General features: G+C 41.7%; 1 protein-coding gene and 1 long non-coding RNA gene across 2 annotated transcripts; both read right to left on the bottom strand.

Annotated features, from left to right (window-relative positions):
- Window positions 1–19,691: 19,691 nt before the first annotated feature.
- Window positions 19,692–20,790, bottom strand: PRR23B (proline rich 23B). Its single transcript, XM_004003881.6, has one exon. The coding sequence runs from the start codon at window positions 20,526–20,528 to the stop codon at window positions 19,737–19,739; it is 792 nt and encodes a 263-aa protein (XP_004003930.3). The 5' UTR covers window positions 20,529–20,790; the 3' UTR covers window positions 19,692–19,736.
- A 29,327-nt stretch (window positions 20,791–50,117) lies between these two features.
- On the bottom strand, window positions 50,118–62,716 carry LOC121817259 (uncharacterized). Its single transcript, XR_009598309.1, has 2 exons — window positions 62,575–62,716; window positions 50,118–54,995 (listed from the first exon to the last, which is right to left on the bottom strand). It is a non-coding gene; the product is annotated as an uncharacterized LOC121817259 (long non-coding RNA).
- Window positions 62,717–72,089: the final 9,373 nt, after the last annotated feature.

The raw sequence follows: 72,089 nt of genomic DNA, 5'->3' as shown, positions 1-72,089 counted from the left end.
TGAATAATAGCCAATATTTTATAACAGCTTTAAATGGAGTATAGTCTATGAAGAATTTGAATTACTGTTTTCCCTCTGAAACTAATATAATGTAAATCAACTGTACTTCAAAAAAAGGTTAATACATCTTCCATGGGTTAAAAACAAACAGAAAAAAAAAGTGTTGTTACTTTCCATAAGTATAATTTGATTGTGTATATTAAAAATTTTTATTTTATATTGGATTATAGTTGATTTACAATGTTGTGTTAGTTTCTGCTGTACAGCCAAGTGAATCAGTTATACGTATACATATATCCACTCTTTTTTAGATTCTATTTCTATATAGATCATTACAGAGTATTTAGTAGAGTTCCCTGTGCTATACAGTAGGCCCTTATTACTTACCTATTTTAATATAGCAGTGTGTTGGAGAAGGCAATGGCACCCCACTCCAGTACTCTTGCCTGGAAAATCCCATGGATGGAGGAGCCTGGTATGCTGCAGTCCATGGGGTCGCTAAGAGTCGGACACGACTGAGCAACTTCACTTTCACTTTTCACTCTCATGCATTGGAGAAGGAAATAGCAACCCACTCCAGTGCTCTTGCCTGGAGAATCCCAGGGACGGGGGAGCCTGGTGGGCTGCCCTCTATGGGGTCACACAGAGTCGGATATGACTGAAGCGACTTAGTAGCAGTAGCAGCAGCAGTGTGTATATGTCAATCCCAGTCTCCTAGTTTATCATTCCCCCCTTTCTCCCTTGGTAACTATCAAAGTTAGTTTTCTACATCTGTGTTTTATTTCTGTTTTGTAAATAGGTTCATTTGTACCATTTTCATTACTGTGGATTTTTAATATTTCTTGAAATCAGAAATTTTGATGCCTCCAGCTTTGTATTAGTTCAAGATTTATAGTACTGTGTTGAATAGAAGTGATGAGGATCAGCATCTTTGTCTTATGTGGGATCTTCCAAGAAAAGCTTTCAGTTTTCCTTCATTGTTTATGATGCTAGCTGTGCACTCTTATCCATAGTCTTTATTGTGGTAAGATAGGTTGGTTCTCCATCTATATTATTGAGATTAAAAAATCATGAATGGATGTTGAACTTTTTCAAATGCTTTTCTGCACTTGTTATAACCCCATGGCTTTATCTTTCATTCTGTTAATGTGATGTATCATGTTGATTGATTTGGATATGTTGAACTATCATTGCATCCCAGGGATAAATCCCACTAGTCATAGTATGAGTGAGTGAAGTCGCTCAGTCGTGTCCGACTCTTTGCGACCCTGTGGACTGTAGCCTACCAGGCTCCTGCGTCCATGGGATTCTCTAGGCAAGAATACTGGAGTGGGTTACCATTTCCTTCTCCAGGGGATCACAGTCCTCTAAATGTGTTGTTGAAGTTAGTCTTTTATTGAGGATCTTTGCAACTGTATCCATCAGGGATACTGGCATGTAATTTTCTTTTTTTGTGGTGTCTTTGTCCAGCTTTGGTATTAGGGTGATGCTAGTCTCATAGATTAGTTTGAAAGTATTCCCCCATCTTCTGTGTTTTGAAAAAGTTTAAGAATGATTGGGGATAATTCTTTGAATGTTCAGTAGAATTTACATGTGAAGCTGTCTGTACTGGGCTTTTCTTTGTTACGAGTATCAGTTACTGATTGAGTCTCCTTATTTGTTATTGGTCTGTTCAGGCCTTCGATTTCTCCCTGATTCACTTTGGGTGTGCTGTGTGTTTCTAGGAATTTATTCATTTCTTCTAGGTTATGTAATTTGTTAGTATATAATTATTTGTAATAGATGTTTGAGGTTCTTTTTTATTTCTAAAATATTTATTGTAACATCTCCTCTTTTATTTATGATTTTGTTTATCTGAATCTTTTTCCTTTGTCAAGCTCAGGGTTTGTTGATTTTGTTTATTTTTTGAAAAGAACAACTGAGTATTGTTGATTTTCTATTGTTTTTCTTTTCTCTATTTGATTTATTTTTGCTCTAATTTTATTATTTCCTTCCTTTGTCTACCATTGGGCTTTGCTCTTTTTCTAGTTTTTTAGGTGTGTGAAGTTGGAAATATTTCTTTGAGAGCTTTCATTTTGGTGCAGGTGTTTATTGCTATAAACTTCTCTCTTAGTACCATTTTTTGCTAAATTTCATAAATTTTGATATGTTGTGGATTTGTTTTCGTCTTAAGGTATTTTTAAACCTTCATTTTGATTTCTGCTTTTACCCATGACTATTTAAGAATGTTTAATTTTGTTTTGATGTATTTTTAAAATTTCCCATTTTCTTATTGATGTCTAGTGTTATTCCATGATTGGAATGATTTTCTTTTTTCTTTTTTTTTGGAATGATTTTCATCTGCTTAATTTTTTTAAGACTTGTTTTGTGACTTAACATGTGATCTATGCTAAAGAATGTTCCATGTGTGCTTGAGATGGATATATATTCTGCTGTTGGGTGGAAAATTCTGTATATGTATATTAGGCCATTTGGTCAATAGTGTTCTCCCTGTTTGCTGTTTACTTATTAATTTTCTGACTGGATGGTCTATCCATTATAGAGATAGATATATTGAAGTCTCTTACTATTATTATTTAATATCTATTTCTCCCTTCAGATCTGTCAATGTCTACATTATATATGAAGGTGCTTTGATGTTGGGTGTTTTAAAAATGTCTTTTTTTCTGACATAGGTATAGCTACTCCTGTGTCTTTTGATTACCATTTGGATAAAATATCTTTCATATCCCTTTACTTTCAACTTTTGTTAAGAATTTCCTTAAATCTAAGATGAGTCCTATATGCAACTTACTGCTGGTTCTTATTCTTTTATTCATTCAGCCAGTCTGTCTTTTAGTTTTAATTAGGGAGTTTAGCCCATTTACATTTGAAGTAATTATAGAGATAAGGACTTACTATTGATGTTTTGTTAAACGTTTTCTGTTTTTGTAGTTCTCTTCTTTTTGTCTTTCCTTGTGGTCTGATAATTTTTTTTGTAGCAACGTGCTTTGATTCTTTTGTATCTTTTGTGTATCTACTGTGTGTGTGTATTTTTTTTGCATGTGTGTATGGTTACCATAGTGTTTGCGTTGAACATCTTATAGCAGTCTGTTTTAAGCTAATACCAGTATAAGTTCAATTGCTTGGAGAAATGCTATACTTTACCTTGCCCTCCACTTTATGTAATTGATGGCAGATATTACTTTTTTCTATATTGATTTTCAATAACAAATTTCTGTGGTTATAGTTTTTCTTACAGTAAATGGTGAAATTTATACTTTCAAATGTCTTTATGTGACAGCATATTTTTCATTTCAACTTAAAGAAATTCCTTCAGCACTTCTTATAGGGCAGGTCTAGTGGTGATGAACTCCCTCATATTTTGTTTGGGAAAGTAATTTTTCTATCCTTTATTTATTTATTTATTTCTAAAACTTAAAATTTTTTTTTTGAATTTTTTTTAGCACATAGCTGATTTACATTGTTGTCTTAATTTCAGGTGTACATTGAAGTGATTCAGATATATGTATATCTTCTTTTTCATTATTTTTAAAAAATTAATTAATTTTAATTGGAGGCTAATTAATTTATAATATTGTACTTTTCTGCCATACACTGACATGAATCAGCCATGACTGTACATGTGTTCCCCATCCTGAACCCCCTCCCACCTCCCTCCCCATCCCATCCCTCAGGGTCATTCCAGTACACCAACCCTGAGCACCCTGTCTCATGCATCAAACCTGGACTGGTGATATATTTCATATATGATAATATACATGTTTCAAGCTATTCTCTCAAATCATCCCACCCTTGCCTTCTTCCACAGAGTCCAGAAGTCTGTTCTTTACATCTGTGTCTCTTTTGCTCTCTCACATATAGGGTCATCGTTACCATCTTTCTAAATTCCATATATATGCATTAGTATACTGTATTGGTATTTTTCTTTCTGGCTTACTTCACTCTGTATAATTGGCTCCAGTTTCATCCACTTAATTGGAACTGACTCAGATGCATTCTTTTTAATAGCTGAGTAATATTCCATTGTATATATGTACCACAGCTTTCTTATCCATTCGTCTGCTGATGGACATCTATGTTGCGTCCATGTCCTGGCTATTATAGACAGTGCTGTGATGAACATTGGGGTACATGTGTCTCTTTCAATTCTGGTTTTCTCAGTGTGTATGCCCAGCAGTGGGATTGCTGAGTCATAAGGCAGTTCTATTTGTAGTTTTTTAAGGAATCTCCACACTGTTCTCCATAGTGGCTGTATTGGTTTGCATTCCCACCAACAGTGTAAGGAGGTTCCCTTTTTTCCACACCCTCTCCAGCATTCATTGTTTGTAGACTTTTTGATAGCAGCCATTCTGACTGGCATGAGATGGTACCTCATTGTGGTTTTGATTTGCATTTTTCTGATAATGAGTGATGTTGAGCATCTTTTCATGTATTTGTTAGCCATCTGTATGTCTTCTTTGGAGAAATGTCTGTTTAGTCCTTTGGCCTATTTTTTGATTGGGTCTCTAATTTTTCTGGAATTGAGCTGCAGGAATTGCTTGTATATTTTTGAGATTAATTCTTTGTCAGTTTCTTCATTTGCTATTATTTTCTCCCATGCTGAAGGTTGTCTTTTCACCTTGCTTATAGTTTCCTTCATTGTGCAAAAGCTTTTAAGTTTAATTAGGTTCCAATTTTTTTTTCTTTTCTTTCTGTTACTCTGGGAGGTGGGTCATAGAGGATCCTACTGTGATTTATGTCAGAGAGTGTTTTGCCTATGTTTTCCTCTAGGAGTTTTATAGTTTCTGGTCTTACGTTTAGATCTTTAATCCATTTTGGGTTTATTTTTGTGTATGGTGTTAGAAAGTGCTCTAGTTTCATTCTTTAGAGATTGTCTTTTCTCCATTGTATATTCTTGCCTCCTTTGTCAAAGATAAGGTGTCCATAGGTGTGTGGATTTATCTCTGGGCTTTCTGTTTTGTTCCATTGATCTGTGTTTCTGTCTTTGTGTCAGTACCACACTGTCTGATGACTGTTGCTTTGTAGTATAGCCTGAAGTCAGGCAGGTTGATTCCTCCAGTTCCATTCTTTCTCCAGATTGCTTTGGCCATTCATGGTTTTTTGTGTTTCCATACAAATTGTGAGATTATTTGTTCTAGTTCTCTGAAAAATACTGTTGGTATCTTGATAAGGATTGCATTGAATCTATAGATTGCTTTGGGTAGTGCGCTCATTTTCACTGTACTGATTTCTTCTGATCTACGAACATGGTATATTTCTCCATCTGTTTGTGTCATCTTTGATTTCTTTCATCAGTGTTTTATAGTTTTCTATATATAGGTGTTTTGTTTCTCTAGGTAGATTTATTCCTAAGTATTTTATTTTTTTCATTGCAATGGTGAATGGAATTGTTTCCTTAATTTCTCTTTCTGTTTTCTCATTGTTAGTGTATTGGAATGCAAGGGATTTCTCTGTGTTAATTTTGTATCCTGCAGCTTTGTTATATTCATTGATTAGCTCTAGTAATTTTCTGGTGGAGTCTTTAGGGTTTTCTGTGTAGAGGATTATGTCATCTGCAAACATTGAGAGTTTTACTTCTTTTCCAATCTGGATTCCTTTTATTTCTTTTTCTGCTCTGTGTGCTATGGCTAAAACTTCCAAAACTATGTTGAATAGTAGTGGTGAGAGTAGGCACCCTTGTCTTGTTTCTGACTTTAGGGGAAATGCTTTCAATTCTTCATCATTGAGGATAATGTTTGCTGTGGGTTTATCATACATGGCTTTTATTATGTTGAGGTATGTTCCTTCTGTGGCTGCTTTCTGGAACATTTTTATCTTAAATGGATGTTCAATTTTGTCAAATGCTTTCTCTGCATCTATTGAGATAATTATATGGTTTTTATCTTTCAATTTGTTAATGTGGTGTATCACATTGATTGATTTGCGAATACTGAAGAAACTTTGCATCCCTGGGATGAAGCCCACTTGGTCATAAGGTATTATCTTTCTAATATATTGTTGGATTCTGTTTGCTAGAATTTTGTTAAGATTTTTGCACCTATGTTCATCAGTGATATTGGCCTGTAGTTTTCTTTTTTTTGTGGCATCTTTGTCTGGTTTTGGTATTAGGGTGATGGTGACCTGATAGAATGAGTGTGGAAGTTTACCTTCCTCTGCAATTTTCTGGAAGAGTTTGAGTAGGATAGGTGTTAGCTCTTCTCTAAATTTTTGATAGAATTCAGCTGTGAGGCCATCTGTTTGTTGGAAGATTTCTGATTACAGTTTCAATTTCTGTGCTTGTGATGGGTCCATTAAGATTTTATATTTCTTCTTGGTTCAGTTTTGGAAAGTTATACTTTTCTAATAATTTGTCCATTTCTTCCAAGTTGTCCATTTTATTGGCATATAGTCACTGATAGTAGTGTCTTATGATCCTTTGTATTTCTGTGTTGTCTGTTGTGATTTCTCCATTTTCATTTCTAATTTTGTTGATTTGATTCTTCTCCCTTTTTTTGTTGATGAGTCTGGCTAATGGTTTGTCTATTTTATTTATCTTCTCAAAGAACCAGCTTTTAGCTTTGTTGATTTTGGCTATGGTCTCCTTTGTCCCTTTTTCATTTATTTCTGCCCTAATTTTTATGATTTCTTTCCTTATACTAACCCTGGGATGCTTTATTTATTCTTTTTCTAGTTGCTTTAGGTGTAGAGTTAGGTTATTTATTTGATTTCTCTCCTGTTTCTTGAGGTAGGCTTGTATTGCTATGAACCTTCCCTTTAACACTGCTTTTACTGAATCCCATAGGTTTTGGGTTGTTGTGTTTTCACTTTTCGATTTCTTTTTTGATTTCTTCTGTGATTTGTTGGTTATTCAGAAGTGTGTTGTTTAGTCTCCATAGGGTAATTTCAAAAAAATTGAAATCATCTCGAGCATCTTTTCTGATCACAGTGTGGTAAGATTAGATGTCAACTACAGGAAAAAAAAACTATTAAAAATACAAACATATAAAGGAGAGTTTTGCCAGGTAAAATGTTCTTATTTGGCAGTTTTTTTTCCCTTTGCATATATCATCATAGTCTTTCATGACCTATAATGTTTCTGTTGAAAAAACTCTGATGGACTTCTATGTTCATGACAAATTGCTTTCAAAATTCTTTGTTTTGATAATTTAATTATAATGTGTCTCATCATGGACCAATCAGGACGTTTCAGCTTTGAACGAAGATACCTACTTCCTTCCCTAGATTTGGTAAGTTCTCAGCCATTATTTCTTTAAATAAGCTTTCTGCTCTTTTCTTATCCTTCTGGAACTTCCATTAAGTGTATCTTATTTCATTTGGTGATTTCACCTAAGTCTCATATGCTTTCTTTACTCTTTTTATAATTTTTTTCTTTTTGTTTCTCTAACTAGATAATTTCTTTTTGATTATTTCTTCTACATGGTTGAATCTTCTGTGAAGATCTGTGTTGAATTTTTCAGTTTAGTTGTCATAGTCTTTAGCTCTCGGATGTCGGTTTAAATCTTTTTTTAAATGGTTTCTATTTTTTTAATTGAAGCTTTTATTGTATTTTTTCCAGATTTCATTTAGTTGTCTACCTATGTTCTCTTGTATCTTAATGAATTTCTTTAAGATGATTATTTTGAAATTTTTTTGTCAATTAGTTCATGAATTACCATTTCTTTAAGGTCAGTAACTGGAACTGTATTTGTTCCCTTTTAGTCTTGTCATGTTTCCCTAATTCTTCCTTATTCTTATGCCTTTGCATTGAATTCTCTGCATTTGAAGAGGTGGAAAACTCTTCTAGTCTTGGTATATTGGTTTTGAAGGTAAAGACCTTCTTTTACTGGTTTCCACTAATGATGGGAAATGACAAGACTGTGGTGAAGCAGAGTTGAAGCTGGATTACAGTACTGCTTTTAGGGTCTGCATTTGCATCTATGGTCAGTGGCCTCTTAGTGGGGGCACTGATGGAGTGACTTCTCCTGTGTCCCTTGGTGGATGGGGTTGGTGGGAGGACTATAGACAAATGGGGCTGGAACAAAGCTCAGTAAGGGATGGAGACCCCTTTTGAATATATAGCTGGTATTAGGTTGGTGCAAATGTAATTGTGGTTTCAGACCATGAATTTTAAATCAACATATCTAAGCTCAAACACATCTTTATTAATCAAAACAGGAACCATTACAATCAACACATTTTTGCCAAAGAAAAATAAGTTTGTTTATTCCTATAGCCTAAAAATCCATGCTTTAGAATTTGATGAACTCTTGGAAAGCATTTTCTGCATCCTGCTGGTTGTGGAAGTGTTTTATCTGCAAAAAGTTGTCAAGATGCTTGAAGAAGTTATAGTCAGTTGGTGAGAGGTCAGGTGAACATGGCAGAGGAGGCAAAACTTCAGAGCCCAATTCATTCAACTTTTGAAGCGTTGGTTGTGTGACACGCAGCTGGGTGTTGTCATGGAGAAGAATTGGGTCCATTCTGTTGGCCAGTGGCAGGCTGAAGGCATTGCAGTTTTTGGTACATCTCATCAATTTGTTGAGTATACTTCTCACAGGTGTAATGGTTTTGCTAGGATTCAGAAGGCTGTAGTGGATCAGACTGGCAGCAGACCACCAAACAGTGACCATGAACTTTTTTGGTGCAAGTGTGGCTTTGGGAACTGCTTTGGAGCTTCTTCTCTGTCCAACCACTGAGCTGGTCATCATTGGTGGTTGTATAAAACCTACTTTTCATCACATGTCAGAATTGGATTGAGAAATGGTTCATTGTTGTTGCGTAGAAAAAGAGAAGATGACACTTCAAAATATTTTTGATTTGAGGTCAGCTCATGAGGCACCCACTCATCAAGCTTCTTCACCTTTACAATCTGCCTCAAAATGCTGAATGACCATAGAATGGTTGACACTGAGTTCTTCAGCAACTTCTCATGTTGTTGTAAGAGGATCAGCTTTGATGATTCTCTCAATTGGTCTTTGTCAGCTTCTGATGGCTGGCCACTGTACTCTTCATCTTCAAGGCTCTTGTCTCCTTTGCAAAACTTCTTAAACCACCACTGCACTGTACATTTGTTAGGAGTTCCTGGGCCAAATGCATTGTTGATGTTGTGAGTTATCTCCATTGCTTTATGACCCATTTTGAACTCAAATAAGAAAATTGCTCAAATTTGCTTCTTGTCTAACATCATTTCCATATTCTAAAATTAATATAAAATAAACAGCAAATAATAAGCAAAAAATGTAAAGCAAGAAATGCATATTAAGATGACATATAATATAACCACACTTATTTAAGAATGTATTCCAATATTAAATAACAAATTTCAATAATGCAAAAACCACAATTACTTTTGCACCAACCTAATACCACACCATAGTCAGTGTGTCTGCCATGGGGGCCTTCTTTGTAAAAGTACCCTCCCTGATCTCAGGCTCTGCTGGGGTTTCTCAGCCTTCTACCTAGTTAAAAGGCTTCTAGAAAGAAACTTTTTCCCATGGGGGGCAATCACATAATTGTTTCAATGTGGGAAGAGTGCCAGCACTTCTTGTTCTGTTTTCTTGCTGATGTCACTCCTGTGGTTTCTGGTTCTAAAGTTTGAATGCTTCTGGAACTCTTGGTATCATCAATTTGACACCCTGTTTTGGGTAGACTTTTCATTTTATGGAATCCTAATTGCTAATTCAGTTGTGAAATATGAACATAAGTATTAACTTCCTGGAGTTTCAGAGCTATATTTATTGTAACAGTAAGTGGTAAGTTCCCTTCCAATCAGGTTCAAGAACAGTTTTTTTTTCTTTTCCTGATATCTCTTCTAATAAATAAAATCTTCTGGCTAAAGATCATAAAGAGGCTTTTTAGGAAGATGTAGTTGGAAGGTAGATTTAACCTCTTGGTGTTAGAACTGGGTATACTGCTGATGCTGTTCAGTTGCTAAGTTGTGTCTGACTCTTTGCAACCCCATGAACTATAGCCCCCCAGGCTACTCTGCTCATGGGATTTCCCAGGCAAGAATACTGAAGTGGGTTGTCATTTCCTTCTCCAAGGGATCTTCCCGACCCAGGCACCAAACCTACATCTCCTGTGTTGGCAGACATTAACCAGAGGATTCTTTACTGCTGAGCCACCAGGGAAGCCCCAGAACTGGGTATAGTATGAATCTTTTGCAATATTTTTCTGAGTCTGTATACAATAGGGTATAATTTTGAATTGGAGGAGAAACTCCTAAATTCGTGGATTTTTCATTTACCAATTCATAGGGGGATAAGCAATGTGTTACCAAGGAAGTGGAAAAGTAGGTTCTCATAAGATCCAACAGGAGTACAACTGGTCAAGGGATCTCAGGATTTCTTAAAGATTTGCTAATTTTAATTTAAAGATGTCATTGGTGCTAAGAGGAGATTGAGGGTGGTACGGACAGTGTAAGGAGGTCCAACCAGTCCATTCTAAATGAGATCAGTCCTGGGTGTTCTTTGGAAGGAATGATGCTAAAGCTGAAACTCCAGTACTTTGGCCACCTCCTGTGAAGAGCTGGCTCATTGGAAAAGACTCTGCTGCTGGGAGGGATTGGGGGCAGGAGGAGAAGGGGACGACAGAGGATGAGATGGTTGGATGGCATCACCGACTTGATGGATGTGAGCTTGAGTGAACTCCAGGAGTTGGTGATGGACAGGGATGCCTGGCGTGCTGCAATTCATGGGGTCGCAAAGAGTCGGACACGACTGAGTGACTGAACTGAACTGAACTGAACTGAACTGAATGGACAGTGTAGTATTTGAGTAGGAGGGAATGCCTTATAGAATCCTTTTATATTGGTTTTCATAAAGTGTGTACCTTGGTCACTGGTATGCTCTGGGTTGGAATCACAATATCTGGCAACTTTTCAGCAACTGTAAGGGAATGTTCAGTCAGGGAATGATTTAACCCATCCTGAAGGTAGACATTTAAAACCAAAACTTGTTCAAATCTCATGAAGAGTGAAAACTGGAAAAAACCTATCTGAAGGTCTTCAACGGGCCCGTGCAACTTTCGTTCCTGGCTATGTCCCATTTTATACTTTTCTAGAGTAACGTGATCCTAGACCGGCAACACTTGACCTGAAAATAACCTCACATGTCTTAAACAAAATCATGTCTCTCACAGGAGACACATAACATAAAATTTACTACCCTAAACATTTTAAGTGTACAGTTTAGTAGCATTAAATATATTTGCTGTGTTGTGTAACCAGTGTCCATCACTTTTCCATCTTGCAAAACTAACAAAAACAGCCCCACCCCCATTTCCTTCTCTCTCCGGTTCCTGGAAACTACCATTCTACTTTCTGTTTCTAGGAGTTTGACTGTTCTTGATATCTTATGTAAGTGAAATCATACAGTATTTATCTTTTTGTGACTGTTATTTCACTTAGCATAGTGTCCTCAGTATTATTACCTGTTGTAAGGTGTGTAAGAATTTTTTCCTTTTTAAAGGTTGAATAATATTCCATTCCAACAGGGTCAAGGGTAAGAGTATAGTAAGTAATGTTTTTGGATGTTTGTTAGTTGTTAGAGGTTGGGGAAGTAGATAAATATTGAACTGGCCATTTTAGTGATGTGTAAAACTTGCCTTTGACAGACTTCTACTAACAAAATCCTCCTTTTCTGTGCATTAAGCAGTTTCCCCTTTCCTTTATATTGTGAGGATATCAAATTGTTTTTAATGTATGTCCATTAAAAAATTATATCCCTGAAGTTAACTTATCAAATGGTTTATTCTTATTACATATCCTTAAAAGTAATATATTTATGTCTAGGACAAATTTATGTTTACACAAAATTGAGTAGATTCCACAGAGTTCCCATTTTCCACTCATTCCTCTCTCACACATTCCCCCCTATTATTAATATGTTGTATTATAATGGTATACATGTTCCAGCTGATAAATCATCAGGTATATTATAATTAACCAAAGTCCATAGTTTACATTAAGGTTCACTGTGTTGTATAGTCCTATGAGTTTTAACAAATGCATAATATCATCCATCCAGATAGAAGCATGCAGAGTAGCTTCCTTACCCTACAAGTCCCTTGTACCCCACCTACTCACCACTCTCCCTCCAAACCCCAGGCATCACTGATCCTTTTAGCATTTTCAGATAGTTATATAATTGGATTCACATAGACTTTCCAGTCTGGCTTCATTCACTTAAGTTTCCTCCACATCTTTTCATGTCTTGGTAATTTGTTTATTTTTCTTTTTTTTTTTGTCTCTGAGTAATAGTTCATCACATGCATATACCCCAGTTTAACTGTTCATCTGCTTGTTGAGGGGCATCTTAGGTACTTCTAGTTTTTGGAGCAATGGGTTTTTGATAGTTCTCATCAAGTCGAGGTAAAATCTCAATGGCATGTCTGATTGCTTATGCATAGATAGGCACAAGCTTTTAGTAGTTAGACCTGACTAGAGAAAGAGGCTGTTAAATAGCTTTATTTATGTTTCAGATGCCCTCTTCACATTGGAGTCCACAGGAAAGGGTCTCTTAATGCTTAGCGAACTCATAAAGAGGTCATTCTATCTCAGTGAAACTTGGCACATAGTGTCTGCAATACTCAGTTAAAAGCAGAAATACACTCAGTTGTCTCTTGTTAAGGTGTCTAGGATATGTTTGGATAGTCTTTAGTCTATCAGGAGAGAAGATAGAAGTTTTTCTCTCCTGAGATGCACCATACTCTAAATAATGGACTGTGTTTTGGCAAAAATAACTTATGTTTGGAACATTATGTCCCTCTTTTGCTAAGGGTGGGGCAAGTCAGTGGAATTTTATAGGCTTTCTTGTCCTTTGAACAAAGTTGATTATCTACACATTGTGTTAGGACTAAATCACAAGGGAAATTTATATCTTTTACGTTTTGATCAAGGACCAGGCAAAAATAGAAGGGGGCTGCAGTGTACTCCAGGGGCATGACTGTCCAGGTATATTTTTGTTCTCTCCAGGTAAAGGCAAAAATGTGTTGACTGTTTCGGTCCAGAGGCACACTGAAAAAAGACAGGACACAGGTTCATTAGAGTGAAGCAAGTGGCCTCAGGTGGAATTGGTGAAAGGCTGGTGTTTGGGTTAATTTCTGTCAGAAAGTGAGGTATATCTATTTTGTGGTCTTAAGGTCTTGAACAAATTGTTTGGATTCTTTTCTTACAGAAAGAGAGTGTTACAGGGCAGTGTATGGAAAGACCTTTGTATGTAAAGCATTTTCAACTATATGTTTGAGCTCTTTCTTTGGATTCAGGAGATATCAGGAGGAGTTTGGATAATGGTTTGGTAGAATGTGTCTGAACTTTAATAGGTTCTGCCCCAATTATTTTTCATATGTCAGTGAAATTTCTAGCTGGATTTGCAAGCTCAGGTGTGGTGTCCAGATCTTTATCAGAGCTATGTGTCATGTAGTGAGAAAAGAAAAGATATATTCAGAGCAAATACAATTGATTATGAATAGACAGTCTTCTGAAATTTCAAGAAATAGTCCCTTTAGTGTGCTTTTAATATATAATAATTTTATGAGTAATGAAAGCTTTACCTTCTTAAAATTGCAAGAGTGTTATCACAGAGCAGGAAGGAAAGGTTACATATAAAGGCTGGGAGATAGGGAAATCTGTGATTTATTTAAAATACCAAAAACCTGTGTGGTACACCTATGTCAAGGAAGTGGCTGAGCAAAGGTAGTAGGGTTTAATGTAGAAGAGTAGCAGTTGTATTGATTTTTATTGGAAATGGTTCAGGTTTGTTTTTTTAGGAGACTCTACACAACTTTTCAGGGAGAAGGCAATGGCAACCCACTCTAGTACTCTTGCCTGGAAAATCCCATGGGCGGAGGAGCCTGGTAGGCTTCAGTCCATGGGGTTGCAAAGAGTCGGACACGACTGAATGACTTCACTTTCACTTTTCTTTTTTATTATTTTTATTTTTTTAATTTTATTTTTTTTTACTTTACTGTATTGGTTTTGCCATACATTGACATGAATCTACCACAGGTGTACATGAGTTCCCAATCCTGAACCCCCTCCCACCACCCTCCCCATATCATCTCTCTGGGTCATCCCAGTGCACCAGCCCCAAGCATCCTGTATCCTGTATCAAACCTAGACTAGTGATTCGTTTCTTACATGATAGTATACATGTTTCAATGCCATTCTCCCAAATCATCCCACCCTCTCCCTCTCCTACAGAGTCCAAAAGTCTGTTCTTTACATCTGTGTCTCTTTTGCTGTCTCGCATATAGGGTTATCATTACCACCTTTCTAAATTCCATATATATGTATTAGTATACTGTATTGGTGTTTTTCTTTCTGGCTTACTTCACTCTGTATAATTGGCTCCAGTTTCATCCACTTCATTAGAACTGATTCAAATGTATTCTTTTTAATGGCTGAGTAATACTCCATTGTGTATATGTACCACAGCTTGCTTACCCATTCATCTGCTGATGGACATCTAGGTTGCTTCCATGTCCTGGCTATTATAAACAGTGCTGTGATGAACATTGGGGTACATGTGTTTCTTTCAATTCTGGTTTCCTCGGTGTGTATGCCCAGCAGTGGGATTGCTGGGTCATAAGGCAGTTCTATTTGTAGATTTTTAAGGAATCTCCACACTGTTCTCCATAGTGGCTGTATTAGTTTGCATTCCCACCAACAGTATAAGAGGGTTTCCTTTTCTCCACACCATCTCCAGCATTTATTGCTTGTAGACTTTTGGATCACTTTCACTTTTCACTTTCATGCATTGGAGAAGGAAATGGCAACCCACTCCAGTGTTCTTGCCTGGAGAATCCCAGGGACGGGGGAGCCTGATGGGCTGCCGTCTCTGGGGTCGCACAGAGTTGGACGTGACTGAAGAGACTTAGCAGCAGCAGCAGCACACAACTTTTCAAGTTTGTTATTAAATCCTTAAATTTACTGTAGTAAGAGAGATCCTGAATGTCCTTTCCTGGATCAATTCAGTCTTCTCTGAATCCAGAAATGAGCACTGGCAGCTCTGACCAATACATGCGTAAGTAATATGTGCCAGATAATCCTGGGGCTTATGCATCCAAAAGAATGCTAAATTCTTCCATGAATATTTGTTGGTTTTGTCATGATTTAGAGGAACTCGTACAAATAACTCCTAATTAAGCTCAGGTCCAAGGTTTAAACTCTGAAGTTGTCTGAATACCTGGTGCATGGATCTTCAGAGGCAGATCGCATTTTGGGCATCTGGACAAGGGGAATTGGAAAGAAGAGTCAGTGGAAGTTCAGAGAGAGAATGGCAGGAGAAGAGGTAGATTGATATCTAGGAAAGGCACCTGGAGGACTTAATAGAGAAGTAAGTTTAGTTTAGATTTTTTTTTTTCAAATTGGTCATTAGCTTTGGCTAGAGAATGTTTTAATGAAGCAACTTTTGATTCAGAGTTTTGTGTGGAAACCTCCTTATACCAAATCAAAATATGCTGCCCATTGAAACTGAGAAATCTTCCATCTTATTGGAGAAGCCTCTCAAATGAACAACTTTGTTCATGTCAGGTCTTCTTAGGTGAAGTTATGTCACTTAGAGATAGGCATAGGAATGAGGAATTGAATGAGATGACGTGGAAGAAGCACACATCTTTTCTGGAAGAGCAGAAGTTCTACACTTCAACTACCCTGTAAGAGTTGCTAATGGTGGGTAAATGTGGTGTTTGAGCACCTTGTGACTTAGGTCCCAACATGACTTCTCTGAATGCAGACTCTACCGCCTGACACCAAAGAGAAAATTCTTTTTGGATTAAAGCCAAACTTTCAAGGCAAAAGAAACTGAGAAGAGAACCTCATCTGGTTTTATTGAAGACTCAACTGCCAAGTATGTGCAAATGGATGCCAGTCTGAGGAGAACTTTAAACTCACAAGATTGTGAGGTTGACTTGAACAGCAGGCTTATAGGACACAATTTTGTGTTCTGCCCAATGATTCCCTTTCTTGTGATGAACAAGATTGTTATTCAGCATGGCAGAAAATGGAATCACGAAAGAGAACTAAAGGGCCTTAAAATGAATGCCTGGATGTCACCAACGATGCCAAATAAGCAGAACCAGTAACAAAACCTGGTACCCAACTGAGAATAAATAGCTAAGGAACTCAATGCAATGAGAGACTTCAGACATGGCATGGACTTTACACATTGGTGTGGACACTATAAGCTGAGAGTAGCTTACAGCACAAGGTGTTCTATGAGTACCACACTTAGTCCAGGGCTGAGAGTTATGGCCATGGGGAATGGAGACTGCCTCACTGGGACCCCCAGGAAAACTGAATATGAACTAAGGCTGCTCAAAGTAGGACAAGTAGGGGATACTTATTCAGAGCTTGATATATAGCAAGAGAGTCAGCCCCATCACCTGCATTTGAGAGCTGATAGGCAGGTAAGGGAGTGAGAAAGGTTTATAGTGCAAAAAGGGAGGGCTTCTATTGTGTTTGAATAGAGGTTATTGGCAGGGGAAAGCTAGAGGCAGGCTAACTAGACGCAGGGAATCCTATACAATTGATTTGATTTGTGGATTTTGCATTTTAAGCATAATATATTTGACTTTCTTAAAATGGCCCTGAGTTGAAAAGAAGAAAGAAAGTATTCGTTGCTCAGTTGTGTCTGACTCTTTGCAACTTCATGGACTGTAGCCTGCTGGGCTCCTCTGCCCATGGAATTCTCCAGGCAAGAATACTGGAGTGCGTAGCCATTCCCTCCTCCAGGGAAATCATCCTGACCCATGAATTGAACCTGCTTCTCCTGTATTGTCAGGGGGATTCCTTACCGTCTGAACTACCAGAAAGAGGGATGAAAATTAGGGATGTTGGCAGTTTTTGACAAAATCCTGATCATTGGGGCCAGTTACCACAGGGCTTATAGTTTTGTTTCTGGGCGGCTTGCTGCAAAGTTTGTGGGTCAGAATTTTGTTGTCGTAAGTGCTCTGGTCACTGTTAGTTTGTACAATCAGTCACTCAGATCAAAGGCTACCAAGGAGTCTAGCTTCTTAATGGTATCTCCTGCCATCACTGGCCAACCCTGGCCCACTGAACTCATGATGCTGGTGCCTCCCCAGCGCATTACTTTTGGTTAGTTATTACAGTGTCCCTGTAGGCCCTTCCACACCCCCACTAGCTGATATAGTATTCTACTTTAGGTATTATAGCAGTGTACCATACCCATTGCTTTGAACCTTCTGATTTTCTATTGTATCATATTATGCTTAACTTTAGTTACCATCTGGTGGCAAAAAGAGGGGATGGGGGTAAATGAGGTTGGTGCATGTTGTCTTGCCAGGCAGAGGCTTCTGCATCATCTTCGAGCAAGGTAGATGTGCAAGTTTTCATAGAGTGGTAGGCCACTTCTCTAGGCCAAAGATTAAAAGAGATCTGGGGATTCAAGTTATTAATATATAACTACTTAGTTGTCTCCATCTAATGTTTCAGGGCTGAATCATTCTGTCACCTCTCCATTTTAGAAGAGTTAATAAAGGAGATGTGAGAATGTCACTCAGCCACAAAGAGAAGGAAGTTCTGCCATTTGCAACAATGTGGATGGACCTAGAGATCATTATGCGTAATAAAATTAGTCAGATAGAGAAAGACATATACTCTGTTACCACTTATATGTGGAATCTAAAAATATAAAATGACTAAATATATATAATAAAACAGGAACAGACTCACAGATATAAAGAACAAACCAGTGGTTTAACAGTGGGGAGAGGGTAAAGACAAGTATGAGATTAAGAGAAACAAATTGGGGCTTCCCTGATGGTCCAGTGGGTAAGAACCTACGTTACAATGCAGGAGACACTGGTTCAATCCCTGGTCAGGGAAGATCCCACATACTGTGGAACAACCAAGCTCATGCAGCACAACTACTGAAGCCCATGTGCCTAGAGCCCATTCTTTGTAACAAGAGAAGCCATTACAATAAGAAGCCCATGCATCACAACTAGAGAAAAGCCTGCTCACAGCAACAAGACCAGTGCAACCAAAGAGAGAGAGAGAAAGAGAGAAGCAAACTACTATGTATAAAATAGATAAGCAACTAGGACATATTATACAGCACAAGGATATATGGTCATTATTTTGTAAGAACGTCACATGAAATATAATCCATAAAAATACTGAATTATTTTGTTGTATATATAAAACTAATATTGTAAATCAACTATACTTCCTAAAAACAAAGGATGACAATATTAACCATACCATTCAATTTGTATTTGAAGTAATAGCCAATAAAAAAAATTAAGGAAAAATAAGATGTAAGAAGCTTGTCAAAAAATAAAAAAAGAGACAGTACTATCATTATTTGGAGATACTATTATCCATAAAGATAGATATAGAGATATGTCTACATATATATGATAGATATAGATATATCTATAAAGATAAGCCCTCTGGTGGCTCAGACAGTAAAGAATCTGCCTACAATGCAGGAAACTCAGGTTTGATCCCTGGGTTTGGAAGATCCCCTGGAGGAGGCCATGGCAACCTACTCCAGTATTCTTGCCTGGAGAATTCCATGGACAGAGGAGCCTGCCAGGCTACAGTCCATGGGGTTGCAAAGAGTCGGACATGACTGAGTGATTAACACTTTCTTTCTTGGGCTTCCAGGATAGTGCTAGTGGTAAAGAACCCTCCTGTCAGTGCAGGAGACATAAGAGATGTAGGTTTGATCCCTGGATTGGGAAGATCCTCTGGAGGAGGGCATGGCAATCCACTCCAGTATTCTTGCCTGGAGAATCCCAAAGACAGAGGAGCCTGGAGGGCTACAGTCCATAGGTTGCAAAGAACTGGACACGACTGAAGCAACTTAGCACAAAAGATATCTATAAAGATAGATATATCTTTATTATTATCTGATAAAGATATTATCTTTATCAGTCAAGCATAAGAATTTACAGATAAGTGATTGCAGAAATTAAATAATTTTTCTGGATACCAGACCAACATAAGAGCAAATTTTTTCTATATGCCAGTAGCAATGTACAAACATTTTTGGGATCTTACAAGTACAAAAAAACACAGAATCTTTAGAATTAGAAACTTTTCCATGACAACAGAATTGTATTAAAAGTATGTAAGAAAAACGAAAAACAGTTGGTTCTTTTTGGAAACTACCCTTACAAAGCTAGCAATAGAAGTAAACCACTTGCCAACCTAGTCATTCAAATAGAAGGGCCATAATCATTGTTCCCCATTCCCTGTTTTGTATTCAACAAACATTTGTGCACATACAACAATTGGCTAGATCCCCCAAATGGGCTAGAGCCACCATCTAGAAAAGTTGGGACACTAGGGCCAAAAACTACATTGAACAAGACACATCTAGTAATTACTCTACTGGGGGGAAAACAAGGGGGAGGGGCAGTCGTAGGGTGCCTGGGAAAGGATGGCATTTTAAAGAAAAGTGCTGGCACTTGACTTTGAAGAGAAATGGGGGTGGGTTGGGCCGGAGGCATAGAGCTGCTTAGGGGTGACCTCCCTAGAGAAAAACCTAAGTAGTTGTCTTAAAGCACGCTGTGTTTCAAGAGGCTTTTCTTTGCCCAGGTGAGTTTCCTTCCCAGGGATCTAGCCAGCTAGATGTAAAATTTGCAAATGCTGCAAAATTCTGCAGGACAGCGTGCATGCAAAACGCATCACGGCCTTGTGATTCTGGCTGGGTGGGCAACATACACCCAGCAGTCACCAGAACAGTCCATCCTGGTCCCAGCGGTGGCTAAGAATTGTGGGAGGAAGTTCATTCTTGAAACAGGCGTCTCTGGGCCTTTCGAGCAGGAACAGGACGGTGTTGGGGGCGCTCGTGAAAACCTGGACAAGGAGAGGGAGGTAGAGGTTGGAGTGGTGAGTCGGGGAAGAACTCCGGAACGTGCAAGTCTAGGTTGTCTTGGTGGTGAGGAGAGCCTCTCTCTGGAGTAGGGTTGGGCGCCTGAGGCCAGGGTTCTGGGACTAGGCCCAAGAGGTCTGGCTCGGATGCGCTTCTAGGCGAAAGGAGGAGCCCAGCAACTGAGCTGGCGGCTGCATTCATCCTAGCCGGCGGAAACACAGCGTCCGCGTCCTCCTCATAGACCTCTTCTTGGCCAGCGATCTCTGGGACAGGTCCATAGAATCCCCGCTCGAGGGCGATGCATTCCCCAGGAGCGTTCAGGAAAGAGCCCTGTTCCAGAACAAGGGCCGAGTGGCTCTCCCCTTCTAGGAATTCGCTGCTAGAGCCCAGGAGGGCTCCAGGGATCAGTATGAAGGTGTGATCCCCAAGAGAAACTTGCAGCACGGATGTGGGCTCGGGCTCCAGCACCAGGTCGACCTCGTCCAGGGGCAGATGCAGGGCATAGCCGTCGGCCAGAATCACCAGGGAGGTGAGCCCTCCCATGTCTGGGGTCCCCATCACGTTGTCCACTCTCGGCGCTACCTCGAACTCGTGGTCCGGGGCCTCCTCCGTTCGACGGCGCTTGGCAGGGCCGGGTCCTTCGGCCTGCTGTTCCCATTGGTCTGCAGAGGAGGCGCTGGGGCTGTGGGGCCGGCTGCCCATCATTTCAGTGTCGCCGCAGGCCTAGGGAGAGGAAGGGTTCTGTCCTACAGGTAATGACAGTCCGCTTGACAGGCCAGGCCGACGCGGGGCGGTGAGGCGCACGACCGCGGGACGAGGAACGAGTCTTCGGAACTCTGGGATTGCCTCTGGGGAGTCACTCAGTCCTGGCGTCTAGGCGAGCTGTTGGATTTGGCCTTGCGTCTTTGAGCCTTCCGCACCTCACATGGACGGGTTTGCACAGAAGTGGGCAAAGGATGACGTGAGTGACGCCGGCGGAACTTGAGTCGGAAAGCAGCCTCGCGTTAATCCTTGCCCCTTCAGGCTCCGCCCACAGAAATGGAGGCGTCTGTGTTGCGCAAGAGCTGTAGCTGTGGTGGGTAGTTCAAGGTAGACAAATACTTTTATAGGCCTGAAGGGGGCGGAGCAATCATGCAGCTCTAAGACTAGGCTTCCTGGGTCAAGAGTTTGGCTTTCCTCGTGTTGACCTCAGAAGCGGAAACCCTTAACCGGAAAACCGATTAAATTTAAAGTCCCAACAGAGGAATGCTGCACCAGGACCCTGAGATGTAGTTCCCTCATCCCTTGAGACCTCGCCCTGGCAGTGACCTTTTATCTTCTTTTGGTCCAATAGTGAGGTGAGGTCTTAGAAAGTGAAAAGTGAAAGTGAAAGGCACTCAGTCGTGTCCGACTTTTTGTGACCCCATGGACTATACAGTCCTTGGAATTCTCTAGCGCAGAATACTGGAGTGGGTAGCCTTTGTCTTCTTCAGGGGATCTTCCCAACCCAGGGATCGAACCCAGGTCTCCCACATGGCAGGTGGATTCTTTACCAGCTGAGCCTGGAGGGAAGCAGGTTTTTGGATAACGTCCTTAAGCCTTTGTTTGCCTGTGTTGTCAATGACTGTCAGATCCTTGCAGCGGAGTTGAAAAAGGAAAAGCGATGTTAGAATTGAGTGTCTTAATAGCAACCCCTGCAGGATTAGCTTATATATCTATCACGATATATAGTTAGCATGACGATGGTTATCTTTACATTTCCATTAACTGAACCAGGAGTTTGTGTGCCTGCTAAGTCGCTTCAGTCATGTCTGACTGTGCGACCCTGTGGACAAGCCCGCCAGGCTCCGCTGTCCATGGGATTCTCCACTGGAATAAGGTCCCCCGTCCAGGGGATCTTCCCCACCCAGGGATCGAACCCATGTCTCCTGCGGCTACTGCATTGCAGGCGAATTCTTTACCACTGAACCAGCTGGGAAGCCTGAACTGAGTTTACTGTCTCTAATTTTGACGTAAACTGCATGGGAGCAGTGTATCCGTTTTAGCGCAATTTTCTATTGATGAAACGTCTTGCCGAAGGACGAACCAGTTTACTCAGGAGCCAGAAACTAGCCTAGCTGAGTGTGAGACGTCAGGCTCCCCTCAAGATAATGAAGAGGACGGCGTCTTTGATCTGAAGATCAGTTCAAAGGTGAATCTATGCTGCAGATCTTGGTGACTAAGGGAAGGTGTGGCTCAGCTTCTCCAGTATTAATGGATGAAAACATCCAATAATGATTTCAGGGTAGGTAAAAATGTCATATCGGAGAAGGCAATGGCACCCCACTCCAGTACTCTTGCCTGGAAAATCTCATGGATGGATGGAGGAGCCTAGTGGGCTACAGTCCATGGGGTCGCTAAGAGTTGGACACAACTGAGCGACTTCAGTTTCACTTTTCACTTTTATGCATTGGAGAAGGAAATGGCAACCCACTTCAGTGTTCTTGCCTGGAGAATCCCAGGGATGGGGGAGCCTGGTGGGCTGCGGTCTATGGGGTTGCACAGAGTTGGACAGGACTAAAGCGACTTAGCAGCAGCAGCGGCAGCAACAACACTGTCATATGGCCTCAAAGGATTTCCTTCCACCCATGTCCATGTGATCGCTCACTGCTTTTTTTTTTTTTAACAAAATAGCTTATGTGTTCTCGTTTTGAGGGCTGCATAGCATTCCTTTATACAGAATTCTGTTTAAATCAGGCCTCTCTTGATGCTCATTTAAACCACTGGTGTGTGAATTGGGTGACACCGGCCTTCTCTGGCCAGTTACTGTGAAATGCAGACTCTTTGCCCCATCCCAGAACCACTAAACAGAGTTCCTGAAGCCACGGATGGAGGAATTCTTTTTAAGTACCTCCACAAAGATTCTGTGTTATGCCAAAGTTTAAGATCACTAAACTTGTTTTCATTCAGCAGTTGAGGTGTTTAGGTAGAGGGCAGTTTGTGCTTGAAGTCAGGCCCGTGCTTATTGGTGACAAAGTCATAAAGGGAACTGAAACTTCCTGGGCTTAAATTCAGTGCTTTTCTCTGCACTTCTGGCCCACATCCGAGTTTATGGTTGGCTTTCTGGTGTTCTTGGCTACTGGCTAAGAAATTCCCTTGTGGTGGTGACTTCGGTCTGGGCTGTGGCTGGTGGAACCTGGGCCAGCTCTACATCAGTGTTGAGGGACCCTCCTGAGTTCCCATGAGGTGAAGGTGGATGCCATTGTCACCAACCTCTATGTTCCCAAGCAATAGGAGCATCTGCCCTGCTACTTTTATTTGTACAGAAGGTGGGGTGGGGAGGGAAAGAATGGGAACTTGCAGGAAACAACTACTTTGGTCCTGGAGAGTTCTTTTGGTGATCTTTGAATACTCCATGGTCTGGGAATAGTGGGGGCTCTGTTCAGGAGAGTGAGTGTGGATGTTCCATGTTCTAAGAGACAGAGGGAACAACTGAAAGCTGGCCGGGGACATCTGGTGGGGCTCGGGGCTCCTGGCATAATGGGTATTGCAGTTTTGAGTGCGGAGTTATCAGTCCTTAGCTGGTGCCCCCTGTGTCTGCTGCTCTGCTGACCTCAGCACTTTCACATCTGGGTTCATTGTCCAGACCTCAGTGACTCCTCACTGTGAGACACTTCCCTTCCAAGGGAATGAGGACCTGGACTGAGACAAAGACGATTACTGGAGACCTGGCATAGATGCACCCGATTTCCTCTTCTGCTCAGCCTCTCAAGTCATGTCACCTTCACTAACCTCAGTTTCCTTACGTGTGAAGTGGGGAGAGTGCCATCTACTGTGCAGAGGGTTGTGAAATAATGTACATAAGATGTTCTTGGAGCCTGGTTGAGTGTTTAGTGAATAGTTTATAATGTTTATAGTATGTCTTTCCCACTTGACATTGTCAGGGCTGTTTTCAGTCTCTTGAACAATCCCTGACACATGGTAATGCATGGTAAATAATATCATCATTATTATCCTCTTCATCATCCTAAAAAGGGGTCTGATCTGTTAGAAAGTACTTTTCTAGGTGTTTTCATGGCATAACATCTGTATAATTCAGGAATGGCTTGCACCAGATTAAATATCTTTCATTCTGCCTCATTTTTGTTTAAGAAACCCAAAGGGGTACATTATCAGGCCCACTCGTTGGGCTTTCTTGGTATCAATCAACATGGAATATCCAGTCAGTATGAACTGCTTCAACCTCTGCGGTGCAGAATTAGCAAATAAATCCTGGTTCTGGGTAGGGTACAGGGTGGCTGCTGTCCCATTTAGGGAAGAACAGTGAGGGAGCTTTGGTACAGGAAGCCAGGCAAAAGATGGACATCACCAAGTAGAACTCAGGAGTTTTCTCAGCGTTGGGCATCTGAGCACTGTGAATGCTTTCTTCCTTCATTCAAGACTCTGAGCCACTCAGGTCCAGAGCTCTAGGCCTGACAGTTCTCTTGACATTGGCACTAATGAGGGCCAATGTGTTATTCTCTAAGAATGCATAACTAGTTTTTAAACATTCTTATTTATTTTTATTCACTTCAGGAATAACACCTGGTTACATATTTTAGAAAATCTAAATAGCATAGTTAAAGCTGTACCTCCCTTCAACTCTCCATCAGCTCCCAATCCAGTGGTGATGTGACAACATCTTTTTTTTGTATTTACACACATAACACAGGGGATTTGTTTTCTTCCTAAAATGGCAAAGTATTGTGTGTGTGTGTGTGTGTTTTTCTGAAAAATGTTAGAGCTTGTTGCTATTTGTTATCCACAAAGTATATTAACTCTTTTTCTGTTATTGGAGAGACCTTTCCCGGTGTGCAATACTGGCTTTTATATGAAAATGTTGTATAAGAAAAGGCAACTTCAAATATCTCTTATACACCTTTGTCTTTGCCTGAAGCAGAATAATGATAGTGGCCCACTCACTTTCTGCTTAGCTCACAGTAATTCTGATTTATTAGGCTGTGCTTTCTGTTACTACCCAAACACGTTACTGCGGAGTGAATAGCATTGTTATTGAAGTATTCCACTGATTAGGTGTGATTACGGACTATGTGATCACAAGATCATTAATGTCATACCATTTTAAGAATGGCAAAACTGTCCTTAAAGTAGTTATTTGGGATTTTAAATGTTGAGGCTGAAACTGAAGCTGGAGCTAAATAGCAATTTGTTTGGCTTGTTTTTAACTGAATACTTGGGCTTCTCTGTTGTAAGTGAAAGGCAGTAATTTCTGTATATTTTTTTGTATTCAGCTTTCTTATGGGATTTTTTCTCAGTTATTTTTTACATATACAATCATATGGTCTGCAAATGGTCTTATTTTCTCTCCTTTCAAAACTGTAAACATCTAATTCCTGTCTCTTGTCTAATTTGTGGGCTAGTATCTCCAATACAATGTCAAATACTAGTGGAAAATGGCATCTTTTTCTATTCTAGACTTTGGTGGGACTCTTCTAGTGTCTGCCTATTCAGCATGATACTGGCTGTTGCTCAGAAATAAATGTCATGTCAAATAAGTATTGGTCTCTTGCTGTTTTATTGAACTTTTAGTGCTTTATTTTGAAATATTCCCAAACTTATGGAAACATTGCAAAAATAATATAAAGAACTTCCATTTATCCTTTATTAACTTTTAACATTTTGCCTCACTTGCTTTATTAGTCTTTATTTCTGTTTCTCAGAAAGATCACAGGAGGTATGTGATGATATATATATATATATATATTTTTTTCCTTGAATCATTAGTAAGTTTTATGCATTAGGACTCTTTACCTCAGGTTAATTCAGTTTATATTTGCTAACAAGAATATTCTTATATATCTTTAGAATATTTATCAAATTAAAGATATTTGACATTGATGCCATACTTTGATCTGCAGTCCATTTTCCAGTTTTGTCAACTGTACCAATAATGCCCTTTTTAAATATATCTCAATCTATATATCTTTGTATCTACTTTAAAAATTTTTAATTTTATTAGTATTTTCCCCTAAGCTTTATTGAGATATTAATTGACACACAACACTGTTTAAGGTATACAGCATAATGATTTGACTTATATACATCATGAAATGATTACCACAGTGAGTATAGAGAAAAATCCCTCATATGCTATAGATGCAAAACTAAGGAAATAGAAAAAAAAAATTTTTTTTTCTTTGTGATGAGAACTCTTTTTGAATTTTCTCTCCTAACAACTTTCATGTATAACATAAGCAGTGTTAATTATATTTATCATGTTATACATTACATCTGTAGTACTTATTTATCTTATAACTGAAAGTTGGTACCATTTGGCAGCTTTCGTCCAATCTGCCCTCTGCAGGTTGGCCTATAAGATGCAGGTCAGGATCATGTATTGCTTTCAGGTGTCATGCCTCCTTCATTAACTTTTATGTGGGACAGTTGCTAGCCTTTTGATGTTTTTCAAGCTATTAAAACTTTTGAAAATTATAGGTAGTTATTTGGGATTCTATGATGTTTCCTCAAGACAAGGAATATTTAAAGTCAATTACTTAAAGTTAAATGTTTTTGAACACTACTAAGTGATCCTATGTCTTTCTCTGGAGACATATCGTAGCCATTTTTCCTTTATAGGTGATGTTAATTTTTCTGTTTTCAATTTAGTGATTATTAATACACTTATGGAGTTGGGCAGTCATCAATATAGCCAGTTTTAGAACATCTTCACCTAAGTTCCTTCACGCCTGTTTGCATTAAATCCTCTCTCAAAATCTCAGGCCAAGGTAATCACTGATTGCCCCTGTCTCTATGAATTTGCCTCTTTACTACATATTTCACAAAAAAGAATCATACTGTTTGTAGTCTTTTTATATGGCTTGTTTCAGTCAGTATACTGTTTTAGAAGTTTATTTTTTATTTTAGCTATTGTTATCCATGTTGTAGCATGTTTCATTGGTAGTTCTTTCATTTTACTTGAGGAATAGTTATCTATTGTATGGAAATACCACATTTGTTTGTTCATTCACCAGTATTTGGACATTTGGGTTATTTCTAATTTGGGGCTTTTATGAATAATACTGTTATGAGCAATCATATACATGTTTTTGTGGGGACATATATTTTCAGATATTGCACATAGATTCCAAGGAATATGACTCTTGGGTTGAAGGGCAGGTTTATGTTTCACTTAAAAAAAACAAACTATGGAATGTTTTACTTAAAAAAACCCCCCAAATTGTGGGCTTCCCTGGTGGCTCAGACAGTAAAGAATCTGCCTGCAATGTGGGAGACCTGGGATCGATCCCTGGGTTGGGAAGATCCGTGGAGAGAGGATAGGCTACCCTCTTCAATTTTCTTGGGGCTTCCCTGTGGCTGTGATGGTAAAGAGAAACCACCTGTAATGCAGGATTCCTGGGTTTGATCCTTGAGTTGGGAAGATCCCCTGGAGAAGGGAATGGCTACCCACTCCAGTATTCTGGCCTGGAGAGTTCCATGTTCAGAGGACCCTGGCAGGCTGCAGTCCACGGGGTCATGAAGAGTCAGACACAACTGAGCAGCTTTCACAAGGAATGGTTTTCCAAATTGGTTGTACCATTTTACATTGCCCCAAGCAAGGCTTATAGGTTCTTGTCTTTCCTCATTCTCACCAGCTGACACTGTCTTTTTTGATTACAGTCACTCTAGTTGAGTGTGTTGTATTATGTTATTGTGGTTTAACCTGCATTTCTCTAATGACTAATGATGTTGAACATCTTTTCATGAGCTTATTAAGCTGAGCTTATATCATGTATCTTCTGTGGTTAAATATCTGCTCAAATATTTTGTCTATTTAAAAATTATCTTTTTTGTCTTATTTTTGAATTATAAAATTTCTTTATATATTCTGGATGCAAATCCTGTATCTTATATGTAATTGCACATATTTTTATCTCATTATAGGGACTTTCCTCCCTTGTTTTATTGAGGTATAATTGACATATTACTGTTAAGTATATTTCACAAAATTCTTATTGGTAACTTATTGGTAATGTGCATGCATTTTACATTTTGATAACCCTCAAGATACCAAATAAAAATATATTGTAAGTTTGGTGTTGTATCTAAGAACCTCTTATTCAACCAAAGTCATAAAGATTCTTGCCATTGCTTATTTAAAGAAATTAAAAATTTTAGTTGTTACATCTAGGTCTCTGATCCAGTTTGAGTTAGTTTTTTTGTGTATGGTGTGAACTAATAGTTTAAGTTTGGTTTTTGAATGTATATATTCAGTTGTTAGAAAGCCTATACCTTTTACATTTAATTGTCTTAGAACTTTTATCAGAAATAAATTGACCATAAATTTAAAGATTTGCTTTTGTCTCACAATTCAGTTTAATTTAGCTGTTGTAGACTATACGTGTGCTAATACCACACTGTTTTGATTATTGTATCTTTTGTGTAAGGTTTGAAGCTAGTGTAAGTCCCTCAACTTTGTTTTTTTAAAAACATTTTTGTTGCAATTCTAGGTCCTTTGCATATTCATGTGAATTTTAGAATCAGTTTGTTATTTTCTGATTAATGCCTGCTAGATTCATGTATTGCTCATTTTGGGAAGAATTGCTATTTTTACAATGTTTAGTCTTTCCATCATGAATATGACTTCAGTCATGAATCATAAATGTCTCCCCATTTAATTAATCATCTTTACTTAATCTCCTCAATGTTTTATTATTGTCAGTTTATAAGCCTTACACCTATTTTGTTAAATTTATTCCTAAGCACTTTATTTGTTTTGGTGGTATTGTGAATGGAATTTTAAAAAATTGAAGTATAGTTTTCTTTTTATTGAAGTATAGTTGATGTACAGTGTTATGTCAACTTCTGCTGTACCACAAAGAGATTCAGTTATACACATATATACCTTTTAAATATTCTTTTCTGTTATGGTTTATCTCAGATACTGAATATAGTTCTCTCTGCTATACAGCAGGACATTGTTGTTTATCTATTCTATATGTAATTGTTTGTATCTACCCCAAACTTCCAGTCCCTCCCTCCCCTAATCTTCCTCCTCCTTGGCAACTGCAAGTTTCTTCTCTGAGCTTGTTTTTGCCTTATAGAGAGGTTCATTTGTATCTTATTGATTCTACATGTAAGTGATATCATGTGGTATTTGTCTTTCTCTTCCTTAGATCACATAGTATGATAATCTGTAGTTGTATCTACGTTGCTGCAACTGACATTATTTCACTTTTTTATGGCTGAGTAGTATTCCATTGTGCCTGTAGTATTCCATTCCACATCTTCTGCATCCATTATTTGTTGATGGACATTTACATTGTCTCAATGTCTTGCCTATTGTGAATTGCGAGGCTATGAACATAGGAGTGTGAGTAGCTTAAAAAAATTTTTTTTTGGCCATACCCCACAGCATGTGGGACCTTAGTTCCTTGACCACGGTTTGAACCACACCCCCTGTATTGAAAGGCAGAGTCTTAACCACTGGCCCTATCAGAGAAATCCTGCATGGATCTTTTTGAATTACAGTTTTGTCTGGATATATATAGCCAGAAGTGGGATACCTGGATCATATGCTAATTCTACTTTTAGTTTTCTGAGAAACCTCCATACTATTATCTATAGTGATTTCATGAACTGATATTCCCACCAAAGTGTATTTCTTCACACGCTCACCAGCATTTGTTATTTGTAGACTTTTTGATGATAACCAGTTTGACTGTATGAGCTGCTACCTCACTGTAGTTTTGACTTGCATTTCTCTAATACTTAGCAATGATGAGCATCTTCTTATGTGCTTGTTGGCCATCTGCATGTCTTCTTTGGTCTTCTGCCCATTTTTCAACTGGGTTGTTTGCTTTTTGTTGTTGTTGAGTTGTATGAGCTGCTTGTATATTTTCTCATTCATTTTGTTTGCAAGTATTTTTCTCACATCCTGTAAGTTGTCTTGTAATTTAATTTATGGTTTCCTTTGCTGTGCAAAAGCTTATAAGTTTGATTAGATCCCATTTGTTTGTTTAGTTTTTCTATTCCCTTTGGAGACTGACCTAAGAAAAACATTCATACAGTATATGTCAGAGAATGTTTTGCCTATGAACTCTTCCAGGAGGTATATGGTGTTATATCTTATGTTTAAGTCTTTAAGCTATTTTGACTGTATTCTTGTGCATGGTGTAAGGATGTGTTTTAACATCATTGATTTACATGCAACTGTTCAAGTTTCCCAGTACCACTGGCCGATTAGACTGTCTTTTTCCCATTCTTGCCTGCTTTGTCAAAGGTTCAGTGACCATAGGTGGTTGTTGTGTTGCCAAGTTGTGTCCGACTCTTGGTATTTGGGTTTATTTCTGGGCTCTCTATTCTGTTCCATTGATCTGTATGTTTAATTTTGTGCAACTCTACCCTGTTTTGATTACTGTAGCTTTATAGTATTATCCAAAGTCTGGGAGGGTTATGCTTCTTGCTTTGTTTTTTTTTTCAAGATTGCTTGGCAATTCTGGATCTTTTATATTTCTATATAAATTTTAGGATCATTTGTTCTAGTTCTTTGATAAATGCCCTGGACAATTTGATAAGGACTGCATTAAATATGTAGAATGCTTTTGATAGTATGACAGTTTAACAGTATTGCTTCTTTTACTCCTAGAGCATGGGGTGTATTTCCATTTCTTTGAATTGTCTTTAATTCTCTTTATTAATGTTTTATATTTTTCAGCATATAAGTTTTCTACCTCCTTGACTCAGGTTTATTCCTAGGTATTTTATTTTGTCTTTTGGTGCAGTTTATTAAGGTATTTTATTTTTTTATATTCCCTTTCTGATATTTCATTATTAGTGTAAAGAAATGGAACTGATTTCTATATGTTAATCTTGTATCCTGCTGCCTCGCTGAGTTTATTTATAAGTTTTTGTGTGGAGTCTTTAGGCCTTTTATTATGGAGATTGTTGTATGACTGTTCTTATGTCAGTACTGCACTGTCTTGATTATTGTATCTTCTGAGTAAGATTTAAACTGAGAAGTATAAGTCCTTCAACTTTTTTCTTTTAAAATATTGTCACGGTAATTCCAGGTCCCGTGTATTTCCATATGAATTTTAAGATCAGTTTGTCAATTTCTGATATATCTGCTGTATTTTCATAGGGATTATGCTGAATGTACTAATCAATTTTGGGAAGAATTTCTGTATTGACAGTATTGAGTCTCTTAAATATGATCATGATTTCAACCATGAATCATAAATGTCTCCCCATTTATTTAGATCTTCTTTAATTAATCTCCTCAATGTTTTATTGTTGGTGGTATATAAGCCTTACACTTGTTTTGTTACATTTATTCCTATGCAGTTTATCGTTTTGGGTGGTATTGCGATTGGATTTTTTAAACTTGAAAAATAGTTGATTTACAATATTATATTAGTTTCAGGTGTACAACATAGTGATCCAATTTTTAATAGATTATATTCTATTGAAAGTTATTATAAAATATTGGCCATATTCCCTGTGCTGTAACTTTATTCTTATAGCTTATTTATTTTATACATAGTAGTTTTGGCTTCTAATTCCCTACCCCAATCTTGACCATCCCCTTTCTCTCTCTGCACTGTTACCGTGAGTTTTTTCTCTATATAGTTAAGTCAGTTTCTATTTTGTTATATTCACTTGTTTGTTTTATTTAGTGAAAACATACAGTATTTGTCTTTTTCTTTCTGACTTATTTACTAAGCATAATACTCTCTGTGTCCCTCCATCTTGTTATAACTTGCAGAATTTTATTTTTTTTATGGTTGAGTCATATTCCACTGTGTATATATACCACATTTTCTTTATCTGTTCATCTGTCAATGGACACTTAAATTTCTTCCATATCTTGGCTGTGTAAATGGTGTTGTTATGAACATTGAGGTGCCTATTTCTTTTGGGTTAGCATTTTTGTTCACTTTAGATAAATAAGCAGGAGTAGAATTGCTGGATCATACGATATTTCTATTGTTAGTTATTTTAGGAACCTCCATAATGTTTCCCATAGTGTCTGCACTAATCCACATTCCCACCAACAGTGTACTACAGTTCCCTTTGCTTTTCATCCTCACCAACATTTGTTATTTATAGACTTTTTGGTGATAGTAATTCTGATAGATGTGGGGTGATATCTCATTGTTGTTTTGATTTGCATTTCTCATATAAGTAGTGATGTTGAGCATCTTTTCCTGTGCCTGTTAGCCATCTCTGTGTCTTCTTTGGAAAGTCGATTAAGATCTTCTGCATGTTTTTTTATTATGTTGTTTGTTTTTCGCTATATTGAGTTGTATGAGCTGTTTATATATTTGGATATTAACCACATGCTAGTAAAGTAATGCTCAAAATTCTCCAAGCTAGGCTTCAGCAATACGTGAACTGTGAACGTCCTGATGTTTAAGCTGGTTTTAGAAAAGGCAGAGGAACCAGAGATCAAATTGCCAACATCTGTTGGATCATGGAAAAAGCAAAAGAGTTCCAGAGAAACTTCTATTTCTGCTTTATTGACTATGCCAAAGCCTTTGACTGTGTGGATCACAATAAACTGTGGAAAATTCTGAAAGAGGTGGGAATACCAGACCACCTAACCTGCCTCTTGAGAAATCTGTATGCAGGTCAGGAAGCAACAGTTAGAACTGGACATGGAACAACAGACTGGTTCCAAATAGGAAAAGGAGTACGTCAAGGCTATATATTGTCACCCTGCTTATTTAACTTCTATGCAGAGTACATCATGAGAAACGCTGGACTGGAAGAAACACAAGCTGGAATCAAGATTGCTGGGAGAAATATCAATCACCTCAGATATGCAGATGACACCACCCTTATGGCAGAAAGTGAAGAGGAACTAAAAGCCTCTTGATAAAAGTGAAAGCAGAGAGTGAAAAAGTTGGCTTAAAGCTCAACATTCAGAAAACAAAGATCATGGCATCTGTTCCCATCACTTCATGGGAGATAGATGGGAAACAGTGGAAACAGTGTCAGACTTTATTTTTGGGGCTCCAAAATCACTGCAGATGGTGATTGCAGCCATGAAATTAAAAGACGCTTACTCCTTGAAAGAAAAGTTATGACCCACCTGGATAGCATATTCAAAAGCAGAGACATTACTTTGCCGACTAAGGTCCATCTAGTCAAGGCTATGGTTTTTCCTGTAGTCATGTATAGATGTGATAGTTGGACTGTGAAGAAGGCTGAGCACCGAAGAATTGATGCTTTTGAACTGTGGTGTTGGGGAAGACTCTTGAGAGTCCCTTGGACTGCAAGGAGATCCAAATAGTCCATTCTGAAGGAGATCAGCCCCGGGATTCCTTTGGAAGGAATGATGCTGAAGCTGAAGCTCCAGTACTTTGGCCACCTGATGCGAAGAGTTGACTCACTGGAAAAGACTCTGATGCTGGGAGGGATTGGGGGCAGGAGAAGAAGGGGACAACCGAGGATGAGATGGCTGGATTGCATCACTGACTCGATGGACGTGAGTGTGAGTGTACTCTGGGAGTTGGTGATGGACAGGGAGGCCTCGCGTGCTGGGATTCATGGGGTCGCAAAGAGTCGGACATGACTCAGTGACTGAGCTGAACTGAACTGAACCCTATATACATCATATAATTTGCAAATACTTGCTCTCATTCAGTAGGTTGTCCACTTGTATCGACTACTATTTCCTTCACTGTGCACAGAATTATTTTCTTAATTTCATTTTCATATTGTTTGTTGTTAGTGTATAGAAATATAGTTAATTTTTCTACATGGATCTGAAGTCCTGAAGCCATGCTATAATTGTTATTCTGGAAGATTTTTTGTATATTCTTTAGGATTTTATACATGTAAATACTGTCATTTGAGAACAAGGGTAGGTTTTTAGTACTCATGTTCCTATTTGGATGCCTTCAATTTATTTTTCTTTCCTTATTGCACTGACTAGCACTTCCAGTGAAATGTTTCATGAAAGTGGCAATAGTGAAATTCTTGCCTTATTCCTTTCTTTGATTTTTCCCCTTTGCTGTGCATTACACCCATAGCCTTTATGGATGTAATTTTCTGATCTTAGTGGGGAAGTCAATAGTATCCTTTTAGCACTAAGTAAGATCAGCCCTGGGATTTCTTTGGAAGGCATGATGCTAAAGCGGAAACTCCAGTACTTTGGCCACCTCATGTGAAGAGTTGACTCATTGGAAAAGACTCTGATGCTGGAAGGGATTGAGGGCAGGAGGAGAAGGGGATGACAGAGGATGAGATGGCTGGATGGCATCACTGATTCGATGGACGTGAGTCTGAGAGAACTCAGAGAGTTGGTGATGGATAGGGAGGCTTATTTATTTTAAAATCATTTAATATAATTCACTAATGAGTCTATTTGAAACGAGTGTTCTTTGTGGGAAGATTTGAAATTGTTAATTAAATTTTTGGGTTTCCCTGGTGGCTCAGATGGTAAAGCATCCGCCTGCAATGTGGGAGACCCTGGTTCGATCCCTGCGTCAGGAAGATCCCCTGGAGAAGGAAATGGCAACTCACTCCAGTACTCTTGCCTGGAAAATTCCATGGACAGAGGAGCCTGGCGGGCTGCAGTCCATGGGGTCGCTGAGAGTTGGACACGACTGAATGACTTCATTTTCATTTTTCACTTTCATGCATTGGAGAAGGCAATGGCAGCCCACTCCAGTGTTCTTGCCTGGAGAATCCCAGGGACGGGGGAGCCTGGTGGGCTGCTGTCTATGGGGTTGCACAGAGTCGGACACGACTGAAGCGCCTTTGCAGCAGCAGCAGCAGGACGATGTACACTTCCTCTAGGTTACCTGTTGTTGCCATAAAGATGTTTATAATATTTTCTATAATTCTTTAAATTTTGTTTTTGTCCAGGCAATATATTTTCCAATTTTATTTGGTTTCTTCTTTAACTCATGGATATTTAGAATTGAGGTGCTTAATTTATACATATTTGGAAAACTTCTAGTGTCCTTTCTGTTGTTTATTTATAGTAATTCTGTTTCATTCAGAAAACATACTTTGTATGATTTCAGCTTTTTTGCAATTTACTGAGACTTACTTTATGCCCTAGCATATGTTCTATCCTGGAGAATGTTCCATGCGTACCTTAAAAGAATGTGTATTCTGTTTTCATTGGATAGAGTGTTCCATATATATTACGTTTGAGCTGGTTTATAGTGGTGTTCAAGTGTTTTCTATTTTTGATGATTTTCTAATTGTTATGTCAATTATTGAGAATGAATTATTAAGACATCCATTTATAACTATTGATCTTAAGTGTGTCTCATAAACAATACATCATTGGATCTTGTTTTTTCATCCATTCTAACAGTTTCTACCATTAGTTTGGTATATGTAGACCATTGATATCTATGGTAATCACTGATATGATTTAATTTGCACTTAGCATTTTAATATTTGTTTTGTAATTGATCTCTCTCTTGTTTTCATCTGTTGCTCCTTGACTTCTCTCTCTTGTTTTCCTCTGTTGCTCCTTGACTTCTTTTGTGTTAAACATTTTTTGTGTGTGTCATTTAAAATTTATTTTTAATCAATTGATTTTTAAACTGTATTATTTTGTTATTTTCTTTGTGTTTGATATCTGGGGACCACAATATGCATCTTCACTTATCACAATCTACTTAAAATTAATACTGACTTTATTTCAGTAATATATAGAAACTTGGCTTTAATGTAATTCCATTCCCTCTTCTTTGTTCTATACTCTCATCTGTATTATATTTATACAGTTGACCCTTAAATAATGTAAGTTTGAACTGCATGATTCCCTTTATACATGGGCTTTTTTCAACAAATATGTACTACATTACTACACATTTTGGGGTTGATGGACTCTTTGGATGTGGAAGTGCAGATATGGAGGACCAACTGTATGCAGATTTTCAGTTCTGTAGGGATTGGGGCCTCTAACTCCCATGTTATTCAAGGGTCAACTGTATGTGTTATGAATCCAAAAATATAGTGTTAAAATTATTGCATTATACAGTCTTTTGCCTTTTAAGAAAGTTAAGAAAACAAATGAGAGAATATGTTTATTGCATTTTTAAATAATAGATTTTATTATTTAGGGTAGTTTTAGGTTCACAGCAAAATTGAGCAGAAATTAAGAAGAGTTCTCCCTGATGCTGGGAAAGATTGAAGGGAGGAGGAGAAGGAGATGACAGAGGATGAGCTGATTGGATGACATCATGGACTCAGTGAATGTGAGTTTGAGCAAGTTCTGGGATGGTGAAGGACAGGGAAGCCTGGTGTGCTGCAGTCCATGGGATTGCAAAAAGTCAGACTCGACTGAGCAACTGAGCAACAACTCATATACTGCTCCCAGCATGTATAGCCTCCTCAAATATCAACCTCCTGGACCGGAGTGGTACATTTGTTGCAGTCGATGAACCTACACTGACACAGCATAATCATTCAAAGTTCATAGTGTACATTAGGTATCATTCTTTTTTATTTATTTTTATACTTTTATGGGTTTTGACAAATGCATGTATCCATCATTATAGTATCATTCAGAATGGTTTCATTGTCTTAACAATTCTCTGCTCTGCCTATTCTTCCTTCCCTCCTTCCTAACCCCTGGCAATCACTGATCTTTTCATGGTCTCCATAATTTTGCTTTTTCAGGATGTCGTATAGTTGGAATTATTCAATTTGCAGCCTTTTAAGATTGGCTTCTTTCACTTGGTAATAGGTATTTAAGGTCTTTTCTTGGCTTGATAACTCATTTATTTTTTATTATTGAGTAGTATGGGTGTACCGTAGTTTATTTATCCATTCACTCACTAAAGGAAATTTTGGTTGCTTCCAAGTTTCATCAGTTGTGGATAAAGTGGCTATAAATATCTGAATGCAGGTCTTTGTGTGGACTTACATTTTTTTGCATTTATTTATTTATTTTTGGCTGTTGCTGTGCATGGGCTTTCTCTAGTTGCGGAGAGCGAGGGCAAATCTTTGTTGTGGTGTGTGGCCTTCTTGTGGTGGTCTCTTGTTGTGGAGCACAGGCTCTAGGTTAGTGGGCTTCAGTAGCTGCCGCATGCAGGCTCAGTAGTTGTGGCACAGAGACTTAGTTGCTCCGCAGCATGTGGAATCCTCCTGGACCCAGGGATCAAATCTGTACCTCCCACATACAGATTGGTAGGCAGATTCTTACCCACTGTACAACAAGGGAGGTCCTGGACTTGCATTTTTGAACTCTTTTGGGTAAATACCAAGTAGTGAAATTGCTGGATCACATAGTACGAATACATTTAGTCTTGTAAGGAACTGCCAAACTGTACCATTTTGCATTCTCACCATCAATGACCGAGCGTTCCAGATCTTTGCTGGCATTTGGTGGTGATAGTGGTTTAGAGTTTCACCATTCTAATTGATATGTAGTGGTACATCACTGTTGTTTTAATTTTCACTTCTCTGATGACATATGATGTGGAAGCACGTTTTCATATGCTTAGTTGCCATCCGTATAGTTTCTTTTGTGAGATGTCTATTCAGCTCTTTTGCCAATTTTTAAATCAGGTTGTTCATGTTTTTAATATATTAATAGATATTTTGTTAGATTTATACCTCAATATTTCTTTTCTTTCTTTCTTTCTTTTTTTTTTTTGGTGCCAACGTAAATGACATTGGGCTTACCTGATAGCTCAGTTGGTAAAGAATCCGGCTTCAATGCAGGAGACCCTGGTTTGATTTCTGGGTCGGGAAGATCCGCTGGAGAAGGGATAGGTCACCCACTCCAGTATTCTGGGGCTTCCCCTGTAGCTCAGCTGATAAAGAATCCACCTGCGGTATGGGAGACCTGGATTCGATCCCTGGGCTGGGGAAGATCCCCTGGGGAAGGGAAAGGCTACCCACTCCATCCACAGTCCATGGGGTCGCCAAGAGTTGGACATGACTGAGTGACTTTCACTTTCACTTTTCACTTCACTTTAAATGGCATTATGTTTTAAATTTCCAATTCCATTTGTTCGTTGATGGTATATAAGAAAATGATTGGCTCTTCTATATTGATCTTGCTATAACTGCTCATTAGTTCCAGTGATGTTTTGTTGATTCTTTGGGATTTTCTTCATAGGCAGTCATGTCATCTGAGAACAAAGACAGTTTTATTTCTTATTTCCCAGGATATATACCTTTTATTTTCCTTTGGGGGAGTTCTTATTGCATTAGCTAGGACTTCTAGTATGATGTTGAATTGGTGTGGTGAGGGGATAGTCTTACCTTGATCCTGACCTTACTTAGTAGGAAGTCTTCTAGATTCTCATGATGTTAGGTGTAGGTTTATGTATGATGTTAGATGTTTTTGTAAATAAAGGAATTTATCCTCTATTCCTGATTTGCTTTAACTTGAAAAGAATCATGAATGGGTTAGATTTTTGTCAAATAATTTTCCTCCATCTTCAGCTATAGTCATGTGATTTTTCTTTTTTAGCCTGTTTATGTGATGTATTACATTAATTAATTTTCAAATGTTGAACTAGTTTTGCATACCAGGGATAAATCCTACTTGGTTGTGATATATAATTTTTTTTATGCATTGGGGGATTCTATTTGCTAACTTTTTGTTGGGGATTTTTGCATTCCTATTCATGAGAAATATAGTCTGTAGTATTCTTTTTTCCTTGTAATGTCCTTGTCTGGTTTTGGTGTTATGTTACTGCTGGCCTCATAGAATGAGTTAGGAAATAGTCCACTGGCTTCTATCTTCTGGAAGAGATTATAGATAATTGGTTTACTATCTTTCTTAAATGTTTAGTACAACTCACCAAACATTTGAGCCTTTCAGGGCCTAGTGCTTTCTTTTGGGGAAGGTTATTAATTATACATTCAGTATCTTTAAGAGATGCATGTCTATTCAGATATTTCTGAACATATTTCAGTACATTTCTTCTTATGTGAGCTTTGGCAGATTGTAGATTTTAAGGAATTGGTCTGTTTCATCTAGGTTATAAAATTTATAAGCATATAATTATTTATAATGTTTCATTATTATCCTTTTAATGTCCCTGTGTGCTGTAATGATGTCTCTTCTTTAATTTCTGATATAAGTCATTTATATCTTCTCTTCTTTTTTCTTAGCCTGATTAGAGGCTTATCAGTTTTTATTGATATTTAAAAAAACCAGCTTTGGGCTTGTTGATTTTCTCTATTGATTTCCTATTTTCAATTTCATTGATCTCTGCTCCAATTTCTATTCTCTTCTGCTTTCTTGGGATTTAATTTGCCCTCCTTTTTCTAGTTTAATCATATATAAAAGATTATATATAAAAATGATATATAAAATGACATATAAAAGATATCAAAATTATATATTGATTTTAGATCTTTTTCCTTTTCTAATATATACATTCAGTGCTATAAATTTCCCTTAAGCACTGCTTTCACTGTATCCCACGAATTTTGATAAATAGTATTTTCATTTAGTTCAAAATGTTAAAATTTTTTTTTAGTGATTTTGTCTATAACCTGTATGTTATTTAGAAGTATGTTGTTTAATCTCCAATTATTTTTGGAATTTTCTGACAACCTTTCTGTTACTGATATCTTCATCATCAGAGAACATACACTGAATGTTTTCTATTTTAAAATGTGTTTATGTGTGTTTCATGGCCCAGAATGTGTTCTGTTGATCAGTGTTCCATGTGAACTTGAGAATAATATGAATTATGCTGTTTTTGCCTGATGTAGTCGATAGATGTCAATTGTAGCCAGTTGACTGGTGGTGCTGTTGAGCTCAGGTATTTCCTTACTGATTCTCTGCCTGCTGAATCTGGCCACTTCTGATAGAGGGATGTTGACGTCTCTAACTGTAAGAGTGAATTCTTCTATTTCTCCTTGCAGTTCTATCAGTTTTGTCTCAAGTATTTAATGCTCTCTTATTAGGCACATACACATTGATAATCATTATGACTTCTTAGAGAACTGACCCCTTTATTATTATGTAATATTCTTCTTTGAGGGAAAAGGGGGTAAAATAAGGTCATGTCTGACCTTCCTTATTTTATTTTTTAAAATAAACTTTAAAAATTTGAAGGAATTTTAGATTTACAGAGCAGTTGCATAGTTTGTAGGAAGAGTTCCGACACTGTGGAAACGTTGAAAACATGCTAAGTGAAAGAAGCCAGTGTAAGGGAGATAAAAGCTTTCCTCAACCCCTTAGAGTCCCTGACTGTGTCTGAAAATGAAGCTAGTCTAACTTTGTTTAAAAATTGAGATATAACTGATATATAGCTTTGTATATGTTTTAGGTGAATAACATAATGAGTTGATATGTGCGTGTATGGCACCTTTTTACTCTTCCTGTGGTCTCCCTGACCATTTACCCAGTTGATTGCCTGAAGACCTCTCTGTCAAGAACTGGGAAGTTCTAAGGTTTTACTTGACTTGCAAGCTCACAAGTGAGCCTGTCACTGTCTCATGGAAGCTGGCAAAAGATGTGATACTCCTTATGATAAGATAAGATACTCCTAGATCAGAGACAAATGACTGTATTACTCAGGACTCAGTAATTTGTGCAAGCTTCAGTTAGTTGCCCTTCCCCCTGCTCTGCAAGAGCCATGGGGATGACATAGCTGGCTGAGGTGGATGCTGCCCTTGCAGTGGGTTGGTGTGAAAGTCAAAGGACTCTGTGCTTAGGAAACCCAAATCTTTTATAACGGGCTTCAAATAAATTTTTTTATCCTTAGTATAATTATGCTATGTGTATAGATTTTTGTATGAATATATGCTTTCACTTCTCTTGTGTGGAATGAAGTCAGATTACCGGATTATATGTTAATTCTATGATTAACTTTTTGAGGACATACCAAACTATTTTTCAAAATGGGTGTACCATTTAACATTCATAACGGTAATGCATAATGGTACCAATTACTCTATATTCTCACCAACACTTGTTATCTATCTTTTTGAATATAACCATTTTAGTGATATGAATTCTTTCATGGATCACACCCTTGTCGTGACAAGGGGCCTTGCATAACTCAATGAAGCTATGAGCCAAGCTGTGCTGGGCCACCCAAGATAGACAGGTCATAGTGAAGAGTTCTGACAAAACAGTCCACTGAAGGAGGGAATGGCAAACTACTGCAGTATTCTTGCTGTGAGAACCCCATGAACAGTATGAAAAGGCAAAAAGATATGACCCTGGAATGTGAGCCTCCCCCCAGATGGTAGGTGTCCAATACGCTGCTTGGGAAGAACAGAGAAATAGCTCCAGGAAGGATGTAGAGGCTGGGTCAAAGCAGAAATGATGCTCAGTTGTGGATGTGTCTGGTGGTAAAAGTAGTCAGATGCTGTAAAGAACAACATTGCGTAGGAACCTGGAATTTTAGGTCTATGAATCAAGGAAAATTGGACATAGTTAAGCAGGAGATGGCAGCAGTGAACATCAACATCTTAGAAATCAGAGAACTAAAATGGATGGGAATGGGCAAATTTAATTCAGATGACTGTTGTATCTACTACTGTGGGGAAGAATACCTTAGAAGATATGGAGTAGCCATCATTGTCAACACAGGAGTCCAAAATGCAATACTTGTGTGCAGTCTCAAAAATGAAAGAATGATCTCTGTTCATTTCCAAGCAAACCATTCAGTATCACAGTAGATCAAGTCTGTATCCCAACTGCTGATGCTGAAGAAGCTGGAGTTGAACAGTTCTATGAAGACCTACAAGACCTTCTAGAACTAATACCAAAAAAGATGCTCTTTCCATCATAGGGGATTGGAAAGCAAAAGTAGAAAGTAAGAGATACCTGGAGTAATAGGCAAGCTTGGCCTTGGAGTACAAAATGAAAGAGGGCAAAGGCTAACAGAGTTTTGTCAAGACAACACACTGGTCATAGCAAACGCCCTTTTCCAACAACAGAAGGGATGACTCTACACGTGGACATCCGCAGATGGTCAATACTGAAATCAGACTGATTAAGTTTTTGCAGCCGAAAATGGAGAAGCTCTATACAGTCAGCAAAAACAAGAGTTGGAACTGACTGTGGCTCAGATTATGAGCTCTTTATTTCAAAATTCCACATTAAATTGAAAAAGTAGGGAAAACCACTAGGCTATTCAGGTATGCCCTAAATCAAATCCCTTGATTATACAGTGGAGGTGACAAATGAATTCACGGGATTAGATAGACCTGGTAACAGAGTGCCTGAAGGACTGTGGATGGAGGTTCATAACATTGTACAGGAGGCAATAAACAAAACCATCCGCCAAAGAAAAAGAAATGCAAGAAGGCAAAGTGATTGTCTGAGAAGGCTTTACAAATAGCTGAGGAAAGGAGAAAAGTGAAAAGCAAGGGGAAAAGGGAGAGATATACCCAACTGAATGCAGAGTTCTAGAGAATAGCAAGGTGAGATAAGGCCTTCTTTAGTGAACAGTGCAAACAAATAGAAGAAAACAATAGAATGGGAAAGGCTAGAGATCTCTTCAAGAAAATTGGAGATGTCAAGGGAACATTTCATGCAAAGATGGGCATGATAAAGACCGGCTTGATAGGTAAGGACCTAACAGAAGCAGAAGATATTAAGAAGAGATGGCAAGATTACATAGAAGAACTATACAAAAAAGATCTTAATGACCTGGATAACCACGATGGTGTGGTCACTCACCTAGAGCCAGACATCCTGGAGTGTGAAGTCAAGTGGGCCTCAGGAAGCATTATGACAAACAAAGCTAGTGGGGGTGATGAAATTCCAGCAGAGCTATTTAAAATCCGAAAAGATGATGATGTTAAAGTGCTTCACTCAATATGTCAGCAAATTTAGAAAACTCAGCGGTGGCCACAGAACTGGAAAAGGTCAGTGTTCATCCCAGTCCCAAAGAAAGGCAATGCCAAAGAATGTTCAAACTACTGCACAATTGTACTCATTTTACATGCTAGCAAAGTAATGCTCAAAATTCTCCAAGCTAGACTTCAGCAGTATGTGAACCAAGAACTTCCAGATGTTCAAGGTAGATTTAGAAAAGGCTGAGGAACTAGAGATCAAATTGCCAACATTAGTTTGGTCATAGAGAAAGCAAGGGGTTTCCAGAGAAGCATCTACTTCTGCTACATTGACTATGCTAAAACCTTTGACTGAGTGGATCACAGCAAACTGTGGAAAATTGTTGAAGAGATGGGAATATCAGATCACACTTACTTGTCTCCTAAGACATGTTTGAGGGTCAAGAAGCAGCAGTTAGAAGCAGATATGAAACAATGGAATGGTTCAAAATTGGGAAAGGAGTATGTCAAGGCTGTATATTGTCACCCTGCTTATTTAACTTATGTGCAGAGTAAGTACATCATATGAAACGTTGGGTTGGATGAAGCCCAAGCTAGAATCAAGATTGGTGGGAGAAATGTGGACAACCTCTGATATGCAGATGACACCACACTAATGGCAGAAAGTAAAGAGGAACTAAAGAGCCTCTTGATGAAAGTGAAAGAAGAGAATGAAAAATGCTAGCTTAAAACTCAACATTGAAAAAACAAAGATGGCATCTGGTCTTATCACTTCATGGAAAATAGATGGGGAGAAAGTGGAAACAGTGACATATTTTATTTTCTTGGGCTCCAAAAATCACTGCTGACAGTGACTGCAGCCATTAAATTAAAAGATGCTTACTCCTTGGAAGGAAAACTATGACAAACCTAGGCAGCACATTAAAAAGAAGAGACATCACTTTGCTGACAAAAGTCTGTCTAGTCAAAGCTATGGTTTTTCCAGTAGTCATTTATGGATGTGAGAGTTGCTCAGAGGGCTTAGCACCAAAGAATTGATGCTTTCTAATTGTGGTGCTGGAGAAGACTCTTGGGAGTCCCTTGGACTGCAAGGAGACTAAACCAGTCAATCCTGAAGGAAATCAACCCTAAATATTCATTGGAATGATTGATGCTGAAGCTGAAGTTCCAATACTTTAGCTACCTGATGCAAAGAGCTGACTTATTGGAAAAGACCCTGGTGCCAGGAAAGATTGAAAGCAAAAGAAGGGGGTGACAGAGGATGAGATAGTTAAATAGCATCACTGACTCAATGGACATGACTATGAGGAAACTGTGGGAGATGGTGAAGAACAGGGAAGCCTGGCAAGCTGCAGTTCGTGGGGTCACAGAGTCAGACATGACTTAGTTGTGTTGTTCATACCACTGAACAACAGCAAGTGGTATGAAGTGGAATCTCATTGTAGTTTTGATTTGCATTTTCTAGTGACTAGTGATGTTCAACGCCTTTTCATATGCTTATTGGTCATTTGTATATCTTCTTTAGAAAAATGTATACTCAGTTCCTTTGCCTAGGTTTTAATTGGGTTCTTTGCCTTTTTATTGTTGAGTTGCAAGTGTACTTTTTATATTTTCGAGGAAATTCTCTTATCAGATATATTATTTGCAAATATTTTCTTTTATTCCTTGGGTTGTCATTTTTAAACTTTTTATGCTGTATTGAGGGGATAGCTAATTAACAAACAACATGGTGATAGTTTCAGGTAAACAGCAAAGGGACTTAGCCGTACATATACATGTATCCATTGACCCCCAAAGTCCCGTCCCATCTAGGCTGCCACATACCATTGAGCAGAGTTCTATGTGGTATACAGTTGGTCCTTGTTGGTTATCCATTTTAAATATAGCAGTGTGTACATGTCCGTTCCCCAATCCTTCTCCATGGGCTGTCTTTTTATTTATATTTTCTCCATGTTTTCCTTTGAAGCACAAAAGCTTTTAATTTTGATGTAGTTTATTTCCCTATTTTTTCTTTTATCACTTTTATTTTTCTAGTGTCATATCTAAATTGAGCAAACATTTGAATAGTTTCTTTTTTATGTTTAAACACTTATTATCAATATTAGAAAATATTTTGAAAACACTATGCTAAAGCCTTTGACTGTGGGGATCACAACAAACTGTGGAAAATTCTTAAAGAGGTGGGAATACCAGACCACCTTACCTGCCTCCTGAGAAACCTGTATGCAAGTCAAGAAGCAACAGTTAGAACTGGACATGGAACAATGGACTGGTTCAAAATTGGGAGAGGAGTATGTCAAGGCTGTATATTGTCACCCTGCTTATTTAACTTAAATACAGAGTACATCATTCGAAATGCTGGGCTGGATGAAGCCAAAGCTGGAATCAAGATTGCCGGGAGAAATATCAATAACCACAGGTGATATCACCCTTATGGCAGAAAGTAAAGAGGAACTAAAGACCCTCTGATGAAAGTGAAAGAGGACAGTGAAAAAGCTGGCTTAAAACTCAACATTCAAAGAACTAGGATCATGGCATCTGGTCCCATCACTTCATGGCAAATAGATGGGGAAACAATGGAAACAGTGAGAGACTTTATTTTCTTGGGCTCCAAAATCACTGTAGATGGTGACTGCAGCCATGAAATTAAAGGACGCTTGCTCCTTGGAAGAAAAGCCGTGACAGAAATAGACAGCATATTAAAAAGCAGAGACACTACTTTGTCAACAAAGGTCTGTATGCTCAAAGGTATGATTTTTCCAGTAATCATATATGGATGTGAGAACTGGACCAGCAGAGTGCTGAAGAATTGATGCTTTTGAACTGTGGTGTTGGAGAAGACTCTTGAGAGTCCCTTGGACTGCAAGGACATCAAACCAGTCAATCCTAAAGGAAATCAATGCTGAATATTCACTGGAAGGACAGATGCTGAAGCTGAAGCTCCGATACTTTAGCCACCTGGTGCAAAGAGCCGACTCCTTAGAAAAGGCCGTGATGCTGGGAAAGATTGAAGGCAGAAGGAGAAGGGAACGACAGAGGACAAGATGGTTGGATGGCTCACCGACTCAATGGCCATGAGTTTGAGCAAGCTCTGGGAGATGGTGAAAGTCAGGGAAGCCTGGCGTGTTGCAGTCCATGGGGTCACAAGACTGAGCAACTGCATAACAGCAACAGTCTAAATCCCTCATTTATGTAAGCTGTTTGTTTTTAAATTTAAATTTAAGAGTATTTTTCTTTCCAAATTTTTGAGATGAATTTGTTATGTAATGCTGTGTAAATTTAAGGATGTAAAGCATATTATTTTGGTACATTTATATATTATAATAGGGTTGTGATTATAATGATATTTATCATATTACATATTTATAGTACAGTTTTATCTATTGAAGTGAAAGTGAAGGTGTTAGTGGCTCAGTTGTGTCCAACTCTTTGTGACCCCATGGAGCCTACCAGGCTCTTCTATCCATGGAATTCTCCAGGCAGGAATATTGGAGTGGATTGCCATTCCCTTCTCCAGGGGATCTTCCCGACCCAGGGATCAACCCCAGGTCTCTTGCAATGCAGGCAGATTCTTTAATGTCTGCGCCACCAGGGAAGCCAATTGAGTAGCTTCTTAACTACTCTTCCCTGCCTGCCATCTTCACATCTGTCTTTTTCATTATAATCAAGGTGATCATTTTAAAAGAAAAATTTATCAGTCATTTCCTATTTTAAATTCTTAGTTGGCTTTCAGTGACTTCCTATTGCTTTCAGGAAAAGTTCAAAATCTGTTTCATGGCAAGAAGGCTCTCAATGACATGAACTTTCCTATCCTATACACTGCTGCCCTTCCCTATACACTGCTGCCCTGCTTCTAGCCCTAGCTGAATCATGACTCTTGTTAATTTTCTCCCTTCTCATCAGGACCAGTGATTCTATATATGTGAAAGAGAGTAACATTGTGGAGAGATGAAATTACATAGGACCCTGACAGCATGAGAAAATGCCTTCAAAATGGCCTTTGTGTAATAAAAATAATATTCGGTCCTGGAAATCCCAAGTGTGTGCTAATAAGGAATGAGTTTATTTCAAAGGCGAAATCTGCCTTAGATGGTGATCCGAATGACTTCTTATCAACTTGAATGCCTTTTCCTGTGCAGTGTGCAGTTACTCTCAGGGTGAACACTTCTGAACTCCCTGGGAGAGCTGAAGCCTTCTCTGGTTTCCTCGTAATTCAATTTAAGCAACGCTGTCATAGCATCTGCAGCCTGAAGCTGTTTCCCACCCAGATATCACAGTTCAGGATAGATGTAGAGGAGGCAGGGAGAGGGAACATACAGCATATGTCCCCAGTCTTTCTTCTTGGGCACTGGGGAGATGGGAGGAGGGAGTTAAATGCTGTAAAGTACAGAAAGCAGCTAGTGCCGTACCAGGTTCACTTAATTCTTGCAACAACCTGGTGAGGTAGGTATTACACCCATTTAGGTAGAGTGCTGGGCTTCCCTGGTGGTGCTAGTGGTAAAGAACCTGCCTCCTAATGCAGGAAATGTAAAGGATGAGGGTTTGATCCCTGGGTTGGGAAGATCCCCTGGAGGAGGGCATGGCAACCGACTCCAGTATTCTTGCCTGGAGAATCCCAGGGACAGAGGAGCCTGGTGGGCTACAGCCCATAAGGTTGCGAAGAGGCGGACGTGACTGAAGTGACTTAACATGCACACACACAGGTAGGAGGCTATCTCTTCTGGCTACACAGATTCTGCTTTCTGATCACTAGTAGCTCCATCTGAGAGCACGAGAACATTAACAGCTCCCATCTTGCCCCACGCTCCTCTGGCCCAAGGTGCCATCATTGAATCCACTGTAGACTGGCAGGTAGGGGGAATGTTTGGTCAGGTCAGGGGTCCTCTCTTAGAGCTGTCTTTCAGGGCATCTCTCCACCTTCCTAAAAAGTTTATTTTTCCAGCTCTTTGTTCTTGTGCCTGCTGTGTGATACTGGCCTCCACTCTCTTTGGTGAGGGACAAGATAACCTAGAGGGTCTGATTTCCATGTTTGTTTTTCTCTACACTCTTTTATAGTTTTCTTCCTTGTTTGACAGTGTCTAGATTTGGGGATCTAGTGCTGGACAGGCATGAATTCTGATTCCTGCTTTGTCTCTTCCTCCCTTTTTGATTTCTCCAGCATTGTTTGTTGAAAACATTTTGTTTCTCTATCCAGTTACCATGGCATCTTTGTCAAAAATCAATTGGCTGTGTATATGTGCATCTATCTTTGAACTTTCTATTCTGTTCCTTGATCTATATGTCTATATGCCAGTGCCATTCTGCCTTGATTACTGTAGTTTCCTAGTGAGTCTTGAAGTTAGGAAGTGTAAGTACTCCAAATGTGTTCTCTTTTTCAGAATTGTTTGACTATTCCAGGTCATTCTGCATCTCTAAATTTTAGAGTCGATTTGGCAAATTATTTTTTCAAGTCCTGCTTGGGTTTTGAATCTATAAACCAATTTGGGGACACGTGCCATCTTAACAAGATTGAGACTTCTGATCCATGAACATGGGATATCTCTTCATTTATTTACATTTTATCACTTTTGTTGTAAATATTGTACATGTAAATGTTTTTGGTTTTGCTAATTGAATGCTTCCTGTTTTTATGTGGGGAAGGGAAAGGTTAGAGAGTAATGCTCTCACTGATGCTGCCATCTTCCCCGAATCTCTTTTACTAACTACTTGAGGATAATGCTTAATTCATTTATTTTCATTCCTTTTTCATTGCAAATATAGGCATTTTTGACCAGGAGTTTTCCATTAAGCACTGTTTTAGCTGTGTTTGACAAATTTTGATGCATAGTATTTTTGGTATCCTTCAGTTCAAAATATTGTCTGTTTTCTCTTGGAACTTCTTTAATCCACTGGTTATTTCAAAATACATTTCTTGATTTCCAAACATAGGTTTTAGAGTTCGTTTTTATTCTTACTGATTATAATTTAATTGAATATAGTTAGAGAATGTACTGCTATGATTTCAGTACTTTTCAATTTGTTGAGACTTATTTTATGGTCCAGTATGTTAGTTTTATCATTGTTTTGTGTATACTTGAAAGTAAATTTTATTCTACAGATCTTGGGTGTAGTATTATGTAATTCTCCATTAGTTAAGTGTTGTTAACATACATTTATCCTTACTAATTTTTAAAATCTGCTTCTTTTAACAGCTGCCAATTATTAAATCTCTCATTTTGAGACTTTGTCTCTTTTGCTTGTAGATGTGTCCATATTTGCTTTGTATTTTTGAGGGCATGTTATCAAGTGTGTGCAAATTTAGAATTATTTTATCTTTCTGATGAGCTGAACCTTTTGTCACCATGAGCTCTCTTATTTTCTAGTGATGCTTTTTGCCTTAAAACTTTGACTGACTAATAACAGTGTAGACATGCTGCTTCTTTAGCTCATTCATTGCATAGTGTGTTTTTCTGTTCTTTTACTTATAAGCTTTCTATATTAGTTTATTTGGCCTGCTTTAAGAAGATATCATAGACTGACTGGTTTATACACAACAGGGATTTCTCATGGTTTAGGAAGTCCAAGATCATGGAACAGACAGATGAGATGGTGTGATGCGGGCCTGACTCCTCAGTAGATGGTATCTTCTCACTGCAACTTCATATGGCAGAAGTCTCTGTGGGGCCTCTTTCAAAGGGAATACTTTTTATAAAGGCAGAGCCCTCATGACCCAATCACTTCCTAAATGCCCCACCTCCTAATACCATCACTTTTCAACATTAATTTTGGGGGTACACAAACATTTAAACCATAGCCCCTTTCTATATACCTCTGTTTTATGTGTTTCTCTTTTTATTTTAAATTTTTTAAAAATGGAAGTATAATTGATATACAGTGTTGTGTTAGTTTTAGGGGTACAACAAAGTGATTCCATTAAGTGTACTTATATACCTATTTTTTTCAGATTCTTTTTGCTTATAGGTTATTACAAAATACTGAGTATAGTTAGTTCCCTCTGCTAGACAGTATGTCCTTGTGGTTATCGGTTTTATGTATAGTAGTGTGTATATGTTAATTCCAAACTCCTAATTTCTCCCTCCTCCCCTATGTTTCTCTTTTTAAGCAGATATGTTTCAGTTAGTTAAAAGAATACTTCTGATAATCTTTTAGTTGGAATGTTTAGTCCATTTACATTTAATGTCTTTAAGTCTGTATGTATTTTACTATACGCTTTCTATTTGTCCCACATGAGGTTTCTTGTTTCGTTTTCCCCTATTCTTGTCTTTCTCTTTGGGATTTATTTAATTATGCCATTCCCCGCCCCCCCCCACCCCCCGCCTGTTCCTTTAGAGGTTATCCTGTGGATTACAATGTGTAGTGTGCATTTATTTTTCTGGTCCCTAATGCTTGCTGCAGTGGAGGTTTGATACTTTCCAGGCACTTTGGTAGCTTTCCCTCAGCACTGTGCTTCATGCATCCCATGCATTATCTAATTTACTCCTCACAGCAGCCAAACAGGATAGGTATGATTGCAATCACTTTTGTGCTGAGGAAACTGAAGAAATGAGACTTAGGGAGGTTAAGTCATTTGATCAACACAGTCTCTTGCTAAAAGACATTTAATCATGTTTTTTGAAGTAATATGTTTCCACTATATCCTAGAATCAAATAAGTTAGTATATGTAAATCATCTAGCTTGTCAATGAAAGTTGCTCAGTTAATGTTAATTCCATGTCAATTGAAACAAAAGCAGCCATAAAGGAACCAAATGCAAAGACTGATAACCTCTTGCTCCTGAGAGGTATTGTTTTTTTGAATGAATCTTTATTGGAGTATAGTTGCTTTATAATGTTGTGATAGTTTCTGCTGTACAGAAAAATAATCAGCCATACATATGCGTATTCCTCCTCCCTTTTGGACTTCCTTCCCACTCAGGTCACCACAGTATATTGAGTAGAGTTCCCTGTGCTGTATAGAATGTTCTCTCTCTCACTATTTTATTTAATGATATCAAAACAAAAATAAACAAATGGGACCTAATTAAACTTAAATGATTTTGCATAATAAAGGAAACTATAAGCAAGGTGAAAAGATAGCATTCAGAATGGGAGAAAATAATAGCAAACAAAACAACTGATGAAGAATTAATCTCCAAAGTATACAAGCAGCTCATGCAGCTCAATACTAGGAAAATGAACAGCTCAATCAAAAAATGGGCAAAAGACATAAGCAGATATTTCTCCAAAGAAGACATGCAGATGGCTAATAAACACATGAAAAGATGTTCAACATCACTCATTATTAGAGAAATGCAAATCAAAACCACAATGAGATATCATCTCACATAGGTCAGAATGGCCATCATCAAAAACTCTACAAAGAATAAATGCTGAAGAGGGTGTGGAAAAAAGAAATACTGGTTTAACCAATTTTTTTAAAACAAGGCAGGAAATAAACAAGAGAATACCTTGGTAGGGGAATAAAAGTGCTTCACTGATGCAAGAGCTCCACAAGCCTTCTCTGGGGTGGGGATGCCAAGGGGAAGAGGACACAGCTCCTGGTGTGGAGAACTGTGCTTCAAGCCCAGCCCTCTAATGCAGTGGGGCATTTACTGGAGGGAGCTCTACCCACATGCTCTCATTGAATCCTGACACGAGCCTTATGGAGCAGATTGTTTTCCTTTCAGATTAAGAATCCAAGGCCCAAGGGAGGATAGAAATATGTATATGTATGGCTGAATCCCTTTGGTGTTCACCTGAAGCTTGTTCACAACATTGCTAATTGGCTATATCCCAATACAAAATAAAAAGTAAAAAAAAAAAAAAAAGCTCTGAGATTCTTAGCCTCTTCTGCATGTGAAGATACAACAAAGAAATTGGAGAAGGAAATGGCAACCTACTCCGATACTCTTGCCTGGAAAATCCCATGGACAGAAAAGCCTGGTAGATTACAATCCATGTGGTCGCAGAGTCTGACAGAACTGAGCAACTTCACTTCACTTCACTTCAGAGGGTCCTTACCCAACCGTTGTTACTTTTCATTGTTCAGTCACTCAGTCGTGTTGACTCTGCAACTCCATGGACTGCAGCATGCCAGGCTTCCCTGTCCTTCACTATCTCCCTGAGTTTGCTAAAACTCATGTCCATTGAGTCAGTGATGCCATCCAACCATCTCATCCTCTGTTGTCCCCTTCTTCTTCTGCCCTCAACCTTTCCCAGCATCAGGGTCTTTTCCAATGAGTTGGCTCTTTCTATCAAGTGGTCAAAGTATTGAAGGTGGAACTTCAGGATCAACATCAGTCCTTCCAATGAATATTCAGGGTTGATTTCTTTTAGGATTGACTGCTTTGATCTTCTTGCTGTCCAAGGGGCTCTCAAGATTCTTCTCCAGCACCACAATTTGAAGGCATCAATTCTTCAAAGCTCAGCCTTGTTTATGGTCCAGTTCTCACGTCCATACATGACTATTGGAAAAACTGTAGCTTTGACTATACGGACCTTTGTCAGCAAAGTGATGTCTCTGCTTTTTAATATAATGTCTAGGTTTGTTTTAGTTTTCCTCAAGGAGAAGACTCTTTTAATTTCATGGTTGCAATTACTGCCGGAAGTGATTTTGGCCATGCTGGTACCCCAATCTTAGGTTTCTAGTCTTTTATTTATAGGCTAAAAAAAAAAAAAAAAAAAAAGAATCCAAGGCCCAAGAGTGCTAATCAGTTGTTTACTTCCCTTTTCTGTAGGCCCTGTCCAGCTGGTCTGATTGGTTTTTCCAAATGCCTGCTGACACCTGTGCCTGCCATCAGAGTTGGGGTAGGATCTGGGCTAATTGTAGAAGCTTCCCTGGCTTCTGTTTCTATGTGTATAGAGGCAGAGTATCTTTTTGCTCTGAACCCACTGCCCTGGGAATGGACATGACAACTGGACAGTCAGCTTTTTGTGGTTGCTTGTGGCTGGAATAAACCAGTTGTGTGAGTGCATCCCAGGGCTTTCCCAGGCAAGCAGAGCCCTTCATTACCTGATGGTGCTGCTTCCTGTCCAGAATCGCTCCATTGTCTTAGTATCTTCAAACTTGGAGATGAATTCCCTGTGAAAACCAGGCTGCGTCACCGGTCTGCAAAAAGCTCCCATAGCCTACTCGGCTCCCTGCTTTCACAGCAGGGCTTCTCCCATGCTGCTGTCATCTGACTAATCTTTATGTTTTCCTTCATGCTGTGGGCTCCTTGGGGACACAGACTAAGTCATTGTCATTCTGACCTGGGGCCTGGAAGTGACCCATAAATATTTCTTGGATGAACTGAATGAACTTGAGCCCCAGTCCTGTGGCCTGAAGGTCCTTTAAGTTCCCAGTCTGGTCACCCACTTGCTGAGGTTTAAACAGCCTCCTGGGCAGCCTTTCTTGCCCACTCCAGCCCTTCTGATCCTAGAGTTGGCACTGTGTGGCCCGCTGTGTCTCCCAGTGCAGGCTTTGTGTGTTTCCTGCTGTTTTAGCTTATGTGTGGCTGTCAAGGCATCTCTGGCCCTGACTGTGCCATGTGGTCCTTCCTAGTCTAACTCACTTGCTTTTATTTATTTATTTTGGGGTGTGCTGGGTCTTCATTGCTGCATGCAGGCTTTCTCTAGTTGTGGCGAGTGGGGAGACTCTTATGGTGCACAGGCTTCTCATTGTGGTGGCTTCTCTTGTTGCAGAGCGTGGGCACTAGGGCACTCAGGCTTCAGTAGCTTTGGCTCGTGGGCTCTAGAGCACAGGCTTAGTAGTTGTGGCCCTCGGGCTTAGTTGCCCCACAGCATGTGGGATCTTTCCAGACGAGGGATCGAACCTGTGTCTCATGTACTGGTAGGCAGATTCCCAACCTCTGGACCTCCAGGGAAGTCCTAAACGCATTAGCTTTCAAAGCTCCAGTTCTCCAAAGCCAGACTTTTCATGGCCCTCTTCATCTTTTCACCAGCCAGCTCATAGACTGGTGATTTCTGGGCCACTCTCCACCTGGTCTGATCAGCTGGGCTGGGGGAGTCATGTGGCCCACACCGTGGTGGCCCAGGTGGCAGAGGGAGCCTCAGGCTGCATCTCTTACCTGCCGACAGCCTCAGCACTCAGACTCAGGGCTGTTCACCTCCTTCACCAGCCTGAGGTCTGTGGAAGTGGGGCCCACATCTTGTTTACATCTAGATCCTCAGCACTTGGTACCTGGCCTGGCCCACATCGACAGCCAGTGGTTTGAGAACTATGGCAGGGTGGGCCACATATTCTCCTGCTGGTTTCACAAAGACCCAAGTTGCGGCTCGGCAGAAGAGTCGGTGTTTGACTGGTCCACCTGACGGTGAGCAGTCAGGGGCCCAGCTGTGATGTATAGGGCCTGGGCCTGGCACATCTTTAGAAGTGGCAGCTATTGTTCAGGAAAATCTCATTGCTTGGTGTTGTAATATTTCTCAGTCCACACAGGTCCTGCCCTGCCTGTGGCTGTGGGGCACAGGAAACCCCCTAGCCCAGGCTCTCCAGAACACAACTTGCATGGTGGAAGTAGCTGCCTTTCTCATAAACATTCCCCCTTTTGCTCTGAAAATGTGCCTAGGAACTGCAAAGTTTTCTGTCTGCCACCTGCAGGGAGTGGAAGGGAGTGCCTGTCCTGAAACCAGATGGGCTGCTTCTGCTCTCACCCTCATCATCACCTAACCCCCAGACGGCCCAGACGGCATGTGAGAAGATTTGGGGGAGAACTTCCCAAGCACTTGTGCCTGCTCCCGGGCAGTTCTACTGTGAAAGACTCCCTCCTAGGTGGACCTGGTTGGAACTGCTGTCTGCTCAGGCCCAGAGGAGGAGGATCTGAAACTGGCTGTCCCCTGGGGATAAAGGTTTAGTGTGATTCCCTCCCAGGGGATTTGGATGGAGAGGGATGGCCTGGGGTAGTGGAAAGGGACAGAACGACAGGGCTTGAGCCTGGGCTCCGGGCAACTGAAGCACATCCCCCTCAGAACCTCAGTTTCTTCACTTAGGATTCTCCATCCTGAGGACATGGAGGTGTGTTTAGTCCTGTAAGGCTCTGTTCCCAGATTCCCAACCTCTGGACCTCCAGGGAAGTCCTAAACTCACTAGCTTTTGAAGCTCCAGTTCTCCAAAGCCAGACTTTTCATGGCCCTCTTCATCTTTTCACCAACCATCTAGTAGACTGGTCATTTCTGGGCCACTCTCCACCTGGTCTGATCAGCTGGGCTGGGGGAGTCATACCATGGTGGCCCAGGTGGCAGAGGGAGCCTCAGGCTGCATCTCTTACCTGCCGACAGCCTCAGCACTCAGACTAGGGGTGGACCACCTCACGCCCTCTGGCCTCTGAGGTCAGTGCATAAGGCTGGGGAAAGGCGTGACAGGGCCCACTTCCAGGGTGGATGGAGGGTCCACTGTGAGAGTCCTCCTTGGAAGATGCAGACCGAGGGCCAGACCCCATGCAGCACCCACTGTAGGATCACAGACTCCAGGAGCTCTGGGTGAAACCTGGAAGTCAAAGGGGTTCCTAGTGACATAAATCAAACCATTGTCCAGAAATATGTATCATCAACACACATCTATTGAGCACCTCCTGTGTGCAGCTGGGGAGAATGCAGCTCTAGAAACAGGCACATAGGAAAAGCTGGGAACTGTATCAGGTAGGTGGTCAGGGTAGAAGGATTCAAAGTCAGAATGGAAGGGCAGGGGCTAGGCTTACTGGTGTTCCTCAGAGGCTGATTTCCATAGCGGCATTTGGGAGGGGCGACAAGCTAGAATGTGCAAGATTAGGAGGGTGCTGTCTGTGACCCAAGGATCAAGTGAGGACAAGCTGGACTAGGCTGGCCACTGTGGTGAATGGAAGGTGACAGGGCTAGGCGAGAAATCTGAGAATAGGACACGGGTCATGGTCGCTTGAGCAGAGAGGAGCAAGGGTGAGGACAGCCCGAAAGAAAATCCCTAGATGTTGTGTCTGGGTGTGGGGAGAGGGCAGGGCTGCTGGGTCCAGGCGGCTGGCCCTCCGTGAGAGCGTGTGGTGAGGGTGCTGAGAGTGCATGCTTTGGCCAGAAGGTGCCTGGGACACGTGTCAGTGCTGTCACAGGGCCCAAGTGGATGAACGCGGAGGCCTACCCACAACCCAGGACGGGGAGGCAGTGTGACAGAGTGGACCGCGGGGGCTTTGGTCTAGACTCCCCGCACTACTCTCAGCTGTGTGACCTCAGGAGCACTCCCTAACTTTTCTGAGCCTAACTGTAACATACCAGCTGCTTTTCCCGGACCTTGAGACCAAACTAGAGCTGCTGCAGCCTGGATTACCAAAAAGAGGACAGACAGAATGGAGCCACAGGTGAACAGATCGAGAAATGATGGGATATATACAATGGAAAATTATTCAGCCTTAGAAAAGAAGGAGATCCTGCCATTTGCAACATTAATGAACCTGGAAGACATTATACTAAGTGAAATAAATCAGTCACAGAAGGACAAATAGTGCATGATCTCCCTTATAGGTAGAATTTTAAAAAGTTGATTTTATAGGAGCAGTGTGAAACAGTGCTTGCCAGAGGCAGGGACATAAAGGAAATGGGGAGGTGCAGGTCAAAGGGCCCAAACCTGCAGTTCTCTAGGATGAATAAGACTAGAGATCGAACGCACAGCATGATGGCTATAGTTGATGATGCTGTATTGGGACTTCCCTGGTGGTCCAGTTGTTAAGATTCCAGGCTCTCACTGAAGGGGGTACAGGTTTAATTCCTGGTGGGGGAACTAAAATTCCACATGCTGTGCTGTGCAGCCAAAAAAAACAACAAAAAACAAAAAACTATATTGAATACTGGAAATGGGCTAAGAGAGTAGATTTTAGGCGCTCTCACAGACACCAGGAGGTAACTGTGTGCGGAGGTGATATGTTAATTAGCTTGACTGTAGTAGCAGTCATTTTACTGTGTATAACAAATCATCATATTGTACATCTTACGCACATACAGTTTTTATTTAAAAAATAAAAGAAGGGTGCCGTGGGGCTTCCCTTGTAGCTCAGCTGGTAAAGAATCCGCCTGCAATGCAGGAGACCCCAGTTCAATTCCTGGATTGGGAAGATACCCTGGAGAAGGGATAGGCTACTCACTCCAGTATTCTTGGGCTTCCCTGGTGGCTCAGCTGGTAAAGAATCCACCTGCAATGCAGGAGACCTGGGTTCGATGCCTGTGTTGGGAAGATCCCTTGGAGAAGGGAGTGACTACCCACTCCAGTATTCTGGCCTAGAGAATTCCTTGGACTGTATATCTATGGGGTCGCAAAGAGTCGGACATAACTGAGCAACTTTCACTTCACATGGCCAGACTGAGCCCAGATTGGGCAGTCCCATTTCACAGACTGGAGAACTGAGGCCCTGGCAAGGCCTCCCTTCCCCACTGTGCAGCCACAGCCTACTCCCGTCTCTGCTGGTAGATCCTCATGTGGTGCTGTTGGCAGCACCTGGCAGCCTTGTGATGGCCGTTCCCACCCCCTATCAGCTGTTGACATACAAATGCCCTGGTAAGGAAAATATTTTCATTCTTTCATTACATCATTCTCAGGCTTAATCATATTTTTCTTTGCCTTTAAAAACAAGCTCCTGTGTGGTTTTCCATCTTCCTGCTGCTCTTCTAAGGACATTCTAGAACTGAGCCTCACTGGTACTTCATGCCTTTTATTGTTACTGCCTAGTGACTATTTTAGGGGGGCTTAGGGTGGGCGGGTGCTGATCCCTTCCCAGTGCCATACCCCACATTTTACATCCAGAAATCTATACCCATCTTGTTTCTGCTCTGAGAGAAAAGTGTCGCCTTGTGTAGCAGAAGAAACTGATGTTCAGAGAGGTTAAGTATCCTGCCCAAGGTCTCACAGCCTTTAGTGGTAAAGCCAGAGCTTGAAATGGGATTCCAGCCAATTTGATTTTCAAGTCAGGGATTATTCTGTGAATAAATGTGCTCTGCTGTTTCCCTGGCCAGGTCTCTGGCATTGACTGTCTGTGGTGACATAAAGCAAGTCCCTGAACATCTCTCTGTTCTCATCACATCCTCTGGGTCAGACAACCAATGGTGAAAACAGAAGAGGATGACAGTGACTGCTGACTGACTGTACGAGCTGTTTGTCAGTTCTCTGGGCAGCTGTTTACTGGGGGGCTGCTATGTGCCTGCTGAAGCTATAGTCTCCTCGCCAGATCATGAATCCTATACCCCGCCTCCCCAACAGTGTCCCCACTGACTCGACACACAGAGGGGCTCTCCAGAGATGTGTCGGATGTTGGGTCTCAACTGCATATGCTGGAGCCACGTTGTAAAGGAAGGAAGAATCCGTAGAGGTGTTTTCTGGAAGCTGAGGGATTGCATGGGGGTGGAGGCAGGAAGAGAAGTCCCCATCCCACATGAAGCCCTGCTGTGTGCTGGTTGCACGTGGGCCTGTTTGGCCTCCCCGCAGTCCTCTGAGGCCCTGGCACTGCTTTCACTTTATGGAAGAGGAAACAGCGCCGAGGTGACTGAAGGCTGGAGAGCCAGCAGGTATGGAGTGTGCGCTTAGATAAATGCAGGTCTGCACACCGCCAGGGCCTGGCTTTCTCCACTCTCCTGTGGCTCCCCACTTGTTCTCTGTCAGAACCTGAGAAATGGGGGATGGTCTCTCCAGAAGGACTCAGGGAACTTGGCTTCCGGTCTGTGATCACATCCCTGAGCGGTGGGAGGAGGTCAAATCACAGGCTCACAGGGGCGAGGGAGACGCACCCCTGGTCAGGCGGGGGTGTGGTGGTGGTGGTGCTCAAACCCTCAGGACCCTGAATGCCTGCTTCCGTTCAGTCCTGCTCAGTTCATTCTGTCCAGTCTCTGGGGGGAGGGGTGTTGGGGTACCGTCAGCCACAGAGACACACAGATTTCAGGGAGGTGTGGGGGAATCCAGGCCTGGAAACCCAGCTCCAGAGCAGCCCTCCCTCTGTGGTCTGAGCACAGCCTGGCTCTCTCTGACCTCGATTTCCCCAGCGGTAAAGTGTGAGGTCGCATGGCCCAGTCCCTGGACTGATTTCACTGAGCTCCAGCTTCTTCCCTGATCCCTTCTGTGCTTCCTGACACCCCTCAGGCCTGGCCCTTCTCCCCACTTCCTGTCGAGTGCTCCTGTCTAGAGACAGGGTGGAACAGCAGAAAGCTGCCCTGTGCAACTGTGACCCTGCCGCCTAGAGCCCCCTCTATGTGGCTGGGGAACTAGAGGTGGGGGGAAAGTACCCTGTGGAGGGCGTGGTAGGGAGCCGGCTGTTATTTGCTGCACAGAGATTTGCTGGGCTACCTTCCCTCTCTGATTAGGGGAGCCCCAGGCCCTGCCCTCTACTTTGGGGTCTCCCCCACCCCAGAACTTTGGTTTTGACATGGCTGAGGATCAACGCTGGGCCCCGTCCCAAGCTGGAAGAACTGTTGGTGGCAAGTGTGTGAACTCTACTATCTTCAGCCCTGCCTCTTTATTCTCAAGGTCCTTGGGTTGTGAAGCAAGGCCTGGGACCTTGACGGGCGAGATTAGCACCGGAGGGGGTGGCTCCCTCCCGCTTTCTGTGGTAGAAGGCGAGCGTGCTTCCTTTGCCCAGTGTCGGAGCTGTACTGCAGCTTGTAATTCCATCTTGGAGACCCTCACATGGACAGCACCTGGACAGGGACTGCCACAGAAGCAGCCCTGGGCTGATGAAGAGTTGGGAGTCAGTAGGCCTGCATTTGATTACAGGTTCTGCCTCTCAATTCGCTGTGTGTGCTTTGGCAGGTTATTCGGCCTCTCTGGCTTCAGCTGCCTCTTCTTAAAATGCGATAATCCTGCTTACCTCTAGGTGTTGCTGTGAAGTGAATTGGGCTGACGTGTATAAACATAATATGGGCCTATTGTGTAAAGGCAGATAGGCCTCCTATTTGGATCTCCTGTGTGTGATCTCCTTTTATGCACGCACACCCAGCTGCTTAGCGTTCACCCATTTATTCCCCGGGCACCCGTGTTCTCCCCTTCACCTAGAGCCTCAGTCAGGCTTTCCTTTTGTCTCTCTAGACCCTCAGTCCTCTTTATTCCTGCTGCCAGGGTCCTCCTCCAAGGAGGACTGGCCAATCAAATTCCCATCAGTTTGTGAATAATTGATAATATCTTAGAGTTTAGCTCTCCCATGGGTATTTGTATTTTAAAAGATTTTTTTAAAACTCTGCTTTCCCCAACTTTGAGTCTGACACATAGTAGATTCTCAGTAAAAGTTGGTTGATTAGATAAGTGAAAGGACCTGAATGATGTCCTAATGGATTTTTAGTTGTGTGCTCATGCATCCAGACTCTCTACAAACATTTATTTTGTGTGCCAGACATTGGGGATGTATTAGTGGATAAAACGGCTACAGTGCTACCCCCACCCCCCACCCCCCGCCATGGAGCTTTTGGTATAGTGGGGATAATCAGATAATAAGCAAACAAGTACATTTCTATTTATGAATTATAATCAATTCCTTGACAGAAATATTATTTTAGATTCTGTGATATGGTATAACAGGAGATCCTAATTAAACTGAGGGGATCCTGCTCCCACTTATGGGTAAGAATTTGGAAGACATTTCAGAGGAGCTAAACAGTCGGATGAGGAGTCAGGGCCAGATAGGAAAAATGTCTAAGCTTGCAGGCCTTCCTTGGCTCTGTGACTGTTCATCACAGGCCAAGGCCAAGGTCTGCATGGTGCCTGCATGAGCCTGCATGGTGCCCCTGCCTACACGGAGCCTTCCCAGTTTACACCTCGGCTGAAGGCTGCAGGACTGGGGGGGGTTAATACGAAAAGTGCTGGTGCCACTTGTTACTGTTACCCAGAGACGGTGCTGCTGACTCCCCACGTCTCCCGGCTGCACATCCTGCCCTGGCCTGCCCGTGACCTGCCCAGCAGATGTCCTTGATGCTTCAGGGAAAGAACGAGTCGTCCTCTACACCTCCCCCCCCCCCCCCCCCCCCCCCCCCCCCCCCGACCCTGTTTTTTTTTTTTTAAGCGCTTGTCTGTCTGACATTGGATGCCTGGCTTTGATTGCTGGCCCAGATAGCCAGATTCTATTCAGAGATCAAACCTCTTCTTTCAAGCCAAATGCAGATATTTTAGACAACAGACCCTTCCTTGCAAACCTATGCTCTCTTCACAGCCATCTTAGTGTTTAACAGGGACCATGGGCAGAGTTATCTCTCCTAGCCACCAGGGTCAAGCTGGCGGCCACCTTTGTACACACTTTTCCTTTTCTCTGCTCACCGGTCACAGCCTGTGGCCACATTTCCACCACCAGGAGATCTTCTGGGATCTTCTCTATCCTGGCTTGTGCTACTTGTGGGCTGCTTTATGACAGCACCACCCACATTGTTGACCAGCTCCCTTCCTTAAGCCTTTGCTGGTCCTAATGCCTGAGGGGATAAGAGCTTGGTACTTGAGAGCCAGGTCTGAGTTCCAGCCCTGTCTTGACCACTCACTTACCCCTTCCCCTTAGATGTGGTAAAACAGGGTGGCCATAAAATTTATCCTCTCAACTGGAAGACTTCTGAGAGTGAATTGAGTGGGGAAGACGAGTGTAAACCAGACTGTCAAGGGAGGTGGGGAACCTTTTCAGCCCTGATTATCCACACAAGGGGCAGCAGCTCTCCAGGATCGGTTGTACTGGGGACAGGGGTTGGTTTGGTCTAGGTTAGTTCATGGGCAGTTCTCAGTTCCCTGTTGAGCAGAGTGAAACCAGGCCCCTGGTGCAAAGGGACCTGGGGCAGAGAGGTGGCAGGTGGAGCTTCTGGCTGATCTGGCTCTGCTTTTGGAGCCAGCCTATGAGGCAGAATCTGGAGGAACTCCCCTAGCACCTCTTTCTGCTGAAAGGGGAGGAAATAGAGGGAGTGAACAGAAGGACCCAAGCTGAGTTCATGGACGTGTGGTGGAGATGGATTAAGGGAGACTCATGCTGTTGAGCGGAGAAGGCAATGGCAGCCCACTCCAGTACTCTTGCCTGGAAAATCCCATGGACAGAGGAGCCTGGTAGGCTGCAGTTCATGGGGTCGCGAGGAGTCAGACACGACTGAGCGACTTCACTTTCACTTTACACTTTCATGCATTGGAGAAGGAAATGGCAAACCCACTCCAGTGTTCTTGCCTGGATAATCCCAGGGACGGTGGGGCCTTGTGGGCTGCTGTCTATGGGGTCGCACAGAGTTGGATATGACTGAAGCGACTTAGCAGCAGCAGCAGCAGCAGCAGCATGCTGTCGAGAAAGCCCGGAGACCTGGCAGAACCGAGAAGCTGGATGGCTGCAGGTCTTGCAATGGGCCACTTCAGACAAGAAAAACCTGTGACCTTTTCCACTTCCAGAGGGCAGCTGAAAGTGAGGTTGGAGGTCCAAATCTGTCCTGGCCCGCCCTTTAATGCACCGAGCTCCTTGAGTGTCCTGTCCTGTGGAGTGACATCCCCAGGGCTGAGGGCAGGCTGGAGATGGGCCCCGGTCCGGACTTCAACCTGCCCAGCCTCTGGGGGCTATACCCAAGGCCCAGAGCTCACTTGGACCCCTGGATCCCTAGGCAGGACTGATCGAGCCTGATCTTGGGGAGTTATCAATGGTAGAAGCTGATACCCAAGAGTGTGGGGGCCAGATGTTGGAGAGGGGCAAGAGGGCCAACAAAATTTCCCAAGGGTTCGGTCACTCCTCCAGGCAGCCCCACCTGCTTTCTCTTAGTCAGGTGGCATTTTAGATCCGAAGAGCCACCTTTGAGAACTCTCAGAGATGAGGACACATGAGGAAATAAACCTAGGAGGATGAAACTTTGCTTATTCCTGCTCCTCCATAGGGCAAGCCCTCCTGCTTTGGCCATTTCTGAACGCATGGTGTTTGTTCCCATCTGTCTTATCACTGGCTGTACCACCTGCCTAAAATGCCTGCCCCTTTTCTGTACACCCTTCAAGGCCCAACTTCAGGTCTGTCTCTCTGGGAAAGCCTTTGTGCCTTTTCCAATCCAACAACACCTTTTCACCTCAGAGTTCCTCCTGTAATATGTGCCCAAAGGACACCCCATCCCGACCCATGGCCTGTGTAGTCTCTCACCATTCTGCATGAAGCTCAGTCTCTTCTACTTGGCAGGAGCCTGCAGGGCCAGCGTCACTCCCTCCCCAACGCACCGTGGTGAGCAGCGACCAGACCCAGTGCTGGGTGCACGTATGCAGGAAGCCTCAGCATCAGAGGGACCACTGGCAGAGCTGTGGGCTGCCCTCAAATGGAGGTGGGGTGCTTCATGCAACCTGGGCCCCACAGCCTGGAGGAGCCAGATTGGTTTAATCTATTTGACATTTGTCACTCAGCCCAGCTGGCTGGCTCGTTGAGGGTAGATAGCAAACACCAGCCCATCCCTCCCCACTGAAAACAGGAGTGAACGCACACTCCCCATTTCTCCAGAGGGAGAACCAAGGCTTGCATTGCCCACCATTGTGGTGACAGTGACATCAAGCTGGCTAGCTGCTCTGGCCTTGAGATGGCGGTCAGATCACAGGGCCAGAGAGCAGCCTTGGAAAGTGATGCTCTGGTTTTTAGATTTTAGGGCTTCTTGGCACGATTCAAGGAAATTAGATTACCCCATAGAGGACAAATATATGCATAGTCTCATGATTGTCCTATTTCTTTCCTGGCATTTATTGGCTGCCTCTTATTCATTGCTGTGATTTCTTTCCAAAAAACAATTAGATATATTCCAAAATTCTAAGTAGGACCCCAAATGTCAAAGGATAGGGCTGTGCCATGTGCCAAGCCATGCGCCAAGCCATGAGCCTGGGTCTGTGGTCATTTAATAGGCCATTCTTATGATGTCCATCAGGGGTAGAGCCAGAGTGCAAAGGAGCTCCTGGTGTGAGCTCAGTGTGTTCACTGGAGGAGTACCCAGTGGCAGAGCTGTTCTTAGCAGGGCCACCAGAAGCACTTTCTAGCTTGAGTTCTTTTGGGCTACCTGGAGCTCAGACCAGCTCAGACCAGTATCTTGATCTCTATAATCCCTTCCTCTCATGAGAATGGTCACCTTTACAGCTTGCCGCAAGTGTCTAAATATTCCAGGCAAGCTAGGAATCTTGGCCTGACCCATCTGGACACAGTCTTGTCTCTAGGCCTCATCGTATAGCAAGAGATGTGGTGATGGGCATCTCCATTGGATAGGCCAGCCAAAGCGCTAATTTTGTTCTGTCCATCTCTACTGCTGGTCCTTCTAGGAATGCCCCCAGAGTAGCCTTGCTTTTAGCACTCACACACCCCAGACTAATTAGAGGACCATTGTGGATTGCTGGATTGCTTTTGGACCAGGGGGAGAAAAGCACATTCCAGAGGACACATGCCACACTTGGTATCAAAGTCTCTCCGGTGGAAGGTTACCTCGGGTAGGTTTCTGTTGCATAGTTGAAGACATTTCACTCTGCAGTGTTGTTAAAAAGCTTCAAAAAATCCTCCTGTGGTATGTTTCTAATTTAAGATTAAAAAAATATTTCTATTGTGCCATATATAGAGTAACCTAAAACCCAATAAAAGCTCCGAATTAGGGGCAGACAGAATGGTTTGAATTAAGCTCAGGTAGAGGCAAGGACACTGTATCTGTCGGCTGGGGCTGCTGACTCTCAGGCCAAAATGCAGGTTCAAACTGGGAGACTGGGCCTGCCAATTCTGGAGAGGAATCACCTCTTCTGCCAGATTCCAGTGCTCTGGCCAGTAGCCCAGAGGGCTCTGATTCTATCGTCATCAGCCTCCAGTCCAGGAAGGGCCTGACTATTGCTTGTCACTTCATCTTGGTTGTTTAGCAGGTTTCTCATTGAGGCTTAGTTTATTTGATTCATTGGTTATTTATTTATGTTTTTTTTTTTTTCCTTAAGATACCTTCCAGGTTTTGCCTGTCACCTCCCTCTGAGAAGCCTGTGTCTGTTCCTCTACTTATACAGTGATTGTGCTTTTTTCCTGAGCAGAGGCTAGATTTCCTTGTCTTAGTGTCCAGGGTTCTGCTCAGAGTCTGGAAAGCTGCACATGCTCAGCAAATGCATAGAGAATTAATAATGTTGAGTGAGCCAGTGAGTGAGAAGTCTGATTTTTGTTATTATAAACAATTCCACATGAAACATCTTTACATCTATATATCATATAGAGTGATGTTAATCATATTCTTCCTGTCCCCAGTCACTTCTCACATCACATTCTCCAGTTGCTCTGTTTGTGCCATGTGACCTAACCTTAAACACCCGCCCCATCCCAGCTCCCCTGGGGCCAGTTTATAGCTGATTGGATAAGGAAGGTCACTTGACTCCAGAGGACTCAAATCATAGACTAGATTAAATTATTCAAATCTTCTCTTGAGATTTGAACTAAGATACAGAGAAAGGTATAACTGCAGACTCAAGAGCCGAGGCTAGATTCTGTGTGGGCATTATGGGGCCATGGGCCACCAAGTGAGTGAGCAGAAAAAGCCGATACAGACAGACGGACACAGACAGACTCTCGCTGTCCCCAGCAATATAGCAGATATGATTTTAGTTCCTTTGAGGGCTGTGTACTTTCTACCTGCAGATGCTGTGAGATGTCCCTGAATCCTTTCCCAAATCAAAACAAGAGTCCTTTCTCTTTGTACCATTTTCCACGATATAGGCATCCTCCTCCCACTGTGCAGCCTCCCAATGGGTGGGAGTGATGCTGGGAGTTCTGACCTTCTCATGGGGCCAGAGCAGGTCCAGTGTGAGCCGGGGGAGAGGAGGTTGGATGTGATCTCCCCTACTCCTGTCCTGCTCCACCCCACCCAACTTTACAGATCAATGAGGGTGTCATTGTCCATTTCTCTCCGCTTGTCTCTGGGGCAAAGAAAGGTCTCCAATCCGTGTACCCAGCCCATGCCAGAATTTGTCAGTGATGGTTCTCCTCTGCCTCTAGGCACCTCACTACCATGCACACGGCCTCCAGCTTAGACCACTCCCCATGACCATGCCCACAGAATTGGAGTGATATTTGAAGTGACATAGGACCACGAGACCTGGGTCCCTGGGTTCCAAAGTCCTCTACCTTGGTGGCTTCAGGCCAGGTGAGTCCCCTAATCTTGAGGGTCCTCCCTGGGAGGTAGGCATCTCTGAACCTGACTCACAGCCCCTCGTGCCATTTAAAAGAGACAGGAGGTAGGCAACGTGGCCAGCACCTCACAGGCCCTGCCACCCACCCTGCCTTCCCCTTCACTCCAAAGGATGCACGTGTGACTTTGCCCTTCAGTGGATCCTTGTACCCTTCTCTGGGCCAGCCAGTGCTGTTCTGGTGCTCTCTCTCTGGACCCCTGCTTTGGTCTTGGCCTTCCTGTGGCTGGGGTCTGGGCCCAAAGAAGGTGGGAATAGGGGGAGACAAACAGATGGGAACTAGATGCAGGAGGCTGGATGGGTCTGGGAGGAGCCCCAAAGGGAACTGTTCTGCTTCTTTGGGATGATGAGGGGACACTTGGAAGTGATCCTTCTGTTTTAGCAAAGTGCAAGGAACAGGGGAATGGAGGATTTGAATGAAGCTTGGTCACTGGAGGAGAGGCTCGGCTGACAGCAGCTGCAGGTCTGGAGGCCAGGGGAAAGAGGAGGGATCAGGAGCCACTGGTAAATGGGTCCCTGGTGCCATCAGAGCTGGTCTCCACCTCAGCCCACGTGTTCCAGGCTCAGAGACCCAGCATAGGGAAAGGCCGGGCCTTGGGTCATGCTGCTACTCCAGATACCATTTGGGGCTTCCTTCCTCACAGGCTGAAGGGTGGCCAGGCCTTCATGCCTTCGCAGTAAGCTGAGTGGCTGGGTGCTTCCCCTGGGGCCATCTCCCTTGGCTGGGGCCTCATGGGCACCCTTGCCTCTGCTGCTCAGCCCCAGCGGCGTCCTGGGTTCCAGAGCCTCCTTGTCCCCTCATCTCCTTACAAAAGTCTCCCATTATTGGCGTCTCCCAGCCTCTGGGAAACCCTGGGAAACTGCTCCACCCTCCCCCCTTGCTGAGAGAGGATCAGCAATGCTCCCGCTCATTTCAGAGTCCCCTTACATGATCATTAACAATGTTTCTGTTGGTTACACTGGCTGGAATATCCAAACAAGAGATCGTTAAGGTACAGCCACTCTTCCTACAGATTCTAACACAATATTGGCAGGGGGATTTTTACAGAAACTCATGCCTGTTACTGGCGCTTTGTGAGCGAACACTGAACCATCTCTAGACCATAATGTTTGGGTAACAAAAGATGTATTAATATGTCTCTGGTCAGTAAATTGCTAAAAAGAAGGAGTGGCCTTCTTGGCCAGGAAGCCCGTGTAAGATTTAATTATTTAAAATGTGACGTCCTACTCCTCGCAGAAGAGGAGTGGGGCAGAGTCCCCTATGGTGGTGAGAGGGACAGTCCAGGTGTTCCTGGACCCTATAGGAGTGAGTCCTACTCTGGCCTCTAGCAGATGGCCTTCCCAGCCACCCAGGGCCATGACCCTCCTGGGTGCTGCTGGGCACCATGGTGATAGCAGCCAGTCAGGAAGGCGTGGTGATTCTTCCATTATACAGAGGGGTCAACTGAGGTTCAGATGCAGGAAACGAAGCCCTGAGGAATAACCAAGCCAGAGTCTGGTTAGAGCCTTGCCCACATTTGTTGGAAAAGTGTTTCAGAGCTGGAGACAGTGTGCTAGGGTAGAAGATCCTGCAGCGGGGCCCCAGGGGGGCAGGGCTTGACAGGGCTGCGGGCATTTGTGTATGTAGGGCCAGGGGTCACTTAGCACCATGTGGAGGTGGTGAGCCGGGCGGTGAGAAATCTCAAGGTGGACGGAGTCTCACGTTACAGCTTCCTCTGTACACTTCCCCATGAGACACAGCCCAGCCCTCAGGGCTCTGACCTCACGTCCATCTCTCTGGGGCTCCTTTTGGAACCTCTGAGGGCAGGACAGCCCCTGCTCCCACTAGATGGCACTGTTGCAGGTCGTTTCCACCCAGGAGTCCTTCAGGGTGCCTGTATGAGTGTGGGCTCCAGTGAATACCTGAGCTGGGGTGTGTGTGTGTGTGTGTGTGTGTGTGTGTGTGTTTGTGTGTGTTGGGCATCCCTGGCTTGGGTCTTCCAATACCCCCAAGCCTCTGCTTTATGCCTCTGCTTCTCTGGAATGTTCCTTAGAATAGAAGTTATTACTTCTGATACATTTTTCAGGATTCCTATGGGCCCGGGATGCGGGAACCTGACCTTAGGGAGTTCTAGGGTGATGAGGTCAGGTCCATTTCTCCTCAGGCCCACCCATCTGTGGACAGCTGGCGAGTTCTCCTGAAATCCATGTCCAGAGACAGTGCAGAGCCCCAATAGGCCCTGGGTGGACAGTACTGGGGGTTTGGATTGGGATAAACTTTCAGAGGCTTGAATGTTTCTAATGCGAATACATGTTATCTTGTATATTAATAACATTTATTAATGCTAATAGTTGGTAGTAGGTATTGGAGTGTTATGTTGAGAAGGCTTCTGGGTCTGGATCTGCTTCAGGAGGAAAGAAGGCAGTTTTAGGTCAATGATGCTTGCAGAGGCTTGGGGCAAGAGTAGCATTCATGACATATTTTTTCTTGATGTAAGTGGTCACTTTTCTATGAAGATGCAGCTGTATGTCAATGAATTCTACATGTTTAGGACTTTAGAAATTATCCAACTCATTTTTTACATAGATGGGGAAGCTGAGGCATCCACAGACATGATGAGTTGCCCATAGACACAGGGCTAGTGCAGAAAGAATGTGGGTCTTTGACCACCAGAGCCAGTGTCTTGCCGGTCACACTCTGCCTTTCCAGTTGATCCAGTTCTGTGTTCAAACAAAGTCCCCAATACCACATCAGCTTCTTTTGTCTGGTATTTTGGGGTTTTTAGACCTCATTGCCAGGAGAAAGCTCCAGGTTAGATCTCCTTTTCATGTCTTTGTTGTATTCCAGGTAGACTGTGGCCACGGCAGATTGTAGGGCTAAATGTGGGGGAAAAATCTTAAGAGAGAAGGATTCCACATTTGACTTTCTTCACTTAGTATGATCATCTCTGGGTCCATCTATGTTGCTGCAAATGGCATTATTTCACTTTTTATGGCTGCATAACATTCATATATATATATAGTGTATACCACATCTTTAACTATTCATCTGTTGATGTATTGGGCTTCCCAGGTGGCTCAGTGGTAAAGAATCCACCTGCCAATGCAGGTGACGCTGGAGATACTGGTTCAATCCCTGGGTTGGGAAGATCCCCTGGAGGAGGAAATGGAAACCCATTCTAGTATTCTTGCTTGGGAAATCCCATGGACAGAAGAGCCTGGGGGGCTATAGTCCATGGAGTTTCAAAGAGTCAGATATGACTGAGTGACTGAGTACTCACAGTTGATGTACACTTAGGTTGCATCCATATCTTGCTGCTGCTGCTGCTAAGTCGCTTCAGTTGTGTCTGATTCTGTGCGACCCCATAGATGGCAGCCTGCCAGGCTCCCCCGTCTCTGGGATTCTCCAGGCAAGAATGCTGGAGTGGGTTGCTAGTTCCTTCTCCAATGCATGAAAGTGAAAAGTGAAAGTGAAGTCGCTCAGTCATGTCCAACACTTAGCAACCCCATGGACTGCAGCCCACCAGGCTCCTCCATCCATGGGATTTTCCAGGCAAGAGTACTGCAGTGGGGTGCCATTGTCTTCTCCATATCTTGGCTGATGTAAATAGTAGCGCTATGAACACTGGGGTGCATGCATCTTTTCAAATTAGAGTTATCATCTTTTCCAGACATATACCCAGGAGTAAGATTGCTGGATCATATAGTAACTCAATTTTTAGTTTCTTAAGGACCTCCATACTGTTTTCCATAGTGGGTGCACCAGCTTATATTCCTACCAACAGTGTAGGAGTGATCCTTTTTCTCCACATCCTCTCCAGCATTTATTATTTGTAGACTTTTTAATGATGGCTATTCTGACAGTGTGAGGTGATGCTTCATTGTAGTTTTGATTTGCATTTCTCTAATAAGTAGTGAAGGAATACGTCAAGGCTGTATATTGTCACCCTGCTTATTTAACTTCTATGCAGAGTATATCATGAGAAACACTGGACTGGAAGAAACCCAAGCTGGAATCAAGATTGCCAGGAGAAATATCAATAACCTCAGATATGCAGATGACACTACCCTTATGGCAGAAAGTGAAGAGGAGCTAAAAAGCCTCTTGATGAAAGTAAAAGAGGAGAGTGAAAAAGTTGGCTTAAAGCTCAACATTCAGAAAACAAAGATCATGGCATCCGGTCCCATCACTTCATGGGAAATAGATGGGGAAACAGTAGAAACAGTGTCAGACTTTATTTTGGGGGGCTCCAAAATCACTGCAGATAGTGACTGGAGCCATGAAATTAAAAGACGCTTACTCCTTGGAAGAAAAGTTATGACCATCCTAGATAGTATATTCAAAAGCAGAGACATTACTTTGCCGACTAAGGTCCGTCTAGTCAAGGCTATGGTTTTTCCCATGGTCATGTATGGATGTGAGAGTTGGACTGTGAAGAAGGCTGAGCGCCGAAGAACTGATGCTTTTGAACTGTGGTGTTGGAGAAGACTCTTGAGAGTCCCTTGGACTGCAGGGAGATCCAACCAGTCCATTCTGAAGGAGATCAACCCTGGGATTTCTTTGGAAGGAATGATGCAAAAGCTAAAGCTCCAGTACTTTGGCCACCTCATGAGAAGAGTTGACTCATTGGAAAAGACTCTGATGCTGGGAGGGATTGGGGGCAGGAGGAGAAGGGGACGACAGAGGGTGAGATGGCTGGATGGCATCACGGACTTGATGGACGTGAGTCTGAGTGAACTCCGGGAGATGGTGATGGACAGGGAGGCCTGGTGTGCTGCGATTCATGGGGTTGCAAAGAGTCGGGCACGACTGAGTGACTGAACTGAACTGAACTGAATAAGTAGAGATGTTGAGCATCTTTTCACATGCCTGTTGGCCATCTGTATGTCTCTTTTGAAGAAATGTCTATTTAGGTCTTTTGTCCATTTTTTGATTGAGTTTTTTTATATTGAATTGTACAAGATAATTGTATATTTTGGAAATTAAGCCCTTGTTCCATCATTTGCAATTGTTTTGTCCCATGATGTAGGTTGTCTTTTTGTTTTGTTAATTATACCTGCGTTATATATGTATATCCACCCCCTGTTGACATCTCTGGAGAACCCTGATTATACAGTCCATCAAGGGTGATGGAGGTCTGGTCTCCAGCTTGGGTACCATGCAGGGATTGTCTTGCTTTCGTGGAAGATTCTGCCTTGGGCATCATTTTCTAAGACACATGTATACATGTAACACATACACAGGACACCCCCAACCCCTCCAGGGTAAATTTAAAGCCCTAATTCACTGCAGGACTCCTATGATGAGTCCAGACAATATATACAGTTGGAAATGGGTCCGGCCCTCCCTCACACTAATTTACAGATGGCAGCCTCCTTGAGGGCAGGCAGGTGGTTGATTAATTTCCCTGCCACTTACCGAGTATACATTCTTAGACATGTGATTTGACCTCTCTGGCCTCAACTTCTTCTGGAAAATGGGAATAATTACAGTACCTGTCTCAAAGGATTATTGGGAGAGTTCAACAAGATAGAGTACCTAGCAGAACCTGATTGCTTCCAATAGGACATTCTCAATACAAGTGACCCTTGAACAACTTGGGAGGCAGGGGCACTGAACATCCGTGCAGTCAAAAATGTAGGTATAATAAAACAAAGAGAACCATCACAGGGACTAACTGGCTTCTCTCTGTCCTGGTCATTGGAAGTCTTAGGGAACCTCTTCTTTGTGGGGACTCCCTCTACAAACGAAAAGCCAGCAAATGAAACAATATATTGACCCTCCACTGCTCAGGGAAGAGCTAGGCTGTAACCAGGTGTCAGGAGGAAGAGCCCCTCCCAGGAGCAGGCATGCTGTAGAGTCCCTGGACTACAAAGGGTCAAAAGCACATGAGATTTCTAGCCCTGGGATGTCCTTTTTCCAGAATATTCATCAGGCTTTCCTATTGATGGCTGTGAGTCTGCTAAGATTTCCTGATGGGCACTGCCCTTCTGGCTCTGGAATGCTTTTGTGAGGACTGACTGAAGCTTCTACAGGAACGTGACCAGAGCCCTCTCAGCAGGAGAAGATGGCCTAAATAGTGGGGAAGAACTTTGGGTGTGGTGTTGGCTCTCGAGCATGGAGATGTCTACAACCCTTGCCTGCAAAGCCAAGCCCAGTGTCTTTGGTTCTCTGAGCCCAAAGACTGGACAGGCCACACAGACGCCATGCCTTTGATTAAAGGCTCAACTGGGTCCCATCTGGTGGAGACCAGCACAGCCTACTAGTCTTCTGTCCCAGGGGGAGATCTACCCCCTTAAGCTCAACTCTTGAGAGTTGGGTGTGGAAGCATGGGGAACCCTGAGAGCATAGAAGGGAGGCACCTCGTGCCACCTGGGGATTCAGGGAAGGACATTTGAGAGGAAGACAAAGAGACAGTCATGGTCAGGTGAAGTTGTATGTGTCTGAGTGTCTGCATCAGTGTCCTTTGCAAAGGCCCTGAAGCGAGAAAGAGCATGGCCCTG

This window comes from Ovis aries, chromosome 1 (assembly GCF_016772045.2).
Source record: "Ovis aries strain OAR_USU_Benz2616 breed Rambouillet chromosome 1, ARS-UI_Ramb_v3.0, whole genome shotgun sequence".
In the NCBI taxonomy this organism is placed as follows: Eukaryota; Metazoa; Chordata; class Mammalia; order Artiodactyla; family Bovidae; genus Ovis; species Ovis aries.
The sequence above is the reverse complement of the archived record's forward strand: the minus strand, read 5'-3'. Positions and strand labels throughout refer to the sequence as shown.

What these genes read in the sequence shown, in the direction of transcription:
- PRR23B (XM_004003881.6), bottom strand. Translation starts at nt 20,528, where the DNA reads ATGATGGGCAGCCGGCCCCACAGCCCCAGCGCCTCCTCTGCAGACCAA.